Source organism: Zingiber officinale, chromosome 1B (genome assembly GCF_018446385.1).
Source record: "Zingiber officinale cultivar Zhangliang chromosome 1B, Zo_v1.1, whole genome shotgun sequence".
In the NCBI taxonomy this organism is placed as follows: domain Eukaryota; kingdom Viridiplantae; phylum Streptophyta; class Magnoliopsida; order Zingiberales; family Zingiberaceae; genus Zingiber; species Zingiber officinale.
In genome coordinates, this window is record NC_055986.1 from 145660152 (window position 1) to 145732240 (window position 72089).

The following is a 72089-nucleotide window of genomic DNA, read 5'->3' on the forward strand; positions in this document are numbered from 1 at the left end:
TTAAATTTCCCAGTGCTAGGTCGCTTGTTGATTTTTTTGACCATTATTGCATGCAATGAAGGAACCTAAGCTCTTATTAGTTTTCAGCATGTTCCCAGTGCTAGCCTTGGATTTACCTTCATATTCTTTTCAGCAGTTTTCAGCATTGTCATCAGATTAGTCAAACTCTTATCAATGTTGTTCATGTTGAAGTTCAACACAAATTGGAAAAATGATGGAGGTAGTGACGACAAGACTAGGTCAATAGCCAAGTCCTAGTTCAATTTGGAACCTAAACTCTTGAGCCTCTCTATGTATCCTATCATCTTGAGTACATGAGACCCAACTTGGTTTTCTTCCACTAGCATGGTATGAAATAATACTCGAGAGGTTTCATACCTCTCTACTCTCGCACTTTCTTGGAAGAGCTCACGCAAGTGCTGATCAATATCTCTAGCACTCATGTTCTCATGCTGTCACTATAACTAGGGAGACATAGAAGACAACCTAATGGATTACACATCCAGTGCATCTTCCATATACTGAGAATAATATGATTGATCTTCGTCTGAAGCGCCGGGCACAAACTCCGTCATTGATTCGTCTTCGAGCATGAAATTATTTTTTTTTGCGTCTTAGGACGATTTTTAGTTTCCTATACCAATCTAGTTAGTTGGAACCGAGGAGGGTATTATCTTTCTTGAGAATGCTTCACAGTGAAAAGGTAGTTGTGTTAGTTAGAGCCATAGAGCCAATCATTTGATGATTGTATGGACTCATTGTATCATATTCTTGTATATTAATAAAGGCATTTGGATTTTGGTTATTATATTTACTTGTATTGGTGCCAAATAAACTAAGTATAATAATATCCTTGAGTAGATGGTTCTCACCTATATCAATCGGTTAGTTGAACCGATAGTGAGATGATATAGGGAACACTACTCTTAATCATTCCTAGTCGAGTATTAACATTCATGGACAATGTTAATGCAATAAGACTAGCATGTAGGTCAACTCGATGACTTGATCTCACAAGTCATGGATATAGAGATATCAAGTTGACACATGGGTATACATGGAGAATGTATACTGAATGACCCGCCATGAGAAAGTATCATGGATCATTATATGAGTGTCATATACTTTCTCATGTGGCTATTAGTATGACTATTAGTCCTTAGACCTGAAGTCACCATGAATCCCTACATAAGGAGTTATGTACTTTGGTTTCGTCAAACGTCACCCGTAACTGGGTGGACTATAAAGGCGATTACTGGGTATGTAACAAATTATGCAGAGGGATGTGAGTGATGTAGATGGGATCTATCCCTCTCATATGACGGGAGCGACATCAATATTCTTGATAGAGTGAGACCACTAAGTGCATGACCATGCCCAAATGAGTCAACATGAGATGTTGAGCTCATTTGATCGAGTGAGTCTACTTAGAGTTCAAGATTTAGATTGATTAGAGGATGACACGGTCTATGCCTCACATTGATCAATCTAGATGTCTAGGATAGAAGGACAATGTCATATATTGTGAGGAGTCACAATTAGTAGTCACAAGGTGATGTCAGATCTCGACATTCTTGTAACTTGGGTAGTAATGATGTGTTGCTAGATACCGCTCATTACTTATGCTCCTAAATGGGTTTAGGGCATTGCCAACGTTACAAGAACTTATAGGGTCACACACTTAGGACAATTAGATGGAGATTAGGTTCATATGATGAACCAAGAGGATTAGATTCATTTGATGAATCAAATTGGATTAAGAGTAATCCTAATTGGGCTAACTTGAGTTCGACTCAAGTTGATTCATGTGTTCAATGAGTCTAATTTAGATTTTGACTCATTGAATCAATTTAATTAAATGAATTAGATTCATTATATTAAGTTGGCTTGAATCAAATGGTTAGATTAGATCAACCATGGAAGAGATTGGGTCAAGTTTGACTTGACTTAAGAAGGAAGACCAAAGGTTAATTTTGACTTGACCTTTTGCCACCTCATTAGTGAGTTGACATTAGGTGGACCAATGATGATGTTCCACATCATCATGGTGTGCCACCTCATGGGAGTTACTAGTGAGTGCCACCTCATGGAGGTTACATTCTCTCCTTGATGACAACTTAATGCATTAATGAGGGGAGTTACAATAGAGAGTGGCCGACCACTTTTGATTGAATGAGAAATTCAATTTGCTCATTCAAGTGATTACTCCTTCTTCTTCCTCAAGCTCTCCCTCTCCCTCTCCTCCTTGCTTGGCCGAATCTTAATTACCAAGGTGCTAGCACACCTTTGTGTAAGGTTTTCTCCACCTACGTGTCCGTGTGGATACTTCTAGAGGACCGACGCTTGACGGTCTTGAGATCCGGCAACTCCTTGGACGAGCGGGAACGCGAAAGGGCACGCAACAAGGGTAAAGCTCTCAACACATAGATCTAGGAGTAGATCTAAAGTTTTTGAAACTCGTATTTGTATTTCGTTCAGTTTTTCTTGCACGGATCTACGGCTTTGGGTGATTCGGGGTTTTCGCGACGCGAAAAGTGATTTTCGCGGCCCGAAAAACCCAACAGTGGTATCAGAGCCACGTGCAAGGCTAATACGAGTTTGTTTTTTTTGGTTTTATGAAAACTAAAGTTTCTGTAATTTTCTGTAAAATTATGTTTTTTGGGTTTTTTTATGAGTATTTTTCTCGAATAATCGAAGCACAAGTGTTTAGACGCTTGTAGGCTTTGACTACCGGGAAGATTTTTCCAAAACGGTGATGTTTTGACCCAAATCCGTTTGGGACAGCGAGCGAAGGCGCTGTAGGATCGCTTAGGAGCAACTCACGATGGTTAGATCGTGGGTAGGAGCACTCCCCTAACCCCGCAAGGGGATTCGCTTCGCGATTGCGCCCGAAATCGCTAATCGGGACCGCCGGGAAAATTCTTCTCAAAGGTTTCGTCCCAAATTGTTTTGGGACAGCGAGTTTAGGCACTGTTGGATCGCAAAGGAACCCTCGCGATGGTTAGATCGCGGGTAGGGGCGCTGCCCCTGGCCCCGCAAGGGGATCCGTTCCGCGATTGCGCCCGAAACCGCTAAACGGGATCGCCGGAAAATTTTACTCGTAAAATTGTAAAAAATTAATTTTAAAATTTTAGAAAATTATGAAAATATATAATTTTGAATTATATATTAATTTTGTGATAGTCATGGCCCAAAAACCCAATATGATTGGATTGTGTTGTAATTCATAATACGGCCTGCGTGCCGTTATGTGTTTGCGCGTGTTGTATGTTTTTATTTTTCCGCGACCTGCGCATCGTGCCTTTCTCATATATTCTGGTTGTAAATTAGATTTAGACTCGAATGTAACTCGAGTTTCAAATTGTAATGTACAAATTGGAGCAGTGGAGGGTCCACACGAGACGGAGTTTCGAGGCGGGCACGAGCAACACAAGGTGGTCAAAGGGAGAAGCTTGGAGAAGCTGTTGACCCTAGGTTGACCAGTCGATCTTCTCATTGGCTTGAGAAGATCGTAGTAGGGCCATGACTAAATCATAAATAGATTAATTAGTTAATTGCTTATGTATATGATGCATGTTTAATAAGTAATTAATTAATTAGTGCCTTACGATTAGATTAGATCTAAGTCGTGCACATGATGCACCCTTGCGATTAGATTAGATCTAAGTCGTGCACAAGATTCATCCTTTTCGATTAGATTAGATCTCGATCGAACCAACTCTAATGCCTAACCGTGCCGTGATACCTATCACTACCTCGATCACATGTATTGTTGAATCTGCCAAAACAGAGCAATACATATTATCTTGGTAGGGTACGGAGGGATAATCTTGGTCCCGCCTATCAACGCATGGGTGAATACAAACTCAATTAGATTGAGTATTCCTAGTTACTCGGTTGGATCGAGTCAACTATAGGCATTCTTCCAATAGTTGGAAAGGTAGGACAAAATCACGTTTATATTAACTCTCGGGCGTATTAGCCAAAGCTAACTCGAGTTTTAATATAAATATGGATCTTGATCCTATAAACAAGAGTTGCATAGAGATGTAATTGGTAATCGTTACCTACCGATCATACTAAGCCTTGGGCGTATTAGCCAAAGCTAACTCAAGGGTTAGTATGATATGGATCTTGTCCCACAAGAATTATAATATTTAGTGGGAGCATCATTTAGTTAAAGGCCTAATTAAATGATTTTAAAAGAATATGATATTTATTTCTGTAAATTTTCTGTTGTAGATAACCATGACGTCGAACACGAATTCCTTCTCCCTGTAATCTGTCCTTGAAAAGGACAAGCTCAACGGAGCGAATTTCCTGGACTGGTACAGGAACCTGAGAATAGTTCTCACTCAGGAGCAGCCTATTCCGGAGGCTCCTCCTGCCACTGCCACGTGAGCTGACCGGGATGCTTACAAGAAGCATCAAGATGACGCATTAGATGTGTCCTGTCTAATGCTCGCAACCATGAACTCTGAGCTTCAGAAGCAACATGAGTTGATGTGTGCTTACGATATGGTTGAACATCTTCGTCAACTATATCAAGGACAAGCAGGGCACTGGAAGAGGAACTTCACAGGATACCTGGAAGATCTTAACAAGAAGAGAAATAAGATTTCTACTTCAGGTATAAATGTTATAGAAGTCAACCTCTCTATTTCTTCGTCGTGGGTATTAGATACCGGATGTGCTTCGCACATTTGTACTAATGTACAAGCACTGAGAAATAGCAGAGCATTGACAAAGGGCGAGATAGACCTACGAGTAGGCAATGGAGCACGGGTTGCTGCTGACTTATTTTCTATCTCTGCCCTCTGGGCTTATACTAGAGTTAGACGATTGTTGTTATGTGCCTGCATTGACTAAGAACATTATATCAGTTTCTTGTTTGGACAAGAAAGGATTCTCGTTTATAATAAAGAACAAATGTTGTTCTGTCTATTTAAATGATATGTTCTATTGTAGTGCACCTCTGATGAACGGACTCTATATTCTAGACCTTGAGAGCTCTATCTATAACGTTAGTACCAAGAGATTCAAATCGAACGATATGAACCACACCTATCTCTGGCACTGTCGCTTATGTCATATAAATGACAAGCGCTTATCCCAGCTCTATAAGGATGGTTTGCTGGACTCATTTGATTTTGAATCATATGAGATATGCGAGTCATGCCTACGAGGCAAGATGACCAAGACTCCATTTAGTGGGCACAGCAAGAGAGCGACTGATTTGTTAGGACTCATACATAGTGATGTATGTGACCCTTTCAATGTCGCTGCTAGAGGCGGTTATAGATACTTCATCACATTTACTGATGACTTCAGTAGATATGGTTATGTGTACTTGATGACACATAAGTCCGAATCCTTTGAAAAGTTCAAAGAATTCAAGAATGAAGTACAGAACCAGCTTGGCAAGAGTATTAAAATACTTCGATCAGATCGAGGTGGTGAATACTTAAGCCATGAGTTTCGTGACTATTTAGCTGAGTGTGGGATTCTATCCCAACTCACTCCTCCTGGAACACCACAGTGGAATGGTGTATCCGAAAGGAGGAATCGTACCCTATTAGATATGGTACGATCAATGATGAGTCACACAGATCTTCCGACATACCTTTGGGGCTATGCTCTAGACACGGCAGCTTTCATTCTCAACCGAGTTCCATCCAAGGCCGTGATAAAGACACCATATAGGATATGGACTGAGAGAGATGCCCAAGTGTCTTTCATGAGGATTTGGGGTTGTGAGGCTTACGTTCGACGTCAAGTCTCAGACAAATTAGGACCCAAATCCGACAAGTGTTATTTCATCGGATATCCCAAGGAAACTAAGAGATATTACTTCTACATTCCCAGTCAGCACAAGGTAGTTGTGGCAAAGACTGGGGTCTTTCTAGAAAGGGACTTTGTTTCTAGAAAGACTAGTGGAAGTGCGTTCGATCTTGAAGAAGTTCAAGATGCGAACAATAGCACTGATGCCTCGATGAAAATTGAACTGGAACCACAAAGTGTTGTGGATGATGTTGTTCCACAAGGAGTTGAGGAACAACAACCGGTTCAAGTAAACATACCTCTTCGCAGGTCTGATAGGGTACGTCGTCAGCCTGAGAGATACTCATTTCTCTTGTCTGACCATGATGACGTTATGCTTATAGAGGATGAGCCTACCACCTATCAGGAAGCTGTGATGAGACCAGATTCCGAGAAATGGCTAGAGGCCATGAGATCCGAGATGGAATCCATGTACACCAACCAAGTTTGGACTTTGGTTGATCCACCTGAAGGGGTAAAACCCATAGGGTGTAAGTGGGTCTTTAAGAGAAAGACTGACATGGATGGACTTATCTATAAGGGTCGCTTGGTAGCTAAAGGTTTCAAGCAGATTCATGGTATTGACTATGATGAGACCTTTTCTCCAGTAGCGATGTTTAAGTCCATTCGGATCATGCTTGCTATTGCAGCTTACCACGATTACGAGATCTGGCAGATGGATGTCAAAACTGCGTTTCTGAATGGAAACCTACTCGAGGATGTGTACATGACACAACCTGAGGGTTTTGTCGATCCACAGCATACTAGTAGAGTATGCAAGCTGCATAGGTCCATTTATGGACTAAAGCAAGCTTCTCGGAGCTGGAATCTTCGATTCGATGATGCAATCAAATAGTTTGGTTTCATCAAGAACGAAGATGAACCTTGTGTCTATAAGAAGGTTGTAGGGGACATAGTTGTCTTCCTCATATTGTATGTGGATGACATACTACTCATTGGGAAGGACATCCCTATGCTTCAGTCTGTCAAGACCTGGCTAGGGAGTTGCTTCTCAATGAAGGACTTAGGTGAGGCATCCCGCATTCTAGGGATTCAGATATATAGAGATAGATCTAAGAGATTGCTTGGCCTAAGTCAGAGTACATACATTGACAAGGTACTCCTTCGGTTTGCCATGCAGAACTCCAAGAAGGGATTTCTGCCGATGTCACATGGCGTGAGTCTTTCGAAGACTCAAGGTCCCTCTTCTAGAGAGGAGAGAGACCGCATGGATCAGATCCCTTATGCCTCAGCTATAGGATCGATCATGTACGCCATGCTATGTACTCGACCTGATGTCTCGTATGCTTTGAGCATGACGAGCAGATACCAGTCGGTGAAAGTCATGGATAGCGGTCAAGAATATTCTTAAGTACTTAAGAAGGACTAAACAATATTTCTTGATATATGGAGGCAATGATGAGCTGTAAAGGGTTACATGATGCTAGCTTCCAAACGACCGGGATGACTATAGATCGCAATCGGGTTCGTATTTTGCATTAATGGTGGTGTTATGAGTTGAGCAGGATACAGTAGCTGATTCTACAACAGAAGCCGAGTATATTGCTGCATCAAAGGCAGCAAAGGAGGCAGTTTGGATCCGCAAGTTCATCACTAAACTTGGGGTGGTTCCTAGCATCGCTGACCCAGTTGAGCTCTATTGTGACAACAATGGAGCTATAGCACAGGCGAAGGAACCTCGCTCACACCAACGGACCAAGCACATACTACTGCGCTTCCATCTCATTCGAGAGATTATCGATAGAGGAGATGTGAAGATTTGCAGAGTACCTACAGAGGCTAACATCGCAGATCCCTTGACCAAGGCTTTGGCATAGAGAAAGCATAATGGTCACACTAGGTCATTAGGCCTTAGAGCCTATACTGATTGGCACTAGTGCTAGTGGGAGATTGTTAGTTAGAGCCCTAGAGCCAATCATTTGATGATTATATGGACTCATTGTATCATATTCTTGTATATTAATAAAGGCATTTGGATTTTGGTTATTATACTTACTTGTATTGGTGCCAAATAAACTAAGTATAATAATATCCTTGAGTAGATGGTTCTCACCTATATCAATCGGTTAGTTGAACCGATAGTGAGATGATATAAGGAACACTACTCTTAATCATTCCTAGTCGAGTATTAACATTCAGGGACAATGTTAATGCAATAAGACTAGCATGTAGGTCAACTCGATGACTTGATCTCACAAGTCATGGATATAGAGATATTAAGTTGACACATGGGTATACATTGGAGAATGTATACTGAATGACCCGCCATGAGAAAGTATCATGGATCGTTATATGAGTGTCATATACTTTCTCATGTGGCTATTAGTATGACTATTAGTCCTTAGACCTGAAGTCACCATGGATCCCTACATAAGGAGCTATGTACTTTGGTTTCGTCAAACGTCACCCGTAACTGGGTGGACTATAAAGACGATTACCGGGTATGTAACAAATTATGCAGAGAGATGTGAGTGATGTAGATGGGATCTATCCCTCCCATATGACGGGAGCGACATCAATATTCTTGATAGAGTGAGACCACTAAGTGCATGGCCATGCCCAAATGAGTCAACATGAGATGTTGAGCTCATTTGATCGAGTGAGTCTACTTAGAGTTCAAGATTTAGATTGATTAGAGGATGACACGGTCTATGCCTCACATTGATCAATCTAGATGTCTAGGATAGAAGGACAATGTCATATATTGTGAGGAGTCACAATTAGTAGTCACAAGGTGATGTCGGATCTCGACATTCTTGTAACTTGGGTAGTAATGATGTGTTGCTAGATACCGCTCATTACTTATGCTCCTAAATGGGTTTAGGGCATTGCCAACGTTACAAGAACTTATAGGGTCACACACTTAGGACAATTAGATGGAGATTAGGTTCATATGATGAACCAAGAGGATTAGATTCATTTGATGAATCAAATTGGATTAAGAGTAATCCTAATTGGGCTAACTTGAGTTCGACTCAAGTTGATTCATGTGTTCAATGAGTCTAATTTAGATTTTGACTCATTGAATCAATTTAATTAAATGAATTAAATTCATTATATTAAGTTGGCTTGAATCAAATGGTTAGATTAGATCAACCATGGAAGAGATTGGGTCAAGTTTGACTTGACTTAAGAAGGAAGACCAAAGGTTAATTTTGACTTGACCTTTTGCCACCTCATTGGTGAGTTGGCATTAGGTGGACCAATGATGATGTTCCACATCATCATGGTGTGCCACCTCATGGGAGTTACTAGTGAGTGCCACCTCATGGAGGTTACATTCTCTCCTTGATGACAACTTAATGCATTAATGAGGGGAGTTACAATAGAGAGTGGCCGACCACTTTTGATTGAATGAGAAATTCAATTTGCTCATTCAAGTGATTACTCCTTCTTCTTCCTCAAGCTCTCCCTCTCCCTCTCCTCCTTGCTTGGCCGAATCTTACCAAGGTGCTAGCACACCTTTGTGTAAGGTTTTCTCCACCTACGTGTCCGTGTGGATACTTCTAGAGGACCGACGCTTGACGGTCTTGAGATCCGGCAACTCCTTGGACGAGCGGGAACGCGAAAGGGCACGCAACAAGGGTAAATCTCTCAACACATAGATCTAGGAGTAGATCTAAAGTTTTTGAAACTCGTATTTGTATTCGTTCGGTTTTCCTTGCACGGATCTATGGCTTTGGGCGATTCGGGGTTTCCGCGACGCGAAAAGAGGTTTTCGCGTCCCGAAAAACCCAACAAGTTGTAATTGCCATCTAAAATAAAATAATTTAAAGCAGAATTTTTGTATTTATAGAATATATTTAATAAAGTATTTTATAACTCCTATTATTTTATTCAAGTCCAACAACTCCCATTGTTAGAATCAGGAATTGGTTGGCAACAATTCCTAGAAGGGCTGAAACCCAGAATCATATAGTATGCAAATAGCTGAGTTGTACCTACATGCTACATTCATCAAGGTCTTAACTTGCCAATCACAAATCTATGTGACTTTCGGTATATTCTTGTCAAGTCTTATATTCTCAACACTTGCCCCTCAAATCAATTGACCTTAACGTAGTTAAACAAGTCAATGAATTCGAGTTAAGTCGACCCACTAATAATTATGATAAATTATAGATGTTTTGACACAAGCCTACGACTGAGTTATACCGACTTATGTAAAACTCTAACTATCATCATAGTTACTAATGGAGGACCTTTAACAAATCTTGACTTAATAAATTTAAGAGATTTTATAATTATTAAAAATGTCTCACCATTAATGACTTTTTGTGCATTCGCACAATTTCATTACGAGATTTATCTCCCTTAATATAAAAGTAATCACGTTCTTCGGCCATAACTTTTCATTGTGTCTTGATTCATTTTAAGACAAGTAGGTCTCGGGGATTTTAACATGTTAATATAATTATGCAATAAGGTATTTATATCTCAATCATAACATGTATTTATGTACAGGTTTGATAGACAAAAATTCATTTCTATCTTGAAATGTTAAGTCATATAACTTGAAATATAGAAATAAAAATTTCTATGAAATCTCACAAAACATTGATTTCACAATTTTTTAAAGAAGAGGTTTCATACTATATGATCCAACCATAACTTGACTTTGATACCACTGTTGAAATAGGAGCGTAGTGGAATGCATATATTAACATCATATTTTTCCTTAAATTATAGATCTCTTCGTGATATATATAGTTTTAAATAAAATCACATGAAATAAAACATACCTCGTAGTTTTCAATAGAGTGAATGATATCAAAAACAAATGAGAGTCTCACATGTGACTTCTCTAGCGATATCCACATGCACTAGATCACGAACTCGACACGATCCGTTAGCTGCTAGCCTCTTAGATCGACAAAACCTTTTGGAAGCAATATCGATATCTTTCGATGGAAGAAAGTGAAAATGAAGTTTTCAAGGGAGAAGTAGAGAGAGATCGTTAAAGAATCTTTCCAAGAATAACTACTTATAACCTCTAAGGAAGATGAAAAGGTATGACTATTCAAATTCTCCGTTAATCATCATGATTGTGACTATTCAAATTCTTTATTAATCATCATGATTGTGGATATTCGAATTTTACATTAATCATCATGATTATGGTTATTTGAATTCTTCATTAATCATCTTTGGATCAAATAAATTCATATTTAATCTCGATTTGTTATAGCTTCTGATATTTCAAAATTAATTAATAAGACAATTAATTCTAATTTAGAAATAATAAAATTAATTAATTTTAGTATCCACTAAAATAATCAATTATAAATAATGTTCATATCTACGTGCTATACGTATGACCCTTTAGGTTTTATACACGAAGATAGTACAAATTCATGCACTGACTAAGATAACCGTCTACTAATAGTTTTTAGTCACCCAACGTGATAAAATTAGTATTAGTCATAAACTATAGACCACCATAAACTGATTACTATGTAATTCAATCTCTTCATCTAAGTCTACTTCTCAATTAATTTGATGCACTATGTATCATCATCAAATTAATTGTTTTACTTGATTTCCAAAATATAATAGACTCCTCTTGAATGATAAATCATTCCTCCCATAACCATAGATTTTAAGTCACTAATATCTCTATCAAGCGGCCAGGATGTTAACTCCTTATCCAAGAGAGCAATGAATTTTTTATTAACTCAATAGTATTATCTCTATGCTTTGTCATACACCCAACTACCGTATTAATCACAATCTGATTAAAGATTGCTTTTAACAATGTCAAAGTATATAATTCCATGTATAGAATAAATAAAGGTCCCAAGTCAAAAAAATCAGTTACAGTCGTTCATCAGATAAATTATTAATGATGCTTAATATGTGGTCTCCTCTTAAGCGGGTCGTGTTCAATGCACCTTTAAACTCAAGACACCCCTAAATATAACTTGGATATTTATCTCTCGGTCTATCTCGATCTAGTCATACTCAGCGTTGATCTAAATATTCATGTTCCTTATGGATATCTATCCGATTAAGGACTGTTTTCAGATTAATATACTCATTAATATGTGAAATTTTATCATTAATCATATAAAAAGTAAATGATTAACGATAAATACTTACCTTTATAAAATAATTATCCACAAAATACATAAGGAGTATCTTGACACATAAATACACACACTAACAAAAATCAACAAGATCAAACATCAAAAAGTGTGAAAGATTATGCAGATTTCAGGAAACAAACCTAAAAGGATGAACTAGAAAATTAATGGGATCGATCTTGTATGGTTTAGGAGCTATTAACTAAAATGAATGGAATCAGTCCATAACAAGGACACAGTAAAACATTGGATAAAGACAATTGAGAAATAGAACAGTCATTGGTGCTTTAGTGATCACAATGGTTTAGATCTTCAATTTGGAGTCGATGTTAGTCGAATACAGCAAGAATAGAAACTATGATGTTAGGCTTCCATCCTACTTATTCATTTCAAGCAAGGAAGTATAGAATTACAAAAATCAAGCTGCAGACTTTCCGTCTGTGTACATTTACAATCTTAACAATGAACGAACAAAAATTATATGCACGCAACACTGAGAACCAGTTAGCAATGAGAAAACCAACCAGGAATGGATTCAATATTTTCTCGATACTCGTAATCAGATGAACAATATAGTTAGCTTTCCCTGTCACTGCCTTTTCTCTTTTCCTACCTTATTGACAGGGTACAAAGAATTTTGAGGGTAAAATTAGAGTTAAAGAAAGAATAAGAAAGGGACTGTGTTGAGGAAGGTAAAGAGAAAAAAAAAACAAGGTTCAGCTAGGGGAAGTGAAAAACAAAATTCGGTTGGTTTTAATTGGATTTTTGGAAAAAAGAATGTTGAAATTTTTCGTAGGTCAAACTAGTCCCTTTCAGAATTAACCCAAGGAGCAGCCGGGACTGGACAACATGCAGCTGGCCGTCGACTCCCTCCAAATTCCAGCACTTCGGTGGAGTCGACGTTATCTCCGTCGGTCTGTTGAAGTCCTCTTATTTGCTTCCTTCGCCACGGCCACAGTTCTAGCTAGAGACCTAGAGTACCCTTTCTTTAGGCTGGCGCCGGCGACTCATGCCGCCTGTGAATTCGCTTCTCAAACTCATTTTGAATCAAAGCACATGATTTTGTTAGACTGATTCAGGTGTTCAATACGAAAGAAGAAAAAATATCCATGAATAATAAGATTATCCAATAACTTGTGATAGATTATCCAATATCTTGAGATTTATCTGTAATTAAACAACCAAACTCTGAGTAGACTCGGGCAACCCGAGACTTGTCTTGGGGTAGCGATTGTTCCAGCCAGCCTCCACCAGCTTCTTCGCCTCCTCCACCCTCGAGTTCTTCACCAGCGCATCCACCACCGCTTGCAAAAATGACGCTCTCACATAGCACCGCCTGCTCATGCCATCGTTGCAGCACCTCACCGCCCAGTCGAGCTCACCGGCCTCGCAAAGGTATGAGATAAGAAACTCAAACGTCTGTTGATTCGGTGAGCACTCGTTCTTTGCGAAATCGAGGTACAGCTTCTTCGCCTCCTCCAAGTTTCCATCTTGGATGTAGCCTTTGAGCAAGGCATTGAAGGTGAAAGCATCAGGCTTCGGTCCGTTGCGCTTCATCTGGTCGACGAGCTCGATGACTTCGTGCGTTCTTCCTTCGGCGACCAGCCAACGCAGCTTAGCGTTGATGCTCCTTGAATTGGGTTCGATGTTGTTCTCTCGCATCATCGCCCAAATCTTCTCCGCTTCGGAAGGTTTGTTGTTGTAGAAAGAGTGTAGAAGGATGTTGCAGGTGATCAGATCAGGGGAGATTGCGTTCGTGTTCATTAGGTCGACCGTGCGCATAGCCGCCTCAAGGTCGCCCTTTTCGCAGAGAGCGCCGATGAGGATGTTGTAGGAGATGATATCAGGGGTGATCGAGTCGGGGACATCGCGGAAGGCCTCATCGAGGCCGTTGAGGTCGCCGGACTGGGCGTAGGCGGTGAGGAGGGCATTGAAGGACTTGACGGTGCGGGTGGAGCCCAGATCGGGGAGCTGCCGAAAGGTGGCGGCTGCGTGGGCGGGCATCGCGGCCTTTCCGTAGAGGGAGATGAGGCTGATGCCGAAGCCCTCGTGAGCGAGGTCAGAGGAGAAACTCTTGTGGTGCTCGAGGATGGCCTCCACGGCGTCGGGCCGGCCACACTTGGCGAGGCGGCGGATGGAGACCTCGTAGATGCGGTGGCGGCAGCGGAACCGGTAGGAGGAGGAGGAGGCGGCGATGAAGGCGGCGGTGAGCTTGTCAGGGTCCCGCTCGTTGAAGAGCTTGTTGAGGGTGAGGGAGAGCGGCTCGGAGTGCGTTGGAGGGTTAGGTTTATCGTTAGCTACCGGCGACGTAGCGATGACGGTGGTGGTGGAGGAGAGGCGGCGGTGGAGGAGGAACAGACAGCGAGTGCGATTGGTATCAGTTTTAGCAATCTTCTGCTGCCCGAACGGCGGCGAAGATAGGAGAGGGTTTTATTGAACCATTTGTTTTTGCAATTTGGTACCTTAATTTGTATAAATGATATAAGAGCATCCAAATGCATCTATATTATAACATTCATAATTTCATCAAAAAATATCGGATCCACTACTATATACGTATTATAACAATATATCTCTTTCATCCATATTTCTTTTAACATTAATACTCATTATTCATGGGTTCCACAGTCCACTCAATCATCTTAAAATTATATCATATTAAATAAATATATTTTAAAATATTTAAATTATTATTATTTTTAATAATAATCTAACTTTTAAAAAATAATTTTACTATTTTTCAAAAAAAAATATTAATTTTTTAAATTTATTTATTAAATAAAATAGATGTTTACAAGAAAACGAAATTATAAAGTTAGGAAAATGAAATTACAACTAAGCAGTTAAAATTATAAAATTAAAAAAAACAAAATTTATTTAAAATTACCATGTAATTATGAAATTAAAACGCAACAATAACTTATAGAATAAACCACACTATGATGAAATTAAAAATAATATATAAAATATTAATTCACGGATTGTTGTTATTTTGCCCCCAGATATGCTCAATTAAGTCAGCGCGAAGTTGATGATGAACATGAGTGTCACGTAGCTCATAATTTGTCTGAAGATAATCTTGAAATCCTTGGTTTGAGCCATGGATAGGTTGTGCAAGTTCGTCACTTTCATCGTTATACCAATTTATCACGTGACCTCCCTCATCCTCAATAATCATATTATATAAAATAATGCATGCTAACATGATTTGTTTTAACTTTTTCCTTTACCAATAACGAGCTGGATCTCTGACAATCGCCCATCGAGATTGGAGCACCCCAAATGCCCGTTCGACATCTTTTCTTGCAGACTCTTGTCTTTCCTTAAACAACTTCCTCTTGGGATCTTCCGGGAAAGGAAAAGCCTTAATGAAAGTAGTCCACTCAGGATATATTCCATTTGTTAGATAATAACCCTTCGTATATGTAATGTCGTTCACCGTGAAATTAATCACCAGTGTATTTCCTTATAAGACATTGTTGAATATGAGAGATTCATATAGCACGTTAATATCGTTGCGTGAACCGGTAACTCCAAAGAATGCATGTCATATCCATAAGTCATGAGACGCGACCGCTTCAAGTACGATTGTTGGTCATCCATGTCCCCTTATAAATTGACATTTCCAAGCAACTGGATAATTTTTTTATTTCTAATGCATACAATCAAGGCTACCCAACATGCCGGGAAGCCGTGTCTCTTATCATGCATTTGAAGAAAACGTTGAACATCATCAGCATTTGACCTTCTCAAGTACCTATTACTAAATATTTCAACCACATATTCACAGAACTTGAAAAGACACCTGATGGCGATTGATTTACCCATACGTAGGTACTCGTCAAGATGACCAGCGGGCACTCCGTAAGCCAGTTGACGAATCACAGCGGCACATTTTTGTAGTGGTGATAACCCTTTTCTTCGCACATCATCATCCCTATGTTGAAAAAACGCTGAATGATTCTCTAATGCATTTACTATGCGGAGGAATAACTCTCTTCACATTCGAAATCGTCTTCAAGATATTTCATCGTGATACACTAGGTTTATAGAGAAATAATCATTGACGAGCCTCTCATGCCTAGCTTCATGATTTCTTTGGATGAATCTTCTTCTTCTGTATGTGTCCCTCCTCTGATATGCTTCCATAAGTTGTTGGCGTTGTTGAAGAATCAATAATATCAGTTCTTTACTCGGATAATAAGCTTGCTCATCAATTTCAACATGAATTTCATCTTCGCTTGTTGAGCTGGAACTTGAGTTAGTGCTGCCTGTAGAATGAGACATTTTTGGAGGAAACACATTATAGTCGAATGAAAATCTCGTAGCACAATGTGTCTATATATATTGTTTTTCTCATGCAACAACTAGTTTGCAACAACAAGTTGCAACGGCTAGTTTACAATAGCTAGTTGTAATGATTAGTTTGCAACAACTAATTTGTAATTGATAGTTTGCAACGACTAGTTTGTAATGCCTAGTTTACAACAACTAGTTTCCAATGACTATTTTGTAAAATTATAATAATTGAAAATCACATTAATTAAAATGAGAAATACAATAATTAAAAATTACAATAACTCGAAAATACAATAATACTAGAAAATGAACATTGAGTAAACAATTTAGATATTCCATCTCGACCTAATATCCTAACATAGACATTCATGTATGATAAGCTGCTCCTTTGTCATCTGCGAGGTGTCTGTGTTCAATATTTTGTACTCCTTCAATTTCATGCGACAATTCTTAGCTTCAGATTTGGACAAGACAACTTTTGCCTTAATCTCCTCTATTTCGAGTTGTTTGTGTTTCAGATCGACTTCGGACTTCTTCACGCTTGTGTACTCAGTGAACTTTGCGAAAATATTGTTGTAGTTTAGTGTCAGATCCTCCATGGTCGATTTTACGTTGTCTTTTCCCTTTCTTTTTGTTGTTTTATATCCCATTGGACGAGTATCTTCATCATCCAGGTCTATACTCACATCTTGATTGGAGGAGGTGTTGCTTGCTCTTGACTCTGAGGTCTTTGTCTTCTTTGTGGTCACAAAGTAATCACATTGAACGGTCTTTGACAATTCTCCATGTTAGAATGTATACTAAAAGTCTAGCTTTTTGTATAAACATTTATTTTGAAATAAGAATCATATTTGTCAAATGTCTACATTTATATGCTAAATGTAGTTGTTCATTTAATTTATATTGAAGATAACATGGTGTGTGGTGTCACATAGAAGATCATGTTATCAGTTCCTTATAAATTATAAATAGTTACTCACAACCAAGATGGAATGAGACAAACCATTGGAATGATTGTAGTATAATTTGGTATTAATTTATCTTAACTATAAAATTATACTAGTACACTCTGAGTGTATTGAGCATGACCATTTGAGGTTGTTCTTTTTATACTAACTGTAAAAAAAACAGGACCTTTGTTATTATGGATGTGTGTACTCTTAATCATGATATAATAACAAACACGTATACTTAATATTTATTTTTTTAATTTATCAAAGAGTGAGATTTAGTTCGTTAAATCAATAGGTCCGATAAGTTGGGAAATGATATTATTTATATTGTGTGTTGTTGATTATAGAATGAAACTGTGTCCTAGTGATCTAGGTTGATGATGCCCCCCTTGAGGAGCTCATAAGGATTGTCATGTAAACCCTGTAGATGAACTTAGTTCGACATGACAATAAGGTTGAGTAATACTACTCTTGGAGCTAAATATTAATTAAGTGAGTTGTCAGTAACTCATTTAATTAGTGGTCATTCGATATCTTAAACACAGAGAGACTAACACACTCATAATAAGAAGGAGCCTATATTGTAATATAGGATTGATCCAGTAGTGCAATAATAACTCTTTAGTGGTATGAGTTATTATTGATGAACTTGAGTTAGGTGTTCGGGGCGAACATGGGAAGCTCAAGCTCATCGGGAGACCAAAACCAATTCCTCCTCTCGGTCCCTGTTGTAGCCTCTTATTTATAAAGCCTTATATCTACCAAAAACTCAACTTCTTAACCAAGCTTAAGGGCCGACCACATCCTTGCTTGAAGCCCAAGCAAGGGGCCGACCAAGCCAAGCTTGGAGCTTAAGCTAGGGTCGACCAAGCCTTGCTTGGTGCCCAAGCAAGGGGCTGACCAAGCCAAGCTTGGAGCTTAAGCTAGGGTCGACCAAGCCTTGCTTGGTGCCCAAGCAAGGGGCCGACCATATCATAAGAGAAAAGGAAGTTTTATTAAAAATAAAATTTTGATAAAGTCTTTCCTTTTATAATGCCACCCACATAGTTTTAAAAGAGAGTTTTAAATTTTAAAATCTTTCCTTTTATATCTTTTCTACAAAGGATTAAAAAAGAGATATTTGAAATCTTTCCTTATTTGTAGTTATCTATAATGTGAAAGAAAGATTTTAATTTTTTGATAAAACTTTCTTTTTTTGTAACCATGTTTTAAAATAAAAGTTTTATTTTAAATTTTTTTCTTTTATAGATATCCATAAAAGGATTTAAAAGAGAGATTTTAATTTATAAAACATTCCTTTTATAACTATCCACAAAAGGGATTTTAAAGGAGAGATTTTAATTTTGTTTAAAATCTTTCCTTGCTTGGAGCACAAGCCTGTGGCCGGCCATGCCATGATAGAAAAGGAAGTTTTATTTTTTTGTTATAAAACTTTCCTTTTTTGCAATCACCAAGGATTATAAAAGAAGAGGAGATGATGCCTTATGGTTGAATACATCTCTTATTCCTCTTCTCTATTCCTTGTGACCGACTCTCCCTCTTCTCCCTTTCCTCTTCTTTGTGGCCAGCGACATCAAGCCATAGAAAGACATTGATGGCCGGTTGCTTGGAGAAGAAGAAAAAGTGAAGGAGGTATTGCATCCTAGTATCCTTTGGTGGAAGGTGGTCGAAACTTGGAAGCAAAGGAAGAATCTTGGGTGGATTTCGTCTTGGTAGATCGTCGCCCACACGACGTCCAAGAGAAGGAGAGGAATATAACAGAAGATCAAGAGGTCTATAAGCTACAAAAGGTATAACTAGTTATTTATTTCCGCATCATGACTAGCTTATCCTTTTGTATAGATCTTGAAAAACCAAATACAAGAGGTTATCGGTTTTAGCTTATCGTTTTGTTATCGATTTAATTTTTCGATTTCATGTTTTCGATATTGTGATTCTATTGAGGTCTCTGTAGTTAAACCTAGTTTACTGTAAGAAGTTAAATATCCGATTTCTTTGAAAGGCTTTGTCTAGGAAGTGGTGGATGATCTCATACCTAAGAAGGCCTAGTGTCTCGCCATGTTTAACCTGGAAGCTGATCTTTGAAATAGATGTTTAATTAACTTGTGTAATATGGTTTAACTTATGAAGAATACATCGGTTAACCTTGGAGTAAAAATATTAAGTATCGTTTTCAATCCAAGTTTAACTTCTAAAGGATAATTTGGATGAATAATGTTAAGCATCGTTTGCAATCAAAATTTAACTTCAGTAGAGCATATGGGTAGCTAGGATATCTCTATGCTTGTACAAATTTTTGTACAGGGGAACTAGAACGGTATTCCGAGTAGCAACCAACACTCCACACATGCTCGAGATTGAATGCAACGCCATTATTTTCGGATCGATATTTTTCGTACGCAAACCTCAATATATCTTCGTCACTGTGACCACTTCGATATGAACTGTAAACACTATTGTAATTTGTGTTGAATTGATATATCTTTTTTTAGATTGTATTATGCCAATGTGATCGTATAACATTTGCACTTCTGATGTTTGAACTTGGGGGGCGATTCTCATTGTAGTAGCTTGCAACACGTTTCAAAAAAGCATCTGCCTTTTGATCATTGCCGATTATTGGATCATAACTAATAGTGACAAAACTTCTCGCTAAGACCTCGTCTTCAACCTTTGTCCAACTTGAACGTTTTCTTGTACCCTTAGTATTTGAAATCGCTTTATCTAAATTGACCACCTCAATTGGGGATTCACGGTTGGAAAATTGAGTCTCCGGGATAAAAGTGGGAGTTGCAAGTTCATTCGACATCGAAGGAGTGAAAGACATACCAGTTGTGTGCGGGGTAGCATATCCATGAGCAATCGACGGTGTGAAATACGAATGACTCATGTTTTGCCAATATTCGGCTGGAAGAGGTTGATATGGACCTCGAGGGGCATAATTAGGTTGATTCATAGAATTTCCAAAACCTTGGAAATTTTGAAGATTTTATAGAGGAAATGACATATTTGGAAATGGATGTGGACATTGATAATTTGGTGGAATTTATGGAAGATAAATATTCTTGCGAGTTGTTTGTAGAATTCAAGAAATTTGTAAAAAAATGCCCTGTTATTTTCATCCATTTCGGATAGAAAATAATATGGTAAAAACTTAAAAAATAGATGGAATGAATATTTAGAAAGTAGAATTGGAGAGTATAACGAATTGAAATGAAAATATGAGGTATTTATAGATGAAATTTTGAAATAACCGTTAAAATTAAGCGTTAAAAATATCCGTAAAAAATTAACCGTTTTATTTAATTATTAATTATAAAATTTTAATTTTTTAATAATTTTTTTTTTTAAAAAAAACATACACGTGGGGTGGGCGACTGGTCCACCCCCACATTGCTTGAACGCGTTAAAAGAATTAAATGCGTTCAAGTGGAGGGGTGTTATAACACCCCTCCACAACGTGTTTTAACACCATATGATGTTAATAACAAAGGCAACAACGAGCATTGCAGATGCTCTAAAGCACAAGGAGTTTTATATAAACGTTTGAAAAAAAGGTGGTAAAGATCATCCAAAAATAACTCTTCATTATCAAATTTGATCAAATATTATAATAACAATATCACAAACATAACTTCAATAATAATCAAAATTATTTTATTATTAATCAAATTTACTCTAATACTAATAAAAATTATTCTAGCACGAATTAAAATTACTCGTTAAAACTACTTTAAAACTGATTAAAATTACTATAATTTAAAATATTTTTGATCAAAATTATTTATAACGATGTTAAAATTGCTCTACTTCACTATTATAGTACTTTTGGCCTAAATCATTAAATATAAAACAATTTTAACTAAAATTATTTCAAATAATTTTAACTAAAACCATTCTAATATTAATTAAAATTTCTCTAATATTAATCAAAACTACTTCACACATTATTTCAATTTCCAACATACAGCTTCTTTTAACTATAAAATATTCTTTTGATTCTCTTGATTACCCTTTAAGTGATAATAAAAACAAAAGACATCCTTTTAAATGATAATAAATAGTAAATCTATTTCTTTTTAAAAAATTAATGTATTAAGAGATAAAACATCATATATAGTACAAGTGATAAAAGGCTAGGCATGTTTGTTCTAGGGAGTGAACTAATTATTTCCCAAAAGCAATATCTTCGGGCAATATGAACGATGCGCAAAGCATCCATTTTCCGGGCGCAACAAGGCGGACTCTGTGCATTTCTACATCGACAACTTCCGCACACAATGCGACATTAATCCTCTGCGAAAGAAAACCATTCGAGTTTTGATCAGCTTAATAATGACAATAATAGTTGGGTTATTAGCCGACAATAGATAAATAGTCGTGACAAATATGACTCGACGATAATGATTAGTCTGCAGCAAGATGAACTGACCTCTTGAAAATCATACTCAGGGTTTTGTGCCTTTGAGAATCCGTAGACATGAATCTTTGGAAGAGTGCGAGCGGACCTAGGAGTGTTTCTGAATACTCCTCTAAATGCATCTGTTTGAGAGTAGAAATTCAAGCCATTAAGTCTATCAAACAACCAACAGATTGAGCTAAAATTGTGCTGTGTGCTTTGTTTCACATCATTGTAGATTGCGATATAAAAATTCATACTCGGCGATACTTCAATATGCAAAATTCGTGAGGCAGTGTTTTTGAAAACCGAACTGCACTGGACCGACAAGTTCAACTGGTTAAACTGAGAACCAATATTATTTTACTCGTTGCCTTTTCACCCTAGTTTGGTTGTCAAAAATCCTTTCTAGTAGTTTATATCCAAACACAATTCTATATTCAGTCCAATTAGAATAGAAAGTGTGAAAATTGCAGTAATATGTTGAAGATTTGAAAAGAATATGAACGAACCTAGAAATTCGGTAGCATCATTTGGCAAATTCATAACCACTTGTGTAATAGAATATCTCAGTTGAGTAGTGAACATTGCAGAAATGAACCTACGGCCTTCCATGTTAAAAACCTGAGACGTAATAGTTGCCATTAAAATAACATTTGGAAAGTTAAACAATTGTCTCCGACATATAAACTACAAGAAAATCCAGAACACGTGAATGACAAACCAATAAACGAGACCAAAAGAAGTCCGTAGTTATGCTAAACTGTCGAAGACTCACTATGTCAAGCATAACAATAACAACTTCAAATGTATAGAGAAACAGCTTCATCATACCTCTACTTTCCTCTCGAGCTTGTTGAGGACAATGTTTCTTTCAAGATATTCAACAGCATTGGGGTTTAGGTCATTGGCAAATACACACTTCACTTTCCTTGCTGCAGAAATGGCTATTGGACCAACACCAGAGAATACGTCGCCTATTCATGATCATGTACAAACATGTTATTATGCTAGTATCAACTATTTCGATGTTAGCTTTCCTTGGTTGGCACCATGTTTGCACATCTAAAGAATTCACCAAATTTCATTCATTATAAAAAATATCATCTGTTTATGGTCAGTTGATACAAAGAAGCACATAATAGTGGCAGTGAATAATCATATCTGAAGTCTATACAAACTGAGAAAGGGGCTTACATACGACATCAGATCTTGTGAAACTGCAGATAAGTCGTTGTCTCTCAGTTGCCAACTTAGAATTCCAATAACTGCAGTCAAAACAAAAAAGAAACATTATTTGAACCCGTAGTCTTCATATTGCAAACTAACAAGCTAATGATGCCATCTCCTAATGCTTTAATTGATGAAACAAACAAGTCAAAGTCGAAAATGAGAATCTCAATACACACACATCAGAAGGGAATGCGAATCCTACACTTTTCCGAGATCAACTTGAAAACGAAATCCATTCTCCACCACAGTTGTTACAAGGGAATGATTGCCAACCAAGACTTCAAGTTGCATTGTCCTGTATTCATTTTGAATTGCATCCATCTTGTTAACCACTGTCTGTATTTTTGGTCTGTTCTTATCCAAGACTATCTGAACAATACGAGTACATCTAATATCAGGATAACACCCATAATTGAATATTAATTACAGAATCTATGTTGAAGAAATTGACCTGTGCGATAAGTTTTCTAAAAGGTAAGTGTTCATCTCGCAAATTCAAGTGTGCAATATGGCCAATTGTTTCAAATCCAGTTGGAACAATCAAGCCCTCGGGTAGCAAGGCCTCGAGGAGCTGAAAAAACAGCTAGACCATCAATTTACAGAAAACTAAAAGTTTTCACAAAAAGGTAAATGAAGAAATTAATAGGGCAATGAATATTGACATGTAGAAAAACATTGATTCACCTCACTCATTGACCAGTAATCATAGAATAAGGCCAGCTGGCATTGCACAAGCTCAAATGACGAGGATCTACTGTGGAATGTGTCGCCATTTAATACAGCCTGAGACAAAAAAAAATTCAATGAGTTGTTTCAATCATCCTCCATCCAAATGCAATAAAAGAAACATGGATTCAAATAATTGAATGGCATTCAAAAAAAGTGAATATGCAAATATTTCAAGCAACACAGAAATGAGTTCTCACACAAAAAGATTTCTTTTACGAAAAACTGGAAGCAAGTTAATTTTTATATATCTTTGCAACAGATGGTGCATCCCAACATCTTGAAATTCTTGCAATCTAAAAATTATCTTTCCTTCCACAGTACTTTGTCAATGTAAGTTATCCTTTGTTGTAGTATTCGCAAGATAAGAAGCATAATCATGCTATAGTATGAACAAATATGCAGAAATTGAGTGTCATATAAGCTGCACTAAAGAGTGTCCACTTGCTCTGAAGTCATTTTGATTTGTGTTTGCATGTCCCAAGTCCAAAAACTACAAAGTTAAAGTTAGTTCATTCGACTTCATGTTACATTGGAAGCAATTCCTAAATGCAACAGGATCTTCTTCTTTGGATATCAATTCTTTCCTTTTGAATTAGATGTGGTGGAAATTATTCACTAGAAATCAAATAAGTAGTCTCCACTTACATATAGAAAAGATAAGAATACAAAGGATAATTCAATTGGCAAACTCAAACGGAGAACTCACAAAGGAATCATAGGCACCTTGATGGCCTCTGGGAGCCCACTCACACCTTTCTTTGCATATTTCTCGTCCAATAGGAGCAGCCTGGTAGGACCTCTCCACCTCCGTCCTTTGAAGTCTTCGCCGAGCAAACCGCTTAAATCCACCTCGTCTTTTTCTTCTCCTATCACCTTGACGACATAAGAATCATTCTTTTCTAAGTTCTTGCTCGCTAGATCACCCCCATCTTTGCTGTTCAATTTCTTCTTCTTCTTCTTTGGCCGCGATAGCTTCGCCAGATTCCTAAACTTAAGAAACCCACTGCAATTGAATTCCTTCGCGAGTTTTTCCCTATACAGCACTGGACTCAGCGCCGCCGTCTCGACGTCAGCCCTCCCATCAACCCTGGCCGCGAGCGAGTCGAGCCTAGCCCCGCCATCCCCTTCGCCCTCTCGGAGCAGTCTTCGGATCTCAAGGTCCAGGTCGTCGCCGGGTACCCTGGCGATGTTGCGGACACGGGGCCAGTTGAGGAGGTGCCCGCGGAGGTGGCTCTCGAGGGCAGCGCACTCCTCCACGGGAACCCGGAGGGCGGCGACATCGAAGACGCGGCAAAACTTTGCCTTTTCGATAACGCCGCCGTCGCTGTCCTCACTGGAGTGGTTCAAAGAGAGAGGTGGCGGTTCCGGGAGGTGGCCACGGCGGAGGGATGGTCCAAAGTGGAAGGAGGAAGGGGGTCGGTAGTCATCCGCGGCTATGGATAGCACTGCGTTCAATGAGGAGGAGGGGGAGGACAAGGATTTGGAGAGGCATCGGCGAGGGGAGGCTGCGGCGACGACGGAGAGGGAGATGCAGACGGGGAAGGGCAAGGGTTTGTGGGTGCGCAGAGCAGCGAGAGAGCAGCAGCACATACTCTTCTTCATCATATGGAAGGGTAGGCGCCGCTCCTCAAGTGGCTGTTTATGTGCTTGTTACAATGCCACACTGAGTTTACTACTGCAAATAATTCGGAGCTTCCGGCAAGAGATCCGGTAAGAAATTGTATCAGCTACCGGACAATCTCACGCCTTATCGGATCTAATATCTAAATCCGTACGGATCTACCTCCACTTTATTAATTCGAGATCCTTAAATGACTATAATTGCCCTATCACAATCCACAAATTTCACTTGTCAATGCCTTGTGGCTCCGTAAATAGCGAGTCATTTCGAGGGCAATGAAAATCCATGTCCACACCTATCATTTTTCTCGCCCACCCAGCGCTCTCTCTCTCCCTCATAGTGATGAAACCTTCGTCGTTGGAACTAGGGTTGTAAATAAATCGAACTGAACCAAATTTTAGGATGTTCAAGTTTGTTTGATAAGATTACCGAGTCGAGCCGAGCTTAAAATGAACCAAGTTTTTGAAATGAGTGTTCAAGCTTGACTTTGTTTATTTTTTATAAGCTTGAGCTTATTTGAAACTTGGCTTGAGCTTGGTTCGTTTAGATGTTATGCATCAAGAGTGTCTTGGAGATCTTTCTTGTCTAGTTGCAGTTTAGATTCGGAGGCCAATCGGCCCGCCTGCTCAGCAGAAAGCAGATCGGCTAACTCCTTGACACGCTGCTCCAGCGCTCGGGCCTACACATTCTTGGCCTCTAAATCGAAGATGACTGTTTTTTTTCTATTGGTCGCCAGCTTCATCTCCCGGTTGTGAGACTTGACCTGGGCTTCAAGGCCCGCTACCCTGGTCTCCAGGCCAGAGGACTTGTGCCGTTCGACCGCCAGTAACTTCTCCGATTTGCTTAGCTCGGCTCGGAGCGTGGCATATGAGGGCCCCTGAGCTGGCGCCCCTCCGGAAATTTGAAGTTTTTTTAATTCTTCCTCCAATGCAGCCAGGTGGTGGCTGACTGCGATGTTCTCTACCCAAGTCTGCGCACAAAGGAAACAATATCACGGACCAAGTCAAATAGGGACGTATGGTGTTGAGAAACATACCCCGGTAGCTTGCTGCAAGTGGCTGTCGCCGAGCTGACCGGGAGTCATCAAGGCGACGCGGGCTCTCGCCTCCTCCCATATCCTGGCAAGCGGTCCGGGGATAGTAATCTGATGCTCAGGGGCGACTGGCCGATCAGCCGCCAGAAGAAATTCTTCCGTTGGGAGGTGGAGGATGGCCTTAACCACTCGACGGCCGCTCAGATCAGATTGAGCCGAGGTTGCGCGCCCGGATGACTCGCCGAGCGGGGCAGACACTATACCAGACCGCCTGAGCCGAATGGGAGCTTGTGGCTGGGAACTTACAAGCGGCGCTCCAAGGGAAGCCATCGGCAGATCAAGCTGGGAAGGAGTTCGGTTCGAAGAAAGGGCCTCGACTGGAGTAGGGGCCGGGGTGATTGCTACAGTAGGGGCACCGAGCGGCTCAGTCACTGGCTCCACAGATGTGGCTGACTGGGTGTGGAGGTTTGTCCAGCGCCGTTTGCGTATTATCAGTGGGGAGTCTTCGGTCGAGTGCCCCGCTTCTTCCGATGTCGGTTGTCTGGCGGACGAGATGGCATCACCGACCGGTGCAGTTGCAGAAGTCCGAGCGGCTGACTCTCCAACTGCAGGTGAAGCTTCTTCACTTTCCCCTTCGTGTGAGCCGACCGGTTCAATACCCAGATCAGCCATCTCCTTCGCGGCTGCCGCCTCCACCTCGACAACTTTCAGCTTTAGCCGATCGGCAACCTTGGCGCGCCACATGATGTCAGCTACATAAAAGAAGAATAAATCAGTTAGACCACAAGGAAGGGGGACAAGGAAAATGCTTACCCATGCTGCTCGGAAGCTTCATTCTGATCGAGCTCAGTCTGAATATATATAGCACCCTCTCGTAGAGCAGCTTGTTGATGTTGAATCTTTGCTCGGCTAGCAAGTTAGCTGCGTGAAGGTAGTCTTGCTGGCTCTTATATTTACCGAGATCCGGCGGGCTCGGCACAATGGTTTTCCATTTAGTGCGAAAGGATGGCCGCTCGGGAAAACGAAGATAAAAATAGTTTTCCTTCCAATGCTTGTTCGAGGTTGGCATCTTGTCGAAGAAGACTAGACCGATCCGAGATTGGAAGAGAAATGTTCCCCACTCGGACTGTTTGGGGTAGTAAAAGTAGTGGAAGGTCTTAGGGACTAAGGGGATGCCGTGCAGCCTAAAAAGGACAACCACCCCGCACAGCAACCTAAAGGAGTTGGGGACGAGTTGGCCGAGCGGAAATAGTTACACACCTCAAGGATGAACGGGTGAATGGGAAAGCGCAGACCGGCCACGAACTGGTCTCGAAAAAAAGTAAACAGTGCCAGTCGGAGGGTCGTGTGGCCGATCGGAGGGTGTGGCTAATATCAGTTCATGGTCAGATGGAAGTTCAAAGGTTCGGGTAAAGCTCAGCGCATCTTGCTCAGCGCATCCTGCTCATCGAACCGGCTCTTGGTGGTGGTATACCAGAGGCCAGGGGCGAGAGCGGATGGACGAGAAGAACTGGCCATTATCAAAGACAAGGAACAACACAGGGGAAATCGAAGTTTGACAAACAGAATGGTCGGAACAGTGTCCAAATGAGCACGAAAACACCGACAAGTGCGAAGAAAAGCACAAAGGAATTGAGAGGAAAAGGGCGAAAGGGCCTTACAAAGGATAGGACCGAAGGGGGCGGTGGTGGATCACCAGAGAGCAAAGCAGCGAGCTCGCCGGAGCGTTGGACGAGAAGAAGCAAAAACTTTCGGATGCGCACGCGATATCGTGAAGCGGCCGAAGAGGAAAGATGCTTATAAACATTGGGCTCGATCAACCGACGCCGTCCGATCCAGGTTACGGGATCCAAGGAGGGGATCTTACCATCAAATTCGAAAACGCCAAAGGTCACATTAGACCTGACGGCTTGAGTGAACGGTGACGAATGCGCGACCACGTGGCGCTCTCTCACAAGTCGCATTTAATGAGCACCATCATGCGGGCATGGCCGCGTGCTCAGCATTAATGACGGTGATTTACACAAATGCCAAGGAGTTTTCTAGGGATAATCAGCGTGATCAATGCCAGAACGGCGGGACAACGGCAGGCAAATGAAACTATCCAAGTACCAACCGGGGACACGCCGAGCGGCATTGCCTACTTACATAGTCCCCGGACGGCCGGACACTGATCTCGGTGGATGAGCGGTAGACACCACCCAGACGCAGTCCAGTCAGTCGGACTTAGCGCCTCCTTCGACTAGACTTGAGGGGGAGGCATATGATCCGGTGAGAAGGACGGGGGATCCTCATTGGCGGGAGGTCAACGACACGTGGAGGTCAATGGTCAAGAAGGTCAACCCCAAGGTCGTGCCGAACGGACGGAGGTCGTGCCGAGCGGAGTAGCGGGCCGACCGAGCATTCAGCCGACCGGGCAGCCGGCCAGAGGTCTCCCGGACTGAATGAAAGATAGCCCGACCAGGGGTCGGGTTTCTGATGCTCAAGTGGAGTCTATGGGCCGAGCGAAGCGCTCGGCCGAGCTGCACGACAATAAGGCACAATTCCATCTGAGCACATGAGCAGGGCTTCACCGCCCGGGCCAAGGTAGGAGCATTCCCGGAGGCCATGAACGCCGAGCGGCTGGTCCGCTCGGCCCGGGAGCAGGCAAAAGCGCTAGGAGACAAAAAGGACAGCTGGTAACTTCGTCCTCGAGACACCTGCCGCCGACAAACAGTATGGTCGGCGGCCGGATCGGATAGTATCGTACGGTGGAAGTTTCCACCGTCACATCCGGGATATGCTCGGACGATTGTGGAATGGCGTCAGACATGTTTTTCTGACACAACCCTACTGAGGTATGTTTGGGGAAGCGTGCACGCATCGAGAAGCATGCTCGCGCCTTCTCGGGGTCCTATATAAGGACCCCCAGACTTCGACGGAGGTATGCGATTCTCATCACTGTAGCCACAGTTACTTTGCCTCCACTCTTCTTCGTTGCCTGACTTGAGCGTCGGAGGGTTGTCGCTGGAAAAACCCCTCCCGGCTCGGCTTCTTTGCAGGTTCGCCGGAGGTCTACATCATCATCAAAGGACAGCGGAGAGTGCCACGTCCCCAGCGTCCATCGACCCATCGCTCGGACAGGATCATAAGATATAAAGCTCGTTTAGTGACACAAGGTTTTTCTTAAAAACCTGGTATTGATTATGAAGAAACATATTCCCCTGTAGTGGATGCAATCACATTTCGATATCTTCTTTGTATGACAGCACAATAAAAGCTTGAAATGTGTTTGATGGATGTAGTAGCAGCTTATTTGTATGGAAAACTTGATAATGATATTTATATGAAAATCCCTGAAGGGCTCACAATGCTAGAAGCATCAAGTTCAAATTTTAAAAATATTTATTCCATTAAATTACAAAGATATTTGTATAGATTGAAGAAATCTGGACGTATGTGATATAAACGTCTAAGTGATTATTTGGTGCAACATAAATATCAAAATGATCCAATATGTCCATGTGTTTTTATAAAAAAGGATGGACTAAAATTTATCATTATTTCTGTATATGTTGATGATTTGAATATCATTGGAAGTCATGAAGAAGTTATACATACAGTTGATATCTTAAAAAGAGAATTCGAGATGAAAGATCTAGGAAAAACAAAATTTTGTATTGGATTACAAATTGAACATTTTGCGGATGGAATTTTTATCCATCAATCATCTTATACACTAAAGGTTCTAAAACGATTTTATATGGATAAAGCTCATCCATTAAGTTCCCCAATGGTTGTTCGATCGCTTGATATGAACAAAGATCCTTTTTGGCCTAGTGAAAATGGTGAAGAACTGCTTGGTCCTGAAGTACCATATTTAAGTGCAATTGGTGCATTAATGTATCTTGCTAATAATACAAGACTAGATATAGCATTTGCTGTAAACTTATTAGCAAGATATAGTTCTTCTCCAACACGTAGACATTGGAATGGAATTAAACATATATTTAGGTATCTTCAAGGTACCATCGATTTGGGCTTATTTTATTCTAATATGTCTACTTCAGAGTTAATTGGTTATGCAGATGCAGGATATTTATCTGATCCACATAAATGTTGATCTCAGACTAGTTATTTATTTACATATGGTGGAACAGTCATATCTTGGAGATCTATCAAACAAACCATAGCCGCTACATCATCAAATCATTCTGAAATACTTGCAATACATGAAGCCAGTCGGGAATGTGTTTGGTTGAGATTAATGATTCAACATATCAAGGAAAAATGTGGTTTAACTACTAATAAGAAAATTCCAACAATATTATATGAAGACAATGTGACATGTATAGCTCAATGAAAGGAAAGGTACATCAAAGAGGATAGAATTAAACATATTTCACCAAAGTTCTTCTTCACTTAAGATCTACAAAAGAATGGTGATATTAAAGTTCAACAGATTCCCTGTAGCAATAATTTGGCAAATTTATTTACTAAACATTACCTACAACAACATTTAAGAAATTAGTACATGGTATTGGAATGCGGCGGTACAAAGATCTCAAATGAAATTTCAAATAGGGGGAGTAAATTTTCACTATACCATATTATGTTGTCTGGTAAATTTATAGTGATACAGTTACGGAATGACGTACTCTTTTTCCTTACTAAGCTTTTTCTCATTGGGTTTTTCCTAGTAAGGTTTTAATGAGGCGGATTCCTTAATTATGGGGATCCAAGGAGGAGTTTTGTAAAATAAAGTATGTGGATGCCCATAACCCCCAATGACTTCATAAACTCCCTCATCTACATAACCTATCATCTTTTAAACTCCTAAGTTATGTAAATTCATGAGGAGTTTCAATATGATTGTGTACCTATAAATACATATGTATTCATTTCAATAAGTAAGAAAAAGAGAGGAAAAAGAGAAAAGGTTAATAATATTTCCTTTTCATATGCAGTTGCTTATACAATTTTTTAACAATAATTAAATTGTCAAAGAAAGTAGCACGGCTAGGAAAAGAGCAATTAGTGATCGAAATTTGGATTGCTAAGTGCACTTAGCGATCGATTAGTAATAAAAATTTTAGTATCAATTTTTTTTGTTGCCGATATAATTTAGTGATGAAATTTAATTTCTATTTTTAATATTAGCGACGGAATTAAAAATTTGGAGTTAAAATTTACGGCAAAACAATTATTTCATCACTAAATTAGTGATAAAAAAATAATTCTGTCACTAAATCAGTGAAAAAATTAGCGACAAAAATAAAATTTTCATTGTTAATTTTAATTAACTTTTTTTTTTTTCAAAACCTTCCATAACTGAGAGATTTCAATTGTGTTTACATTCAAATTTACATGATACAACATTGAACATTATTATTGAGATATTTCAATTGTGTTTACATTCAACTATACATGATACAACATTGAACATTTAACTCAGCGATATACATGTTGGGATCTTAGATGGCTAGAGGGGGGGGTGAATAGCCTCTTAAAAACAAAAACAAAATTTCTACACAGAGATTTGTTAGCACAGCGGAAATAATCAAAACAAACACTTATGCAAAGAAGAAAAACACACCACCACTAACACAATGATGTATGAGGTTCGGGGATAACTTGCCCCTACTCCTCGGCGTGTCCGTAAGGTGGACGATCCCTTGATCTTTCGGTAGATCAACCCCCGGACAGATTCCGGCTAAGTATTTCTCCTTCTCGGTGGAGAAACCTCCCACAAAGTCTCAAAACAGATTTAGAATGAAGCACAAGACTTAGACTTACAGAATTTTGTGGCTACAATGAATGCACAATCAACTTACCGCCACAATGAATGCAGAGAGTGAAGAAGAAGTAGATTCACAGCCAAGAGCTTCACAGAACACCCTTGCTTGAACGTCGACAGAGAGTTTGCTACCAAAAGAAAGAATTCTTCCCAAACCTCTCTTCTACCTCCTTCTTATTTCTCTGCTCTCTTGCTGTCTTCAGCCAGAGCCAAACCACTGCATCGAATCACGTCAACCAGTAGCGTATCACTGTCGCCGAACCAGGCGTCGCCAATCACGCTTCTTCCTCATCTGATTATCTGAGCTCACACCAATACCATCCTTGGTCTTCACTGGTGTCTCTGAGCTCGAACCAATAAGGAAGAGTCAAGCTGATTGCAGCCAGTGAGCCAACTGAACAAGCCAGTGAACGTTGACGCTTCTTTTGCACAATTTGCAGCGATAACCAGTGGAAAAACCATTTTGTTTTATTCCTTTGATAGTCATTGATTTGAATTCAAGCATCACCATGGTACCTGCAACCTGTTACTCAAAAAGCTCACAAGCAGATGTTAGATCAGACGCATCAGAAACGAATCAGAAATCAGCAGAAACTGACAGTGTGTGCAGACAGTGTGGTGGATCGGTCAGCGGACCGATCCACACCTTTGGATTGATGTCTGATCGGTCGTGAAGACCGATCAGGGTATGGCCTGATCGGTCTGCAGACCGATCAGGGCTTAATGAGTGCGGTTCCTTATACTCCTGAGATCGTCACCTGATCGGTCTCAAGACCGATCAGGATATGACCTGATCGGTCCTACAGACCGATCAGGGTTCATATGGATCGGTCCACGGACCGATCCACTGCCTTTTTCCTTCTCGCGACATCATCTCCTGATCGGTCTACAGACCGATCAGATTACACTCAGTAGGCTACTGAGTGTTTCCTGATCGGTCGCCAGACCGATCAGCAAACATAGTTTCACCAGATCGGTCTGTGCACCGATCAGGCAATCAAAATCCCACTGGATCGGTCTGTTGACCGATCCAACGCCCATGTGATATTAGGATTGGTCTTGAGAACGAGCTACCGAGCCCTCTCTGACCTAGTCCAGAGAACGAGCTACCGAGCCCTCTCTGACCACTCCGTGCCAAGTCTCCTTCTTGGACTTTTCAACACCAGATGTCCGATCACCCTTGATCCATCTGGGTTTTCCCTTACCTGGCTTCACTCACCAAGACTTGCACCTAGCTTCACTCACTAGGGTTTTCACCTGGCTTCACTCACCAGGACTTTCCAACTGCCTAACATCCCAGTTAGGACTTTCTCAATCAGGTCAACCTAATCAACCTAGATTAGTAATTAATCTGAGTTAAATATCTGATACAAACTTAAATCAGTGTCAACAGTAAAACAACATCCAGGTCAGACTGTATCAACAATCTCCCCCTTTTTGTTGTTTGACAACACGATTTAAGTTTAGATCAGAAATGCTCATATACCCATAATTTTAGGGAAATCAGGATCCTCCCCCTAAGACGGATACACCACCAAGTCAATGACGGGAATCAAGATCCTTCCCGTTATCCTCTCCCCTAAAATCAAGCTTTCATACATTTCTAAACTTAGGTATCCTCTCCCCATTTGTCAAACACCGAAAAGGTGCAAATGAGGTGACAAAAACTCAAAGGGCTCCCCCTTAACCCATACTGCCTTCTCTTAACTGACCTAGAGTTCCCTCTAAGGTCACAATATGACAATAAGAAAGACATAAGATACAATCAAATCATGGCATAGGAACAGCATATTAAAAATCGATAGAAAATGAAGCATAATAAAGAGCAAGCAAATATAAAACTGAGTAGCATAAATACATGAGTAGCATCAGAAGTGCAAACATCCAGATAAAGACTAACAAATAACATCCAAAATACATACAGACAAGGTATATCAATCAATATCCTCACTGAGGAACATCACCATCATCGGCAGGAGGAGTGAAATCCTGAGGCGGCACGCTTGAGGATGGATAGCCTGGGTAAGACTGCGGAGGCGGGTAGCGTGCCATCCATCCGAGTAGCAACTGCTGTGTCACCACCTGATGACTGCGCATATCATCGAAGCGCTGGTCAATCTGCCCGCGCAGGTCATCGTAGCGTTGGTCTATCCGAATACGCAGGCCATCCAGCTCAGCAGATATCATCTCATCGTGCTGGTCAAAGCGGCTCTCCAGCTCGGCGATCTGCCAGCGCAGATCAGGATCGGCCTCTCCATCGTCAGCAGCAGGAGGAGCAGCAACAGGAGCAACCTGTCGTCGATGTAACTCACCTAGTGCCCTCCCATCCTTCCACCTAACCGCCCCGGCCTGTCCTAAGATTCCAGACTTGGAAAACGCACGTTTCCCAAGTCGACAATCCTGCCTAACCATCTTTACTATCTGTTGGTGCAACCTTAGGTCAAGGTTGACCTGGTTGACCTGACTCGAGTTGACCTGACTCGAGTTGTATTTTGATGTTTGACTTAGGAAGATTGTCGGTGCAACCTTAGGTCAAGGTTGACCTAGTTGAGTTGCATGTTGATGTTTGACACTCGTGGAAGAGTTGTATTCTTGATATGGGACAAGAATAGATGTTTGGGAGATTATTGGGGCAACCGTAGGTCAAGGTTGACCTGGTTGACCTGATTCGGGAAAAAGTCCAAGTATGGAGACTTGGCAACGGAAAAGTCCAAGCAGGGAGCTTGGCACTAGAAAAGTCAAGTATGGAGACTTGGCACTCGAAAAGTCCAAGCGGGGAGCTTGGCACGCGAAAAGTCCAAGTATGGAGACTTGGCAGGGAAAGTTCAAGTATGGAGACTTGGCAGGAAAAGTCAAGTATGGAGACTTGGCACGGAAAAGTCCTAACTGGGATGTTAGGCGGTGTGGAAAGTCCGGTGAGTGAAGCGAGGCGGTGGGAAAGTCCTAACTGGGATGTTAGGCGGTTGGAAAGTCTGGTGAGTGAAGCCAGCGGTGGGAAAGTCCTAACTGGATGTTAGGCGGTTGGAAAGTCCTGGTGAAGCCAGGCGGTGAGAAAGTCCTAACTGGGATGTTAGGCGGTGTAAAAACCCTAGTGAGTGAAGCTAGGTGAAAGTCCAGTGAGTGAAGCCGGGCAGGAAAATCCAGATGGATCGAGGGTGATCGGACATCTGTGATGGGAAGTCAAGTAGGTCATGGGGGACCGGATACTTGGCAAGAGGAAAGTCAAGTGGGTCAAAGGTTGACCGGACACTTGGTGGGGAGTCTTAGGTCAAGGGTGGCCGGATGCTAAGCATGATGTACCAATAGGTCAAGGTTGACGGATATTGGTTTGAAGGTTTGAGACTTGGTTTGGGCAAAAACCAAGCTCGGATCGGTCTGCAGACCGATCCAGTGATCGTTGTTATCCGATCGATCGGTGACCGATCGGATAACAAACAGAAGGCGATTGTGTGCCATCTGATCGGTCGGGGACCGATCAGGTAAGCCTGGACGTCTCTGATCGGTCTACAGACCAATCTTGGACCCCATGAGACCGATCAGGCATCCTCCCGATCGGTCCACGACCGATCGAACATAGCGAGACCCATACATGTCTTTTGGGACTCTTTTGAAAGTTTATCGTCCCTAACGACAAAGCATGTCCAGCCTCGGTCCACGATTCGACCGTTGAGTCACAACGGGTCGCTCCGTCTTCTCCGCTGGCTTCTATCTTCGCTGTGCAGGTTCGCAGGTCATAAAAGGAGATTAAGGCTTTGGTGCATTTTCTTCTTCCTTCTTTCTACTCTTCTGCTGAAGATTTGTGGGCTGCGATAAGAGCTCTGTTGAGTTCCTCCCGAAAGCTTCGCGTGAGCTTCCCTGACTGGAACAGCTGCTGCTGTTAGGGTTTTTGAAGCTGCTGCTTCATCCGGACTCCAGTCGACGAGAAAGCAAGATTGGTAGAGTGCTTGTGTATTCTTATTGTATTTCTTGCTTATTCTTTGTATTTGTACTCCTGTTTGCTGTTGCAAACAAGTGTGGCGAGGTTTCTCCACCCAGAAGGAGTTTTTATTAGCCGATTTTTCGGGGACTCATCCACCGACGGATTGATTGGGTTCGTCCACCTTACGGACATGCCGAGGAGTAGGAGCATCATCTCCGAACCTCGTACATCGCTGTGTTAAGGTTTGATATTCTTCCTTTCGTTTCTAGTTTATTTTTCCGCTGCGCTAACGAATTGTAGGAAGAAACGAGTGATTTGGGGCGGTTATTCATACCCCCCCTCTCTAGCCGCGTACGAAGAGATCCTAACAAGTGGTATCAGAGCGAGGCCGCTCTTCGACGGATCAACACCCGGGGGAGCACGGGCTAGAGATGGATCTCTATGGAGAAGATGTCACGATTCAACCCTTCTACGAGTCTCACGACAACTTCACATATTGGAAGGTAAGGATGATGTATTTTCTTAGAACTAATATGTTACATTGGTTTTGTGTACAAGAAGGGTTTTCCCCTCCGATGGATGAGGAAGGAAAACCTATCAAGAAGAAGGAGTGGACGAAAGAGCAAATCCGACAATCCGAAATCAATGACGAGGTAACAAAAATTATTGAATTTGCTTTGCCTAATAATGTTTTGTGCAAGATAGATAGGTACAACAACGCCAAGGAATTGTGGAACAATTAGGCAAAATTCCATGAAAAGGAGCCTAGTGAGCCAAGTAGCTCACATCATGGAGGAAGCGAATTGGAAGTTGAGGGCTACTCAACATCCAAGGAAGAAGAGGAGGAGAGCTCTTGTTCAAGATCGGAGCAAGAAGAGGCATCTACCTCCGGAAGGGATGAAGAAGAAAGCTCATCTCCATCATCAACCCTAGGTAACTCAAACACTTTAAGTTCAAGTAAATTGCATATAATGTGTTTTGAGTGTAGGGAATTTGGACATTACAAGAGTAAATGTCCAAAGAAGATTAAGAAGACTCCACCGGCGCCAAAGATCAAGGAAGCCGGAGGCCCGATACGCAAAGGCAAGGAGCACGTGGTGTGCTTCCAATGCAAGCGAAGGGGACACTATAGGAGCCAATGTCCGAGGGGGAGGCAACCTCACAAGGACAAGAAACCAAGCACATCAATAGGGGGGGCTAAGGCAAACCCTAAGGTAATCTCTAAGGTTCATTATTGCAATTCTAATAAAACTCATGCTAGTAGTTTTGTTGCAATTGTTAATAATGATAAGTATGTTAACTTTAGGAACCAATACATGTGCTTAGGAGCTAAACATGTTAGCCTAGGTAAGGATAACACTAGAAATACCAACCCTAGGATTAACGCTTCTAAAGTTAAGGAAAACCTAGGTAGAAATCCCAAGAAGACTAGACACATGCCTAGGAATATCTCAAGAGAAAATGACAAATTAACACTTGAGGTATTAGAGAGGGAAAATCAAGTCTTGAGGTCAAGACTTGATAATTTAGAAAAGGCTCTTAAAAACATGGAGAAGTCATCTCTAGGGTTTAAGAGACAAAACAAGTCCAAGGACAAGAAAGGTTTGGGTCACAAACCTAAGTCCCAAGTGGTCAAGCCCACTTATCATAGTGTTCCATTCGATTATGGAACAAAACCTAGGGCTAGGAAGACCACCACCAAGGTCACAAGGGGAGTCACCCCTAGAGTTGATCTTGATGAGTCCCAAATGACCAAGGCTTCAAAGCCTAAGAGGGTCATTAGGAGGGTTGCTAGGGAAGTCATCCCTAGTGAATATTTAGTGAACCCAATGAGCTCTAATAGGTATTGGGTTCCTAGGAGCATCTTCTCTATCCCATAGATGGGTTAGAGAGTGTCAACTCCAATTAGAAGGGTAGTTAACCCAACTTTGAGGAAATTGACACTCAAGGAGCATTTTCAAGGTTTTGATAACCTTTGAAAATGAAAAAGAATTATTATTTACTCCTTGAAGAGTAAATTGTGCCATATTTGAAAAATATCGATTTTAATCTTATTTGGCACAATTCAAGAAAACCTAGAGAAATACCATAATTGGGATTTTGGTTTTCTCTTAGGGATATATGGGCAATCTAGGGTTAGATTTTAAGTTAGCTAAGGCTAAGGATACTTAGATAGGGAATTTAGGTATTTTATTTGTGCTAACTTGCCATGATTGGTTGCCATATGCCATGCCATGACATCATATTTAGTTTATTATCATTTGAAATGTCATGATAATGCTTAGGCTAGTTTATATGTCATGCTTTATTTAAGTTTTCAAACTTTATGCCATGACATCATGACATTGGCACATATTTTTACTTATGATATCATTATATGCCATGTCATCATCTCTTGCATTATAATCAATGAAATTGATTTAAGGACAAACATATAATTTGATATTGAGATCAAATTGGTGTTTAGAAAATGCATGAGAACTTAGCCTAAGTTGACCTTAACCCATATCTCACATCAAATTGACTTGAATGTGGTTTGATACACCTTAGATGTGTGTGAGATATTAGGATCATGAGTTAGGATCAAGGTGCATTGTCCTTGTACCTAGATGACCCTAATTCAAGAAATTAAGGATCATAGGGAAAGCTTGTGTACAAGTCATGTACATCTAGCCCTAAGATTATGGTCCTAAATTCAAATGGTTTTAAAAGCATTTTAAAATTGATTTGAAAAACCTTGATGAAGCTTTCCTAGTGATAGCATTCATCATTGAACATTGTGATACAAAGTTGAGTTAAACTTGAACTATTTCAAAGTTTTTGAACTTTGTATCAAGATTGAAAAATGGAAGTTATTTTCATAGAAAACTATTTTTCCTTGATAGTGTATGTTATGAGGAATGTATCCTCAAAATTTTATAATTTTTGAAATTTTCTGTGATTTTCTAGAGGTTTCTGAATTTCGAGAAAAGAAATCAGAAATCTGATATCAGACTTGTGGACCGATCAGGAGGTGGCCTGATCGGTCCAGGGGGTGCTGGATCGGTCACTGTGACCGATCCAGGGAATCCCTGATCGGTCTGGTGACCGATCAGGGCGTGCCAAATGCTGATTTTTCGACTGTTTTGTCTGAAATTTCAGCTGGGAGTTGGTGTTTTGGATTTCTAAAGGTTTGAAACTCACCAAGACATTGTTGGTGCAATGGTCAAGGGGGAGTTAACCTTTAGGGGGAGTTTTACCTATTAGTCAAGGGGGAGTTTTTACTCCTAAAAGACTTGAGTGATATGGGATTATCACTAAGTTAATTATTAACTCTAGTGTCAAGGGGGAAATTAAGAGTTTCAATGAAAGATATGAGACTTTCATTAGGAAGAAACTTTTGACCTTGATACCCTCCTTTTTCTTTTTGATGTGTGTCAAAAAGGGGAGAGTGTTCATTGGAGAATTATTGGAGAACCCAAGTTAGGTTATCGGGTTAACCTAAGCTAGGGGAAGAATGTCAAGGAATGTTCGAGGAAGAACATTGGCATTCTTTTTGATGTGTGTCAAAAAGGGGGAGAATTATTGGAGAACCCAAGTTAGGTTATCGGGTTAACCTAAGGGGAGAATGTTCAGAGAATGTTCAAAGAAAGAACATTGGAACATTGGACATTAGAAGATGGTTGGAAAACCTAAGTTAGGTTATCGGGTTAACCTAACTTGATTATGGGTTTTGTCAAACATCAAAAAGGGGGAGATTGTTGGTGCAACCTTAGGTCAAGGTTGACCTGGTTGACCTGACTCGAGTTGACCTGACTCGAGTTGTATTTTGATGTTTGACTTAGGAAGATTGTCGGTGCAACCTTAGGTCAAGGTTGACCTAGTTGAGTTGCATGTTGATGTTTGACACTCGTGGAAGAGTTGTATTCTTGATATGGGACAAGAATAGATGTTTGGGAGATTATTGGGGCAACCAGTAGGTCAAGGTTGACTGGTTGACTGATTCGGAAAAAGTCCAAGTATGGAGACTTGGCAGCGGAAAAGTCCAAGCAGGAGCTTGGCACTAGAAAAGTCAAGTATGGAGACTTGGCATGGAAAAGTCCAAGCAGGGAGCTCGGGAAAAGTCAAGTATGGAGACTTGGCAGGGAAAGTCCAAGTATGGAGACTTGGCAGGAAAAGTCCAAGTATGGAGACTTGGCGGAAAAGTCCTAACTGGGATGTTAGGCGGTGTGGAAAGTCCGGTGAGTGAAGCCGGGCAGTGGAAAAGTCCTAACTGGGATGTTAGGCGGTTGGAAAGTCCGGTGAGTGAAGCCGGCAGGAAAATCCAGATGGATCAAGGGTGATCGGACATCTGGTGATGGGAAGTCCAAGTAGGTCATAGGAGTAACGGATACTTGCACGAGAGGAAAGTCAAGTGGGTCAAAGGTTGACCGGACACTAGGTGGGGAGTCTTAGCAGGTCAGAGTGACCGGATGCTAAGCATGATGTACCAATAGGTCAAGGTTGACGGATATTGGTTTGAAGGTTTGGGACTTGGTTTGGGCAAAAAAGCTGCGGATCGATCTGCAGACCGATCAGTGACTCGTTGTGTATCGATCGATCGGTGACCGTCGGATAACAAGCAAAGCGATTACGTGAGCTTCGATCGGTCTCCACGACCGATCAGACAAGAGGTGGGATCGATCAGGATCAGCATTGTGCCTGATCGGTCCACACGATCGATCAGAACAGCTTGATCTGTCAGGGCGGATCTGATCGGTCTAGGGACCGATCAGGATCGGTCCCCAGACCGATCAGAAGGGTTCTGGACCGATCAGGGTGGAGCCTGATCGGTCCACGATTCGACCGTTGAGTCACAACGGGTCGCTCCGTCTTCTCCGCTGGCTTCTATCTTCGCTGTGCAGGTTCGCAGGTTATAAAAGGAGATCAAGGCTTTGGTGCATTTTCTTCTTCCCGCTTACTACTCTTCTGCTGAAGATTTGTGGGCTGCGATAAGAGCTCTGTTGAGTTCCTCCCGAAAGCTTCGCGTGAGCTTCCCCGACTGGAACAGCTGCTGCTGTTAGGGTTTTTGAAGCTGCTGCTTCATCCGGACTCCAGTCGACGAGAAAGCAAGATTGGTAGAGTGCTTGTGTATTCTTATTGTATTTCTTGCTTATTCTTTGTATTTGTACTCCTGTTTGCTGTTGCAAACAAGTGTGGCGAGGTTTCTCCACCCAGAAGGAGTTTTTATTAGCCGGTTTTCCGGGGACTCATCCACCGACGGATTGATTGGGTTCGTCCACCTTACGGACACGCCGAGGAGTAGGAGCATCATCTCCGAACCTCGTACATCGCTGTGTTAAGGTTTGATATTCTTCCTTTCGTTTCTAGTTTATTTTTCCGCTGCGCTAACGAATTGTAGGAAGAAACGAATGATTTGGGGCGGCTATTCACACCCCCCCTCTCTAGCCGCGTACGAAGAGATCCTAACACTATCCTCCCCTTAGAGACATCAATACCCAGGGTCTCAAGCCAGTCAGTAATTACATGCCCATAAGGCATATAGATGGTGTAACCGCTTGGCTCGCTATGGGATATGATAGAAGTATAGACACTCGACATGACATCAAAGTCAAGACGCCTACGCAACCCGTAAAGCATCAGACAATGATACGGTCGAATCTCTGCCAATGGTTTAGAGGTAATAGGTAGAAGACAGTTTGTGACAATTTTGAAAAGAATGTAATCAGGAGCAGAAAGGCCAAGGGCTGCAAATGTAGGAAAGTCGACATCTAACTCATCTAATCCATCCGGTCTCGGATGTCCAAAGAAGTACTCATAAATCGAGTCAGATGAGACATCAAGAGGATGAGGCACGGGTTCAGGCAAAGAAGGATAGAATGAGAACACCGTCCCCGAACACATACGACAGCCTAAATAACCAAAGAAGGCAATTAAGCTGAAATCAACGTTTTGCTTAGCCACTCTTGATCTATAACTACCATCAATAGTCTGATGAAGGTTGTTATAGAATTCAGAAACTAGGTCAAGGTTGATATCCCTCTCTAAATATACCAAGGAATCAAGTTTATAGTAGGCTATGGTCTCCGTAATCGCTGGACAAAACTCATTCATGTAGTTTTTATCGACTGATCTACATGGAAGCAACTTGAAGGTCCTTTCCTTAAAGGATTTTTCAAACTGTTGGTTGGGGAATCTCCCCGAACTGGACGGTTGAGGTCGAGAGGGAGCAGGAGCTTTGGATTTATCTTTGGACTTGGAAGTACCCTCACCTACTGGTTTCTTTCTAATGGGACACAATGGGAAAAAGAAGAGCACAGGAGCCACCCGAAACACAAAGCCACAGATATGTGAGAAATGAAATCGAAATGCCAAAGTTCTAGAGAAATAGGAGTTACCTTGGTGCCATTGAACTCTTGGCTAGAGCTTCGGAGGGCTAGAACTGCGTCTAGTGTTCCGGCGTGCAAAGAGAAGAGAAAGGGTGAGCTGGTGGGAAGAGTCGGCTAGGGTTTCGCGTGAATGAGGAAAAGAAGGGATCGGGAGGTTTTAAGGGTTTAGATGGGTGTACAGTGAAGAAATGATCGGACGGTTGTCCGATCAGAAGGTATCAGAAGCCTCCTGATCGGTCCCTGGACCGATCCAGGAACATCCTGATCGGTCCACGGACCGATCAGGAGACGATCAGTATGCCGAATTGATCGGTCTCCGGACCGATCCAGGAACATCCTGATCGGTCCACGGACCGATCAGGAGACGATCAGTGGCTTTTCTGCCGAATTGATCTGATCGGTCTCCGGACCGATCAGGGAACTCTCTGATCGGTCTGTAGACCGATCAGAAAGGGATCAGTAGCGGGCTCGAGCGTTCCAGGCTGACCTGATCGGTCCGTAGACCGATCAGTGTCTGATACTAAGTATCTCCCGTAATTTCAGTAACTGAAAATAGTAATTTCAGTAACTCGTGTTCGATAATTCGTGGAAGTTTCTCTAGGAAAACTTCCAAGTTCAGAGCCTATAACCTGGAGGATCTACAAGTATAACTCTTACCTAAAAGTTATGGTCTGAACTTGTTTATAGCCTTAAGGTTGCAGATATTAGAAAACAAACAACTTAAGGCCTGAAAATTGAAAATTTTCACCTTTGTTATGTACAGTTTCAAGTTTGTCAAAATATATTCAAAATGCTAGAATTACTTCAATAGCCTGTCTTATTTTTCATTCAAAATCATGAACAGCCATATCAAACAACCCATTAATCAAAATCAGATCAAATCTAGGCAAAGGCCCAACCAAGTTTCCTTGGTTGGAATATATGAGTAAGATCTAGGAGCCAAATACACATGAATTATGTAATGGCCTTCCCCATACTCAATTTATGTCTCTTCAACCTAATTATTCAAGGGATGCATGATACATTTTGAATAATTTGGTTGTTCCTAGCATCTCACCCCATTTCTAGCAAACAAAAATATTTTGTTAAACCTTATAGTTTGTGTGAGATGTTCCCAAGTTGCCCAAATTATTGTCCCAATTACTCTTGTCATTTTACTAGTCCTTATTGATCATGGTGAAGTTCTAATGACCTAAGGAGCCAAACACATTCCCAACTCCCTCCTTAAATGACTAAATTCATTTTCCGGAAGGGGTTTGGTGAAAATGTCGGCTAGGTTTGACTTTGACTCCACATATGTGAGCACAATGTCACCCCTAGCTACGTGATCTCTAATGAAGTGATGACGCACTTCAATGTGCTTGGTCCTTGAATGATGGACTGGATTTTTAGTTAGGTTGATCGTGCTAATGTTGTCACATAGCACTTGTACACCCTTATAAGAAAGTCCATAATCCTCTAGGGTGTGTATCATCCACAACAATTGTGATACACTCTCTCCCATGGCAATATATTCGGCCTCGGTCGTGGAGAGAGCAACACAATGTTGCTTCCGACTTGACCAACTAACTAATGATGAACCTAAGAATTGACAACCCCCACTAGTGCTTTTCCGATCCAATTTGCACCCAGCATAATCGGAATCGGTATAGCCTACCAAGTCAAAAGACTCTGTACGAGGGTACCATAGACCTACTCGAATTGTGCCCTTAAGGTATCTCAATATTCTCTTAACTGCAATTAAATGAGATTCCTTGGCACAGACTTGATATCTAGCGCACATGCCCACAGCAAAAAGTATGTCAGGCCTACTAGCTGTGAGATATAGAAGACTACCAATCATGCTTCTATACTGCGTTAGATCAACTGGTTTTCCACTCTCATCATTGTCAAGGCGAGTGTTTGTCGCCATAGGAGTGGATACTTCCTTAGAGTCACTCATGTTGAATTTCTTGAGCATCTCTTGAGTGTATTTCGTCTGATGGACATAAATGCCATCTCGAGTTTGTTTGATTTCAAGCCCAAGGAAGAATGTCAATTCTCCTACTAGATGTTGATACAGTCTGACCTGGATGTTGTTTTGATGTTGACACTGATTTAAGTTTGAATCAGATACTAAATTAACTCAGATTAATTACTAATCAAGGTTGACTTGGTTAAACCTGATTGACCTGATTGGGAAAAGTCCAAGCGAGGAGCTTGGCACGGGAAAGTCCTGGTGAGTGTCCTGGTGAGTGAAACCAGGCAATTGGGAAGTCCAAGTGTGGAAGCTTGGCATGTATGGTCGGAGAGGGTTCGGTAGCACGCTCTCTGGACCGTCAGGGGTGAGGGCAGCAAGCTTGGAAGCTTGACTCGAGACTCACGGCTTTGGATCGGTCGCCGATCCGATGGCCTGATGTACGGTGATCGGTGCAGACCGATCCGATGGCACGGCTGATCGATACGTAGGCCGATCCGTTACTGATCGATCTGCGGACCGATCGGCAACACTGCAACAGCTCAGACCTTGATCGGTCGGGGACCGATCGGCACAAAGCCTGATCGGAGTGTATACTGATCGGTCCGGGACCGATCAGATAACACTCGATAGCACATCGAGTGGATCTTGATCGGTCGGGGACCGATCGGATGATCCTCGATGGCGGTGGATCTTGTCGGTCTTACGGACCGATCCGGTGAAATCTGATCGGTCCACGGGCCGATCGGCCGATTCGGCGTGAAGGGTGGATCGGTCTTGGGACCGATCAGAACGCCTGATCGGTCACCGGACCGATCGGGATAAATCGTGGATCTCTGCTGACCGATCCACAGTATGGCTTGTTTGCATGCGCTTTCTCTTATTGTTTCGATTCGCAATTGCTTTTACCTATTTCGTTTCTAACCATCTGCCGTAAGCTTTCTCAAGTTACAGATTACTTGATGTTGGGTGAATTCAAATTAAGGATCATTAGTAGAAGGCGAAAAAGCTTTTCTTTGTGTCTCATTGCGGACAAACCAGTTTGGTAGCAACGTCTCGTTGCGATCTGCTGGCGGTAGTTTGGTGAAATCGACTTGACTTGTCTGATAGGTTCAAGCTCGGAGGTACCGGTGGAAACGAGGATGCCATTGGTGGAGCTGAGACAATCAGACAAGGAAGAAGCGTGATTGGCGACGTCGTGGACGGTTGCAGGGATTTGCAGGGATTTGCTGCAGGTTTGGCGGAGATCCGTTACAGAGCAGAGAGGCATATGAAGGTGGAGAGGAGAGGCTCTCGCAACAATGCTTTTTGTGCTCTTGCTGTGAAAAACACTGTGGAGAAAAACTCTCTGGAAGATTGAAGCAGTGTGCTTGTTCTTCGCTGATTGTGGCTGTGAGCTTCCTTTGATCATTTCACTTGAGCCACTACTGTAAGTCTTGTGCTTAATTTCTTACTGCTGTTAAAGACTTTGTGGAGAGGTTACTCCACCGAGAAGGAGAATCCTTTAGCCGGATAGCTTCCGGTGTGATCTACCGGAAGATCAAGGGATCGTCCACCTTACAGACACGCCGAGGAGTAGGGTCAAGTTATCCCCGAACCTCGTAAATCTCTGAGTTAGTGTGCTTTGTGCTCTTCTTGTTTTAGTTTTCTAATTCCGCTGTGCTAACAAAGTTCTTGAAGAAATTTGTGTTTAGTGTTTTTCAAAGAGGCTATTCACCCCCCTCTAGCCATCTAAGGTCCCAACAAGTGGTATCAGAGCCTGGTGCTCTTCATTTCGGCTTAACAACCCGAAGAGCAAAACAATGGCCATGAAGGAGGGATTTAGCACCAACCGTCCACCTTACTTCGAAGGAGCAGATTTTCAATATTGGAAGGGCCGCATGGAGTACTACCTCAAAACCGACATAGCCATGTGGTTCTCAGTCAAGGAAGGTTTCACACCACCAAAGGATGAAGAAGGTAAGGAACTCGAGTCGTCAAAGTGGTCTACCACAACTCCGCAAAGCACAAGCCGATGCCAAGGCTATGGTCACCTTGCAATGTGGAATCGCCAAGGACCAACTCGTCAAGGTAGGTCCGTTCTCAAGTGCAAGAGACCTATGGAACAAACTCATCGAGCTCCAAGAGGGAACTCGAGATTCTCGGATTGCCAAGAGGGACCTATTCTTGAATCAGCTCCAAAATCTAACCATGAAGGACAATGAAACGGTGAGTGAACTTCATGGGAGATTCAAGGAGATCATCAATGGTCTCCACTCCGTGGATGAACGGGTAGAAAACCGTGACCTAGTAAGGTACGCTCTTAAATCTTTTCCTAGGAATGCCTTGTGGTCATCCATGGTAGATGCCTACAAGGTATCCAAGGATCTTTCCATTGTTAAACTAGATGAATTTTTACGTGAGATGGAACTTCATGAGCTTGCTAACAAAGGTCAAAAAGAGAAGGGTATTGCTTTATTTGCAAGACCAAAGAGCAAGGATGGAAGAAGGAAGAAGGAAAAGAAGAAAGAAAAGGAGATTTCCTCATCCACCTCTTCTTCCGAATCCGATGATGAAAGTGGATCATCATCAAGCGAGATGGCGAACTTTGTAAGGAGGATTATGAGAAGAGGCCGAAGATACAAAGGAAAAGGTAAAACTAATGATCAAAATTTTGATAAATCTAATGTTACATGTTATGAGTGTAGCAAGAAAGGACACATTCGGAGCGAGTGTCCGAAACTAAAGAGGAAGGAGGAGCGAGCCAAAAGGAAGGAGGAAAGAGCCAAGAAGAAGAAGGCTCTCAAGGCCACTTGGGATGAGTCCTCATCAAGCTCATCGGAGGAAGAAGAGAAGATGGAAAAGAGCACTCGGCAATTGGCACTCATGGCAAGGGAAGAGTCAGAATCCGAGAGTGATGACTCAAGCGCTTCAACCACGGCTTCATCATCTTCGGATGATGAAGAGGTAACCTCTTCTCATATAGAAAAGTGTTATAAAACTATCACTCACTTATCTACATTGCTTAAAAAGTCAAAAACAGAAAATAAATTGTTGAAAGAAGAAGTAAACCCTTAAGGACCCTTAGGGAAGATGAGGTCGATGACCTACATCTAGAAGTCCTTGAGGATGAGAACAAGGCCTTAAAGGGTGAGGTTGAGAAACTCAAGAAAATGCTTGAGAAATTCTCAACTAGCTCTAAGACTCTAGACATGATTCTAAATGCCCAAAGGGCAGTTTACAACAAAGCCGGGTTAGGATATCAACCCAAGGAGTCGAGTTTCATTTCTCTAATGTCTAGAACTCAAAATAGTAGATCACATGTTTCTAGAGTTCATGGAACTAGGAAAGGTATGACCAAGGCATGGGTTCCTAGGTCTTTCGTTGTAGAAGCATTAGGTCCCAAGATTTGGGTACCTAAAACCTCTATTTTTCGTGTATTGTAGGCATTGGTCGAGGGGGAGCATCTATCAACTTGGTTTGTTGATAGTGGATGCTCCAAGCACATGACTGGGAACAAATCACTGTTTACTACCATTCAAAACAAAAGTAGAGGTAATGTGTCTTTTGGTAATAATGGTAGCCTTAAGGTTGTAGGAATTGGAGACATTCATATATCCGAATGTCTTCATATCAAGAATGTCCTTCTAGTCAAGGGATGACTTTTAATCTCCTAAGTGTCATCAATTGTGTGATACGGGTTACACAATTGAATTTCATTCAAGTCAATGTTTGGTTAAACACATTGACACACTTGACACTGTACTAGTAGGCACAAGGGTTGACAATATTTATCAAATATCATTTAAAAGTGCTACTAATGCTTTGATTAAGTGTTTCATGTCGAAAGAAGAAGAGTCTTGGTTATGGCATAGAAGATTGGCACATGTAAACATGAAGAACATCTGGAAGTTGGCCAACCAAGGATTAGTGCGAGGCTTACCAAGCATCAAGTTCCACAAGACCAAACTATGTGATGCATGTCAAAAGGGTAAGCAAACAAAAGCTGTCCATAAAGGTAAAAGCAATGTAAGTACATCTACTGCTTTAGATTTATTGCACATGGACCTATTTGATTGCAGCAGTGTAATATCATTGAATGGAAGTAGATATTGTTTGGTAATCGTTGATGATTTTACTAGATACACATGGACTTTCTTCTTGAAACATAAGGACCAAACTATAGATATTTATTTCCTTTTGTAGAAGAACTGAAAATGAAAAATCGACAACAATTAAAACCATTAGAAGTGATCATGGTGGGGAATTTCAAAATCATAGGTTTTTAGAGTTTTGTCAAGAAAAGGGATATAGGCATGAGTTCTCTACTCCAAGGACCCCACAGCAAAATGGGGTTGTGGAGAGAAAGAACCGAGTCCTACAAGCCGCACGAAGCATGCTTCATGAGTACTCACTACCGAGCTACTTATGGGCTGAAGCTGTGAATACAGCTTGCTATGTGCAAAATCGAGTTTTAATACATAGGTTTTTAGGAAAGACTCCCCATGAACTTTGGTTTGGGAAACCGCCTACAATTAAACATCTTAGGGTGTTTGGTTGTAAAGTGTTTATCTTAAACACCAAGGACCATCTTGGGAAGTTCACGGCTAAGGCTGATCAAGGGATACTGGTCGGGTACTCTCTTACCAGAAAGCCTATCGAGTCTACAATGAGAGGACTAAATTGATTGAAGAGTCCTCAGACGTAGCATTTGAAGAAATCCCTAAATCAAATGATCAATCAAGGGATGTAGGAGAAATTCAATTCGAACTTAGAAATCTAAGTTTGAATGATCAAAACATTGGAAGAGTCGAAGTTGACTATGAAGATGATGAGCAAAGGCAAGAAAGGGCTCAATCTGATCTCTTGCCTGTGCCGAGTGAGACCACTCATGAGGCACCGCCAACTCCAAGGCAATCTAGGATAGTCTCTAGTCATCCACAAGACCAGATTGTGGGAGACATCCAACAAGGGGTTAGGACTAGATCATTCTTCAGAAATGAGTCGAATGAGGTTGCTTTGATCTCAGAAATCGAACCTAAACTAGTTGATGAGGCATTGCATGATCCTGATTGGGTCATAGCTATGCAAGATGAGTTAGGTCAATTTGAAAGAAGCCAAGTGTGGGACTTGGTTCCTAGACCTAAGAAGACCACCATTATTGGAACTAAATGGGTCTTCAAAAATAAGTTAAACCAAAAGGGAGAGGTAGTAAGAAACAAGGCAAGACTAGTAGCCAAGGGCTATAGTCAAGTTGAAGGCCTCGATTATGATGAGACCTATGCTCCTGTGGCACGATTGGAGTCCATTCGTTCAATGCTAGCTTTTGCACATAGAGGTTTCAAGCTCTATCAAATGGACGTTAAATCGGCCTTCTTAAATGGTTTCATTAAAGAAGAAGTCTACGTTGAACAACCACCGGGGTTTGTGAATACCGAAGCTCCAAACCACGTGTTCAAGCTCAAGAAAGCTCTTTATGGGCTAAAACAAGCACCTCGAGCTTGGTACGAAAGGTTGTCGACTTATCTATTAGAAAAGAGTTTTGTAAGGGGTCAAATAGACCCAACACTATTTCTTCGTCGAGATGGTGAAAATATTTTTGTAGCCCAAGTATATGTCGATGACATAATTTGTGGCTCAAATAACAAGGGCTATTTAAATAAATTTATCACTCACATGAAAAGTGAGTTTGAAATGAGTCTTGTGGGAGAATTGACATTCTTCCTTGGACTAGAAATCAAACAAACTAGAGATGGCATTTATGTCCATCAAGCAAAATACACTCAAGAGATGCTTAAGAAATTCAAAATGAGTGATTCTAAGGAAGTATCCACTCCTATGGCGACGAGCACTCGTCTTGACAATGATGAGAGTGGAAAATCAGTTGATCTAACGCAATATAGAAGCATGATCGGTAGTCTTCTATATCTCACAGCTAGTCGACCGGACATACTCTTTGCTGTGGGCATGTGCGCTAGGTATCAAGTCTGTGCCAAGGAATCTCACTTAATTGCAATTAAGAGAATTCTGAGATACCTTAAAGGCACAATTAGAGTAGGTCTTTGGTACCCTCGTACTGAATCATTTGACTTGATAGGTTATACCGACTCCGATTATGCTGGGTGCAAATTGGATCAGAAAAGTACGAGTGGGGGTTACCAATTTTTAGGTTCATGTTTAGTTAGTTGATCAAGTCGGAAGCAACATTGTGTTGCTCTCTCCACGACCGAGGCTGAATATATTGCCATGGGAGAGAGTGTATCACAGTTGTTGTGGATGATACACACCCTAGAGGATTATGGACTCTCTTATAAGGGTGTACAAGTGCTATGCGACAACATTAGCACAATCAACCTAACTAAAAATCTAGTCCATCATTCGAGGACCAAACACATTGAAGTGCGTCATCACTTCATAAGAGATCACGTAGCTAGGGGAGACATTGTGCTCACATATGTTGAGTCAAAGTCAAACCTAGCCGATATCTTCACAAAACCCCTTCCGGAGAATGAATTTAGTCATTTAAGGAGGGAGTTGGGAATGTGTTTGGCTCCTTAGGTCATTAGAACTTCACCATGATCAATAAGGACTATTAAAATGACAAGAGTAATTGGGAAACTGATTTGGGCAATTTGGGGACATCTCACACAAACGATAAGGTTTAACAAATTGTTTTTGTTTGCTAGAAATGGGGTGAGATGCTAGGAACAACCAATTTATTCAAAATGTACTATGCATCCCTTGAATAAGTAGGTTGAAGAGACATAAATTGAGTATGGGGAAGGTCATTACATAATTCATGTGTATTTGACTCCTAGATCTTACTCATATATTCCAACCAAGGAATCTTGGTTGGACTTTTGTCTAGAAATTATCTAATCATGATTGATGTGTTGATTGATACTTTGGATTGGTATCTTTAATGATAAGATGAGTTGATAATGTAAGAATAGTAATTTAGGATATATTTTGACAAATTTAAAACTAAACATGACAGGGTTGGATATTTCAGGTTTTGAAACTCTGAAATGTCTGAAACTAACTTGTAACTTAATAAAAAAAAAAAACCTAGAATGTTAGGACTTTCAGAGCTTGCAATTAGGAAATGTTCTTGTTCGTAGATGTTTAAGTTCTGTGTTCTGAATTTGAGAAGTTCTGAATTTTCAGAATTCTCGAGAGAAACGACTGCGAAATCAGTTGCTCGAATTCAGATATCAGAAATCTGAATTATCAGACACTGATCGGTCTCACGACCGATCAGGAGACTCTCTGATCGGTCCACAGTCCTGGGAGGCTTCAACCTCTCGATCGACAAATGATCGGTCCGGGGACCGATCAGGCGATACTGATCGGTCGGTCGACCGATCGAGAAGAATCTCTTCAACTCTCTGTTCACTCTGATCGGTCCAAGGACCGATCAGCTCTCTATGGTTCGCAGGAAGGCCCCCTGATCGATCCGAGCACCGATCGAGGGTTTCCTGATCGGTCCAGGGGACCGATCGGACCCCTTTGTGCGTTAAAATCGATCCTGATCGGACAGCCGTCCGATCATATTACACTGTGCGCTACCCCTCATTAAATCCTCCCGACCTCCTCTCTTCCCGATCTTCTTCTTTTTCACAACCCGCCCCGACGCCCCTTTCTTCCTCCCGTATTCTCGACCCATCGTCTTCTAAAAGCCGAAGGTCAAAATGGCACCGAGGTAATCTCTCGATCTCTAATCTCTACTGTTATTGTCTTTGGCAGTTCACGTTATCATGTTTCTTACGGTGACTGTGGTTTGTGTTTGGTGGTTTGCCCATGGCCGGTGCTCTCTCTTTGTTTCCCATTGTCCAAATGGTTAGGAAGAAACCCACTAGTGGTGAGGGTACCTCTAAGGAACCAACCGAGAAATCCAAATCCAAGTCCAAAGCTCCTGCTACCTCCCGACCTCAACCGGCTAGTTCGGGGAGATTCCCCAACCAACAATTTGAAAAATCATTTAAGGAGAGGACTTTCAAATTACTCCCTTGTCGATCCGTTGATAAGAAGTTCATGCAGGAATCTTGTCCCTCTATTTTAGAAACCATTGCCTACTACAAGCTCGATTCTTTGGTTTTTCTAGAAAGGGACATCAACTTTGATCTAGTATCTGAATTCTATAACAACCTTCATCGGACTCCTGATGGTAGTTATAGAACAAGAGTGGCTAAGCAAAACGTTGATCTCAACATAATTGCCTTCTTTGAGTATTTAGGTTGTCGTTTGTGTTCGGGGACGGTGTTCTCCATCTATCCTGTTTTGCCTGAACCCGTACCTCATCCTCTTAATGTCTCTTCTGACTCAATCTATGAGTACTTCTTTGGTCATCCAAGACTGGATGGTTTAGATGAGTTAGATGACGACTTTCCTACATTTGCAGCCCTTAGACTCTCTGCTCCTGACTACATCCTTTTCAAAGTTGTCACACAATGTCTTCTACCTATCACCTCTAAACCGTTGGCAGAAATTCGACCATATCACTATCTGATGCTTTATGGGTTACGTCGACGTCTAGATTTTGATATTATGTCGAGTGTCTATATGTCTATCATATCCCATAGCGAACCGAGCGGCGACAACATCTATATGCCTTTTGGGCATATAATTACTGGTTGGCTCGAGTCCATGGGTATTGACGTCTCTAGGGGGAGGATAGTGAAGATGGTCAGGCAGGATTGTCGACTTGGGAAACGTGCGTTTTCCAAGTCCGGAATCCTAAGTCAGGATGGGCAGGTTAGGTGGAAGGATGGGAGGGCACTGGGTGAGCTACCACTTCCACGACAGGTTGCTCGTCCTCCTGCTGCTGCTGCATATGGCGAGGAGGATCCAGATCTGCGCTGGCAGATCGCTGAGCTGGAGAGCCGGTTTGACCGCCACGAGGAGATGGTGGCTGCAGAGTTCGATGGCCTGCGCCTCCAGATTGATCAGCGCTTCGATACTCTACAGAGACAGCAGTTGGCGACACATCAGGCATTTCTAGGATGGATGGCCGGCCATCCACCTCCTCAGCACTCCGCGGGCGAGCTACCCTCAGGCAGCAGCATGCCTCTTCAGGATTCCACTCTTCCAGCTGATGCTGCGGATGATCCTCTTGATGAGGATGTTGGCTGACATTCTCTATGTTTTGATTGTTTTGTTGATACTATGTCTTTGATACATTTATCTGAACTGGATGTTAGCTGTGTTTCTTATATTCATGCTATTTATGATGCTTCACTATTCATGATACACTTATGATGTTTCATATGCCATTGTTTTTCATATACCGTATTTTTTTATGTGGATTAAGATTGAGGCGTTATTGGTTAAAAGAGGGAAGTGTTTGTCAGTCTTATTCATTATTTTACACCTTTTCGGTGTTTGACAAAGGGGGAGAGAATAATTAAGTTTAGAGACGATTTGACCTCTTTGAATCAATATCAACAAAAGAGGAGAAGGTAACTGAGTTATATCCATCTTAGGGGGAGATCTTAATTTCCCTGAAATTATGGATATGAGCGTTTTTCTGATCTAAACTTAAATTGTGTTGTCAAACAACAAAAAGGGGGAGATTGTTGATACAGTCTGACCTGGATGTTGTTTTGATGTTGACACTGATTTAAGTTTGAATCAGATATTAAATTAACTCAGATTAATTACTAATCAAGGTTGACTTGGTTAACCTGATTGACTGATTGGAAAGTCCAAGCGAGGTAGAGGAAAGTCTGGTGAGTGAAGCCAGCGGTGGGAAAGTCCTAACTGGGATGTTAGGCGGTTGGAAAGTCCTGGTGAGTGAAGCCAGCGGTGGGAAAGTCCTAACTGGGATGTTAGGCGGTTGGAAAGTCCTGGTGAGTGAAGCCGGGCAATTGGAAAGTCCTGGTGAGTGAAACCAGCAATTGGGAAGTCCAAGTGTGGAAGCTTGGCATGTATGGTCGGAGAGGGTTCGTAGCACGCTCTCTGGACCGTCAGGTGAGGCGCAAGCTTGGAAGCTTGACTCGAGACTCACAGCTTTGGATCGGTCTGCAAACCGATCCTGATGTACGGTGATCGGTGCAGACCGATCCGGTGCTGATTGATCGATACGTAGGCCGATCCGGTTACTGATCGATCTGCGATCGATCGGGCAACACTCAATGCGAGTGTATCTTGATCGATCGGGGACCGATCGAACTTCGAGCACATCGAGTGTATCTGTCGATCGGTCCGGACCGATCAGATAACACTCAGTACAGATATTGATCGGTCAGGGGACCGATCGGATCTCAAAGGGGTGGATACCGATCGGTCTTACGGACCGATCCAGTGTCCTGATCGGACCGATCAGGCTTCGGTGCCAGATTCGCGTGAAGGGGTGGATCGGTCTTGGGACCGATCAGACAAGCACCTGATCGGTCACCAGACCGATCAGTGACGATAAATAGAAGCGTGGATCGGTCTGCTGACCGATCCACAGTATGGCTTGTTTTGCATGCGCTTTCTCTTATTGTTTCTGATTTGCAATTGCTTTTACCTATTTCGTTTCTAACCATCTGCTGTAAGCTTTCTCGAAGTTACAGGTTACAGATTACTTGATGTTGGGTGAATTCAAATTAAGGATCATTAGTAGAAGGCGACGAAAAAGCTTTTGCTGTGTCTCGCTGCGGACAAACCAGTTTTGGTAGCAACGTCTCGTTTGCGATCTGCTGGCAGCCGTTTGGTCGAAATCAGCTTGACTTGTGCTGATAGGTTCAAGCTCAGAGGTACCAGTGGAAACGAGGATGCCATTGGTGGGAGCTGAGACAATCAGACAAGGAAGAAGCGTGATTGGCGACGTCGTGGACGGTTGCAGGGATTTGCAGGGATTTGCTGCAGGTTTGGCAGAGATCCGTTACAGAGCAGAGAGGCATATGAAGGTGGAGAGGAGAGGCTCTCGTGATAATGCTTTTTGTGCTCTTGCTGTGAAAAACACTGTGGAGAAAAACTCTCTGGAAGATTGAAGCAGTGTGCTTGTTCTTCGCTGATTGTGGCTGTGAGCTTCCTTTGATCATTTCACTTGAGCCACTACTGTAAGTCTTGTGCTTAATTTCTTACTGCTGTTAAAGACTTTGTGGAGAGGTTCATCCACCGAGAAGGAGAATCCTTTAGCCGGATAGCTTCCGGGGTGTGATCTACCGAAAGATCAAGAGGATTCGTCCACCTTACGGACACGCCGAGGAGTAGGGGCAAGTTATCCCCGAACCTCGTAAATCTCTGAGTTAGTGTGCTGTGCTTTCTTGTTTTAGTTTTCTAATTCCGCTGTGCTAACAAAGTTCTTGAAGAAATTTGTGTTTAGTGTTTTTCAAAGAGGCTATTCACCCCCCCTCTAGCCATCTAAGGTCCCAACACTAGACTCATCTCAAACTCACTCTCCATGTGAGAAATAAATTCATTCAAATAGCCCTTGTTATTTGAGCCACAAATTATGTCATCGACATATACTTGGGCTACAAAAATATTTTCACCATCTCTACGCAGAAATAGTGTTGGGTCTATTTGGCCTCTCACAAAACCCTTTTCTAGTAAATATGTTGACAACCTTTCGTACCAAGCTCGTGGTGCTTGTTTAAGCCCATAAAGTGCTTTCTTGAGCTTGTACACGTGGTTTGGAGCTTCGTTATTCACAAACCCCGGTGGTTGTTCAACATAGACTTCTTCTTTAATAAAACCATTTAAGAAGGCAGATTTAACATCCATTTGATAGAGTTTGAAACCTCTATGTGCAGCAAAAGCTAGCATCAAACGAATGGACTCTAATCTTGCCACGGGAGCATAAGTCTCATCATAATCGAGACCTTCGACTTGACTATAGCCCTTGGCTACAAGTCTTGCCTTGTTTCTTGCAACTTCTCCCTTTTGATTTAACTTATTTTTGAAGACCCATTTAGTTCCAATAATGGTGGTCTTTTTCGGTCTAGGAACCAAGTCCCACACTTGGCTCCTTTCAAATTGACCTAATTCGTCTTGCATAGCTATGATCCAATCAGGATCGTGCAATGCTTCATCAACTAGTCTTGGTTTAATCTCTGAAATCAATGCGACTTCATTAGACTCATTTCTAAAGAATGACCTAGTCCTAACCCCTTGTTGGATATCTCCCATAATTTGGTCTTGGGGATGACTAGTGGTTATCCTAGATTGTCTTGGTGTTGGTGGTGCCTCATGAATGGTCTCACTAGGCACAGGCAAGGACTCAATATCAGGCAAGGGATCAACCGGAGCCCTTTGTTGCCTTTGCTCATCGTCATCAGAGTCAACCTCGACTCTTTCTTCATTTTGATCATTCAAACTTAGATTTCTAAGTTCAAATTGAATTTCTCCTACATCCCTTGATTGATCATTTGAGTTGGGGATTTCTTCAAACGCTACATCTGAGGACTCCTCAATCAATTTGGTCCTATTGTTGTAGACTCGATAGGCTTTGCTGGTGAGAGAGTACCCGACCAGTATCCCTTCATCAGCCTTAGCCGTGAACTTCCCAAGATGATCCTTTGTGTTCAAGATAAACACCTTACAACCAAACACCCTAAGATGTTTAATTGTAGGAGGTCTCCCAAACCAAAGTTCATGGGGGGTCTTTCCTAAAAACCTATGTATCAATATTCGGTTTTGCACATAGCACGCTGTATTTACAGCTTCAGCCCACAAGTAACTCGGTAGTGAGTACTCATTAAGCATGCTTCGTGCAGCCTCTTGCAAGACTCGGTTCTTTCTCTCCACAACCCCATTTTGCTGTGGGGTCCTTGGAGTTGAGAACTCATGTCTATACCCTTTTGCTTGACAAAATTCTAAGAACCTATGGTTTTGAAATTCACCACCATGATCACTTCTAATGGTTTTAATTGTTGTTGATTTTTCATTTTCAGTTCTTCTACAAAAAGAAATAAAAATATCTATGGTTTGATCCTTAGTTTTCAAAAAGAAAGTCCATGTGTATCTAGTAAAATCATCAATAATTACTAAACAATATCTACTACCATTCAATGAAATAACATTGTTACAATCAAACAAGTCCATATGTAATAAGTCTAAGGCAGTAGATGTACTCACAGTGCTTTTACCTTTATGAGGTGCTTTTGTTTGCTTACCCATTTGACATGCATCACATAGTTTGTTCTTTTGGTACTTGATGCTTGGTAAGCCTCGTACTAGTCCTTTGTTGGCCAACTTCCGAATGTTCTTCATGTTTACATGTGCCAACCTTCTATGCCAAAGCCAAGACTCTTCTTCTTTTGACATGAAACACTTAATCAAAGCATTAGTAGCACTTTTAAACGATACTTGATAAATATTATCAACCCTTGTGCCTACTAGTACCGTGTCAAGTATGTCAATGTGTTTAACCAAACATTGACTTGAATGAAATTCAATTGTGTAACCCGTATCACACAATTGACTGACACTTAGGAGATTAAAAGTCATCCCCTTGACTAGAAGGACATTCTTGATATGGAGACATTCGGATATATGAATGTCTCCAACTCCTACAACCTTAAGGCTACCATTGTTACCAAAAGACACATTACCTCTACTTTTATTTTGAATGGTTGTAAACAGTGATTTGTTCCCGGTCATGTGCTTGGAGCATCCACTATCAACAAACCAAGTTGATAGATGCTCCCCCTCGACCAATGCCTACAAGACACGGAAGATAGAGGTTTTAGGTACCCAAATCTTGGGACATAATGCTTCTACAACGAAAGACCTAGGAACTCATGCCTTGGTCATACATTTCCTAGTTCCATGAGTCCTAGAAACATGTAATCTACTATCTTGAGTTCTAGACATTAGAGAAATGAAACTCGACTCCTTGGGTTGATACCCTAGCCCGGCCTTGTTGTAGACTGCCCTTTGGGCATTTAGAATCATGTCTAGAGTCTTAGAGCTAGTTGAGAACTTCTCAAGCATTTTCTTGAGTTTCTCAACCTCACCCTTTAAAGCCTTGTTCTCATCCTCAAGGACTTCTAGATGTAGGTCATCGACCTCATCTTCCCTAAGGGTCCTTAAGGTTTTTACTTCTTCTTTTAACAATTTATTTTCTGTTTTTGACTTTTTAAGCAATGTAGATAAATGAGTGATAGTCTTATAACACTTTTCTATATGAGAAGAGGTTACCTCTTCATCATCCGACGATGATGAAGCCGCGGTTGAGGCATCGCTCGAATCTCCCTCACTTCCGGAGTCCGAAACCTCCCTTGCCATGAGTGCTAATTGTCGCGTGCTCTTTTCCATCTTCTCTTCTTCCTCCGATGAGCTTGATGAGGACTCATCCCAAGTGGCCTTGAGAGCCTTCTTCTTCTTGGCTCTTTCCTCCTTCCTTTTGGCTCGTTCCTCCTTCTTCTTAAGTTTTGGACACTCACTTTGATAGTGTCCCTTCTTGCTGCACTCATAACATGTAACATTAGTTTTGTCAATATTTTGTTCACTAGGTTTACCTTTTCCTTTGTATCTCCTGCTCCTTCTCATGATTCTTCTTACGAAATTCGCCATCTCACTTGATGATGATCCACTTTCATCATCGGATTCTGAGGAAGAGGTGGATGAGGAAATCTCCTTTTCTTTCTTCTTTTCCTTCTTCCTTCTTCCATCCTTGCTCTTTGGTCCTGCAAACAAAGCAATACCCTTCTCTTTTTGACCTTTGTTAGCAAGCTCATGAAGTTCCATCTCACAGAAAAATTTATCTAATTTAACAATGGAAAGATCCTTGGATACCTTGTAGGCATCTACCATAGATGACCACAAGACATTCCTAGGAAAAGCTTTTAGAGCATACCTTACTAGATCGCGATTCTCCACTCGTTCGTCCACAGAGTGTAGACCGTTGATGATCTCCTTGAATCTCCCATGAAGTTCACTTACCGTTTCACTATCCTTCATGGTTAGATTTTGAAGTTGATTCAAGAATAGGTCCCTCTTGGCAATCCGAGAATCTCGAGTTCCCTCTTGGAGCTCGATGAGTTTGTTTCATAGGTCTCTTGCACTCGAGAACGGACCTACCTTGACGAGTTGGTCCTTGGCGATTCCACATTGCAAGGTGACCATAGCCTTGGCATCGGCTTGTGCTTTGCGGAGTTGTTCGGTTGACCACCTTGACGAATCAAGTTCCTTACCTTCTTCATCTTTTGGTGGTGTAAAACTCTCCTTGACGGAAAACCACATGGAGATATCGGTCTTGAGGTAATACTCCATGCGGCTTTTCCAGTATTGGAAATCTGCTCCCTCGAAATAAGGTGGACGGTTGGTGCTGAATCCCTCCTTCATGGCCATTGTTTAGCTCTTTGGGTTGTTAAGCCGAAATGAAGAGCACCAGGCTCTGATACCACTTGTTGGGATCTTAGATGGCTAGAGGGGGGGGGGTGAATAGCCTCTTAAAAATAAAAACAAAATTTCTACACAGAGATTTGTTAGCACAGCGGAAATAATCAATACAAACACTTATGCAAAGAAGAAAAACACACCACCACTAACACAATGATGTACGAGGTTCGGGGATAACTTGCCCCTACTCCTCGGCGTGTCCGTAAGGTGGACGATCCCTTGATCTTTCGGTAGATCAACCCCCGGACAGATTCCGGCTAAGTATTTCTCCTTCTCGGTGGAGAAACCTCCCACAAAGTCTCAAAATAGATTTAGAATGAAGCACAAGACTTAGACTTACAGAATTTTGTGGCTACAATGAATGCACAATCAACTTACCGCCACAATGAATGCAGAGAGTGAAGAAGAAGTAGATTCACAGCCAAGAGCTTCACAGAACACCCTTGCTTGAACGTCGACAGAGAGTTTGCTACCAAAAGAAAGAATTCTTCCCAAACCTCTCTTCTACCTCCTTCTTATTGTTGATACAGTCTGACCTGGATGTTGTTTTGATGTTGACACTGATTTAAGTTTCAATCAGATATTGAATTAACTCAGACAAATCAGGGTTGACTTGGTTGACCTGATTAATCTGATTGGGAAAAGTCCGAGCAAGGAGCTTGGCATTGGAGAAGTCCTGGTGAAGCTGGGCAATTGGAGAAGTCCGGTGAGTGAAGTGCAATGGAAAAGTCCGGTGAGTGAAGCCAGCAATGAGAAGTCCCTGGTGAGTGAAGCCGTGCAATTGGAAAGTCCCGTGAGTGAAGCCGTGCAATTGGAAAGTCCCGTGAGTGAAACCAGCAATGGAAAGTCCGGTGAGTGAAACCAGCAATTGGAAAGTCCCGTGAGTGAAGCAGGGAAAATCCAGATGGATCAAGGGTGATCGGACATCTGGTATTGGGAAGTCCAAGTATGGAAACTTGGCATGTATAGTCGGAGAAGAGCTCGGTAGCTCGGTCTCTGGACTGTCAGGATTAAGGGTAGCAAGCTTGGAAGCTTGCCTCTTAAATCACAGCCTTGGATCGGTCTGATGACCGATCCAGTGGCACAAGTGGCACGGGTGATCGGTCGGCAGACTGATCCAGTGACACTAAGTGTGCCCTGATCGGTCTACGGACCGATCAGTAAACACTCAGTAGCATACTGTGTTGTTACTGATCGGTCCGCCGACCGATCAGTGAGAACTCAGTATGCTACTGTATCGATACTGACCGGTCTCGGGACCGGTCAGATTGATGCCTGATCGGTCCGGAGACCGATCAGGCTTGTGCGCGCGACACCTGATCGGTCTGAGGACCGATCAGGTTAGTTCCTGATCGGTCCGCAGACCGATCAGTAACGATCGAAAAAGAGATTTGAACGTATGGATCGGTCTGCAGACCGATCCATACTATAGTCTGTTTTGCATGCACTTTCTCTGATTCTTTCTGATTCAAAGTTGCTTTTGCCTAAATATTTCTAACCATCTGCTGCAAGATTTTGAGGTGCAGGTTACTGGTAATTTGCAATTGGTTGATTTCAAATTGAGCTTCATTAGTAGAGGATACCAGAGAGACTTTTGCTATGTTCCACTGTAAACCTGTTAAAGCAGCAAAGTCGTGGCTGCGATCTGGCGGTGATCTGGCATCGATCAGCTCAACTCATGGTGATTGGGTGGAGCTCAGAGACACCAGTGAAGACCAGAATTCCATTGGTGTGAGCTCAGATGATCAGATGAGAAAGAAGCGTGATTGGCGATGCTATGGCTGGATGCAGAGATTTGCTGCAGTTTGACAGGGATCCGTTGCGGGCGAAAGGCAGAGATGGCAGAGACATAAAAGGCTGGTTGAAGAGAGGGTTAAGGAGAAGTTCTTTTGGGGAAGAAAAAGAAAAACACTCTCTGTCGATCAGTGCAAAAGCTTTGACGCTCGGGGCTGTCTCGACTTGCTCTCTGTTTCACTGACCTTCGCGTGACTGTAAGCTTAATTTTCATTCTCCTAAGTCACCAAGCTCAGTAAGTCTTGTGCTATATTCTACATACCTGTTGAGATTTTGTTGAGAGGTCACTCCACCGAGAAGGAGAAAGTTCATAGCCGGGTGTTCACCGGGGTTGATCTACCGAAGATCGGCTTGTCCACCTTACGGACACCGAGGAGTAGGGGCAAGTTATCCCCGAACCTCGTAAACACTTGAGTCACTGTGGTTTGCTTTGTTTCTTCTCTTATTCTGTTCTTAACTTATTTTCCGCTGCGCTAACCACTCGTGTGAGTTTTATCTTTAAGTTTTAGCTTTTGAAGAGGCTATTCACCCCCCTCTAGCCATCCAAGATCCTAACACTTATTTCTCTGCTCTCTTGCTGTCTTCAGCCAGAGCCAAACCACTGCATCGAATCACGTCAACCAGTAGCGTATCACTGTCGCCGAACCAGGCGTCGCCAATCACGCTTCTTCCTCATCTGATTATCTGAGCTCACACCAATACCATCCTTGGTCTTCACTGGTGTCTCTGAGCTCGAACCAATAAGGAAGAGTCAAGCTGATTGCAGCCAGTGAGCCAACTGAACAAGCCAGTGAACGTTGACGCTTCTTTTGCACAATTTGCAGCGATAACCAGTGGAAAAACCATTTTGTTTTATTCCTTTGATAGTCATTGATTTGAATTCAAGCATCACCATGGTACCTGCAACCTGTTACTCAAAAAGCTCACAAGCAGATGTTAGATCAGATGCATCAGAAACGAATCAGAAATCTCAGAGAAGTAGCAGGAGACGTGCGACATCCACTGTTTCTGCTGACCGATCAGGGTATGGCCTGATCGGTCTGCGGACCGATCAGGGCTTAATGAGCGCGGTTCCTCGCACTCCGAGATCGCCACCGATCGGTCTCAAGACCGATCAGATATGACCAGTCCGCAGACCGATCAGGGTTCATATGGATCGGTCCACGGACCGATCCAACGCCTTTTCCTTCTCGCGACATCATCTCCCGATCGGTCTACGAAGGCGGAAATCAGGGATCGGCCCTTGCTGATCGGTCTGGGCCGATCAGTTACTCGATGTGCTCTGGTGTTTCACGATCGATCGCCGCCGATCAAGAACATAGTTTCACCGGACGGTGCGCACCGATCGTGCAATCAAATCCACCGGATCGGTGCTGACCGATCCAACGCCCATGTGATATTAGGATTGGTCTTGAGAACGAGCTACCGAGCCCTCTCTGACCTAGTCCGGAGAACGAGCTATCGAGCCCTCTCCGACTTCGTCCGGTCCAGAGAACGAGCTACCGAGCCCTCTCTGACCACTCCGTGCCAAGTCTCCTTCTTGGACTTTTCAACACCAGATGTCCGATCACCGTTGATCCATCTGGATTTTCCCTTGCCTGGCTTCACTCACCAGGACTTGCACCTAGCTTCACTCACTAGGGTTTTCACCTGGCTTCACTCACCAGGACTTTCCAACTGCCTAACATACCAGTTAGGACTTTCTCAATCAGGTCAACCTAGTCAACCTAGATTAGTAATTAATCTGAGTTAAATATCTGATACAAACTTAAATCAGTGTCAACAGCAAAACAACATCCAGGTCAGACTGTATCAACAATACATTCACATTCAAATTCATTACATTCAACATTCACAAACATATTCAAATCCATTACTATTCACACTATCAACAAAACAACATTCATGTTTAACAAAAAAAAATATTTAAAGCATTATACATGGTTCAAAAATAATATAATTCAAATTCATCACATCCCAATTCAAATTTCAAAAACAAATACATAGTCATTATCATATTTTTTCATCCCATCTTGTAGCAAATATAAAATGATAATTTATTAAAAAAAAAAAAAAGCATATCCTACTCATATATGATTCAAACTACACTATATTTTCAATTTTGAAATAATTCTATTCATATATGAATCTAAAGTTAAAACTACTTATTAGAAAATGCAAAAAATTGATCTACACAAATTTAACATACTTTAAAAGAATTAATACATACCATAATGATAGAATATAATATCAAATCTAGTTCTTCATGTGCTAATTTTTTATCTACATTGCTCTTGAAGAGCTCTAATACAATTAGAATTGCATATAATATAAAAATTAACCGAATCATTTTTCATGTTTTATGAGTAATAAATAAAAAAATTAAGTTGAAAATCAACATACCTTAGAAGAATTGCTGTTATATTGAACTAATTATCAGAATCATTCAGATCTTGAGTCTCTTGTGAGCCAAAATTATGCAACGTTTGAAAATTTGAACTTCATCAAGATATGAATTCTTGTATTTGCCGCTCTATTAACATCTTGACATGATCTTGAATCGACTGCTCACTACTGATCCAAGACTGTTCTTATGCTATGACCCGATCTCTCAGTTCTTGATTTTCTTGTGTTAACGTTTCCATTCAAGTTGATGAAAAACTAGGATGACCCTTGAGCCTAGGAGCGATAACATTATCATATACAACTTTTGCCTGGGAGCCAAGGTGATAGAAGGAGTTGTTTTTTCTTCCACCGATAACGTCATAATATATAATCATTTCATACATCGTCTGATAGAGTATGTAACTCAATTACATTTATAGCAGTCCCAGACACCTAAGCAACTCGATCAATAAAAATATCCCATGTAAAAAAATATTATTAATATCTAATATATAATTAATAATGCTAGTCATTGTTAAATGTGAGCGGCAAGAAAGTTTATATTCTTACGTCTATGATTTTTGATCAAGTATCGACAAAAGCATCATCCTTTATTTTTATGTGTATTGTGAAATACCTCCCAATAAGTGAGAGGTATTTGTAAAGTATCTGTTTATATATATATATATATATATATATATATATATATATATATATATATATATATAATAAGTACATTAATAATTAAAAAAATTCTTATATATATATAGTAAACTTACCAAATCTATTGTATATTCTATAATAGATCATGATTCAACTATATACTTGGTGCATCATGTACTTAGGTTAGTGAGCTCAATATTTTATTGTTTGAAGCAGTTGATGAATTTTGATGCTATTTTTCTATAACCCAAGTATTCTTTCATATGTCCCAAATCTCTTCTAGTACATGGGATGACATTGTTCCTTTCCTTCTCCACTTGTATAATTTTGTTTACATAAGTAGCTACACTATGGAAAGAGAGCCTTGACACAATGGTAAAATTGTTATTTTATGATCTAAAGGTCATGATTTTAAATCATGGAAACAACTTCTTGCAAAAAGTAAGGTTATAAGGTGGCGTACAATGAATTCTTCCCAGGGACTCCGCATGATGGGAGATTTGTATACCGGACTGTCCTTTTTAAATAGCTACACTTTGACTATCAAGAGTAAAACTACATAAAAAAAAACTTTTATTTTTTAAAATAATAAATAAAAAATTAAATAAATTAAAATTATTAATAACATCAATATTTACTAATCCCCAGCCATCATGGACTGCTGCAATATAACATTATAGTGCATATACATTTTAAATAATAATTAATTAAATTAGAACAGTAAGAATTTATTTAGTTGAACTAGTGAGATGAAAAGTAAACTAGAACAATAATATTATGAAAGAACTCATAATATATATATATATAGTGAGACGAAAAGCAAACTAGAACAATAATATTATGAATGAACTCATAAAATATATATAGAGAGAGAGTAGAGAATACTGGTTCTTGATGATCATAATATTCATTCAACTTCCTATAATCAAATATAAAATCTTAAATTTGTATCATTCTTTTTAACAAAATGGATCGACACGTCTCAGTGAGAAATACAATGATTTAGTTCTTCTCAAGGCCGATCTTAGATTTTAAAGGACCAGTAAAAAAAACAAATTAAGTAAGAAAATTTTATTTAAATCAAAGGATTTACATATATGTATTATTACTGTGTAGTATCGGTGGGCTAGGACGGTGACGTAATGATACGTCAATGGCGATGCTAGACGATGACTATTGGTGTGGACGAAGAGTTTGTGGGTGAACAAAAATGGATTCCGAAAGATTAAAGTTTAGGGAAATAGAAATAGGAAAAAACTCGTCTATTCTCGTACAATTTTTTTTTTCTTTTTTAAAGGGTACCTTTATAAAAAATTCCATAGTATTTTAAAATTTATAATTACATCTTTTAATTTCTTTTTTAATGAATATATTTTATTAGCTTTTATTTAAAAATATATGTATATAAAAATATATTTTACAATAAAAAGGGGCACACCTTGACAGTCCTGGGCCGGCTCTGGTTCTTCTATAGTCGAACATTTAGTTCTTCTAACTCTCTTAGTTGCATCCGATACTATGCTTTTGATATTGGAGTTGTGACATAAAGCAACTCAATAGTAAATTCACCAATTACTCTGAAAATAAGCCTAGGAGTTCCTCTAAAAATTCATGTGGATAATTATAGATTATGTGCATATGATAAAGTTTACAACGTATACTAATAAAAGGGGATTCGCTCGTTTCTAACATCTCTATCAATCTATCTTTAGATCAATACAGAGAAGATAAATTACAAATGACTATTAATTATTAGTATAAATGATTAAAACATAAAGAGGACATGCTCAGACGCACAAATAACTAAGATCTCAGAACTCACTGAGGATAGAAGATATCTATCTAGTAACAATTATTTATTGATTTCTTTAACAGACTCCTTCGTCATTTACCCATAGAATGATACATAAATCAGTTGAAATACATTTATCCAAAATTATCTCGTCCTATGTCCTGACAAAATAATAATAATAATAATAATAATAATAATAATAATACATTGATTCTCCTTGTATGCCTATGAATGTTCATTGAAAGAGTTTCATAGACAAACTATTTTTTTTTTTTAAAAAAAAAAGCAATACTACTGTAAGAGCAGATCTAATAGGTATCTATAAATGGTGGGTGTGAGAGTAGTCTAATTCTTCTAAAACTTCATTCAATTATCACACAAAGTGAGGATGACATTCATAAAGACACTAGTAAACTTAGGTTTCCTAGAGAAAAAGGTACCTTCCAGTCAAAATTTTATAGGATCATTGATACGGCGTGGATGGCCAGGAATAGGGTGAGATCATGATACGATGGTCAAAATTTAAGAGAAGGTAATAGTCAAGAATGGGAGTATGTGTCCAAGTGGACAGTTGTCTTTTGAATGGGGCATGACTCCTAGTCTACTTTTGGTCGACTTTCAGCATAGGCTGGATCTTTGGGCTCAGTACTCCATCTCTCTTGAGCATGACTCCCAGCCAATCCCAATGCCGGTCGGACATCTAGGGCTCAGTTCCTCACTTCTCATGGGTATGACTCTCAGTCTACTCCCGACCAGCCCCAGCGCCAGTCAAACTCCTATAGCTCAGATTCTCACTTCTCATGAGCATGCCTCTCATTATACTCCCGGTCGATTTCAGTGCCAGTCGGACCTCAAGGCTCAGTTTCCTACTTCTCATGAGCATGACTCCCAATCTACTCCCGGCTGACCCGAGCGTCGGTCGGTCCTCCATGACTCAGTCCCCCACTTCTCATGGGCATGATTTCCAATCTACTCTCGGTCAGCCCCAGCGTCGGCCAGACCTTAGGGCTCAATCCCCCACCTCTCATGGGCATGACTCCCAGTCAACTACCGGCCGACCCCAACGTCGGTCAGACCCTTAGGTCTCAGTCCCTTACTTCTCATGTACATGACTCTTAGTCTACTCTCAACCGGCACCAGCATTGGTTAGACCCCTAGGGCTCTCAGTCTCTCATTTTTCATAGGCATGACTCCATGTCTATTCCCTGTCAACTCCAGTGCAAGTCGGCCCCCCAGGGTTCAACCTTCACTTTTCATGATAATGCCTCACAGCCTACTCCCGATCAACCCCAGACCCAATTAGACCCCAGGGCTTAGTCCCCCACTTGTCATGGGTATGCCTCCCAATCTACTCCCGGCCGGCTCCAGCGTCGGTCGGTCCCCTAGGACTCAGTCCCCCACTTCTCATGGGCACGATTCCTATTTTACTCCCGGTTGGCCCAAGTGTCGATCAGTCCATCGCCAGGGAATAACATTGTCAGAGAATCACAACCACCTGTTAGAGAATAACAGTCATTTGTCAGAGAGATACTCTGCCACATGCATGTTGCAGAACCTTTCTTTACACAATAGAAGTCTGTCGTGCATCCTCTATCATCTGACATACCCTGATATCCGACATTCCCTGATGCCTCATTATTGTGGAGGTTATGAGAGGCAGTATAAAAAGGCGGGTCCTCTTCGTTGGCTAAGTACGCACGCACACGCACATCTACTATAGTTCTACTTTTTCCTGCACTTTTCAATCAGTATTCTGTCTGACTTCAGTATCGGAGGGCCTATGCCTAAGATCCATTCCCTGGTTCTCGCCATAACGCTCCCATGGAATCTCTCCGGTGTGCGCAGGTTAGTGGGTACCCTTATCAGCCACCTCCCCCTGCTCTATTCACAGATCTAAAGCCTGTGGCGCATCTTCAGGTCTTGAAGCCCAGTCCTCTTTCCGTCAACGTTTTCGCCCTTATCCCCAGCCCCCAGTCTATCTCAGCTTCCAGATATGATTAAATTTGATGCTGTCTGTGGAAACTTCTCTGCCTAATTTGGAAAGTAAAGATGGAGGATACTGAAAAAATCATCGTGACTATGACACTAGAGGAATATTAGCTGTTTAAGGTCGCTAAGGCATGGGCCACGTCGAAAAGATGAACTGTAGATTCTCACTTGAGTCGAACACCTGCAGCTTCAATGAACGAACTCCCTGCCTCGGAGGGAAAATCCAAGAGGAAGCAGTACAACATCCCCCGGGCATTTTTCGAGCGTCGAGAGAAGGATTGCAGGCTTCATCGGCTGAAAATTCACCCCTAAGGGGCTCGAAGAGAGGGAAAGCTATGACCATTCGGGAGATGCCTCAGTAACCCAGCGTGCCCTTCTCTCAGAAGGTGTTGGATGAAAAACTTCCAGGGGTTTTAAACCCCCATATATTGGAGAGTATAGAGGTAACAATGACCTGGAGGACCACCTCCAAAAATTCCAGAATGTTGCCATGTTACACCAGTACAGTGACACAATAAAATGCTGAGTGTTTCTAATCACTCTCTCGGACTCAGCGCAAAGATGGTTGGACAAATTGTCGATCGAATCTATTATTTGTTTCAAAGAGTTCAAAAATGCCTTCCTGCACTATTTTGCCAGTAGTAGGAGATACTAGAAGACTAACTATAATCTGTTCGCACTCAAACAAAGAGCCACAGAGTCTTTGAGAGTATACATTAAGCATTTCAACCAGGTGGCATTGGACTGTTGGTTGCTACTCGGAAAACCTATAGGTTCCACTGTACAAAAATTTTGTACAAAGGTCTGAACCTTTTCCTAGCTACCATGTGTTCTTTTAAATTAAATTTTGGATCGCCTGCGGAACTTAACACGTTTGATCCAAAACTTAATCTATTTGTTCTTTTAGGTTTTGACTTGGATCTCCTGCGGAACTTAACACGTTCGACCCAAGTCTCCTTAAGTTATTAATTCCATTAAATATTAATTTCCATAAAAGGTTCCCAGTACTGACGTGGCGAGGCACATGGCCTTCTTGGATATGGGAGCAACCACCACCGACTAGACAAAACCTTTAATAGAAAGCTAATATTTAATTTCCTAAAATAACTTTAGGTTAACCAAAGAGAGCAATCAAATCACAAGGAAAAGAAAGAAACAAAAGAACACAACTTCGAAAAAACATATTCGAAATTCTAGAACGTAAGCCTCTTGTATTTGGTATTATTTTCATAAATAACTAGCATGATGCGGAAATAGAAATTACTAGTTATACCTTGTAGAAAAACCTCTTGATCTTCTACCGTATTCCTCTTCTAACCTCAGACGTTGTGTGGGCAACGATCTTCCGAGACGAGAAACCACCAACCACCTTCTTCTCCTCCAAGCAAGGTTCGGCCACAAAGGAAGAACTTTACCAAAGAAGAAAATCAAAATACTAACCAAGCTCCAAGAGATGCTAGCTTTCTCCTTCTTCTTCTTCTTCTCCAAGTAGTATCCGCCACCACAAGAACTCCAAGAAGATGAAGTATTCGGCCACCACAAGAGGAAGAGAGGGAGAGGGTAATGGCCACACCACCAAGGAAAAAAGGAGAGAAAACAATAGAGGTTGTGTCTCATGAAGGCACCCCTACCCCTTCTTTTATATTCCTTGCCCTAGGCAAATTAGGAAATTTATTTACAATAAAATTTCCTTAATTTCCTTGACATGATTTATTTGAGAAAAATAAAATAAAATTTCCCAAATAAACTCTAATGGTCCACATCAAGAGGAAGCAAATTGGACAAGTTTCAATCAACAATTAAAACTTTCCTTATTTGTTTCGGAAATTTTAAAAAATAAAATTTCTTTTTAAAATCTCTTCATGGTTAATAAAAGGAAATATCTATAATTTTAATTTTATTAACATGTGAATAATTTTAAAGAGAAAATAAAATCTCTCCAATCTACAAATAAGGAAAGAGATCTAATCTCTTTCTTTAATCTTTTGTAAATCTTTTACAAGAGAGATATTTTAATTTTAATTCTCTTTAAATTATATCTACCACATAATAAAAATTAAAATTAAATTTCTTTTTTAATTTATTTTGGCCGGCCCTACTAGCTTGGGTTCAAGCTAGGGCCGGCCACCCAATTTTATACCTAGGCCGGCCCTAGCTTGATCCCAAGCTAGCTTGGCCGGCCCCTATTGGGTGGGTATAGAAGGTGGGTATAGATGGGTATAGAACTCTATAAATAAGAGGCTACGATAGGGACCGAGAGGAGGAATTGGTTTTGGTCTCCTGATAAAATTAAGCATCCCGTGTTCGCCCCGAACACACAACTTAATTTTATCAATGATAATTCATTCCACTAGAGAACTATCATTGAACTACCACACCAATCCCAAATTACATTTTTGGGCTCTTTCTTATTATGAGTGTGTTAGTCTCCCTGTGTTTAAGATATCGAATGCCCACTAATTAAGTGAGTTACTGACAACTCATTTAATTAATATCTAAGTCCAAGAGTAGTACCACTCAACCTTATTATCATGTCGGACTAAGTCCACCTGCAGGGTTTAACATGACAATCTTTATGAGCTCCTCTTGAGGACATTATCAACGTAGTATCTCTAGGACACAGTTTCCTTCTATAATCAACAACACACACTATAAGTGATACAATTTCCCAACTTATCGAGTTTATTGATTCATCGAACTAAATCTCACCCATTGATAAATTAAAGAAATAAATATCAAACATATGTGCTTGTTATTATATTAGGATTAAGAGCACACACTTCCATAATAACTGAGGTCTTTGTTCCTTCATAAAGTCAGTATAAAAGAAACGACCTCTAATGGTCCTACTCAATACACTCTGAGTGTACTAGTGTAATTGTATAGTCAAGATAAACTAATACCTAATTACACTACGATCTTCTAATGGTTTGTTCCTTTCCATTTTAGTCGTGAGCTACTGTTTATAAGGTACTGATAACATCATCTTCTGTATGTGACACCACATACTATGTTATCTACAATATAAATTAAATGAACAACTACAAACAAATGTAGACAATTAGACCAAATGTGATTCTTTATTCATAATGAATGTTTACAAAGCTTAGGCTTTCAGTATACACTCCAACAATCTCCCACTTATACTAATGACTAAGCTGCCATATCTTCTACCATACATCTGATTCCCATTCCCTCCACATGCCGATCGAAAGCTTTCGCCGGAAGGGCCTTAGTGAAAGGATCTACCAGGTTATCCGCTGATGCAATCTTGGCGATGACAACTTCTCCTCGCTTCACGATATCTCGTATCAGGTGGTACTTGCGCTCTATATGTTTACTTGCCTTATGAGCTCGTGGTTCCTTCGAGTTTGCAATCACCACTATTATCACAATAAATTGTGATGATTTTGGGCAAACCAGAATCACATCTAAGTCCATTAGAAAGTTCCCGAGCCATACTGCTTCTTTAGTGCCTCAGAGGTGCTACATACTCGACTTCCATGGTTGAGTCCAAACGCATTTTCGCTTAACACTCCTCCATGAAATGGCTCCACCTCCTAAAGTAAACACATAGCCGATGTAGACTTACTATTATCCTTATCTGATTGAAAATCAAAACCCAGGGAGCAGATCGTCCGCTTGGTAAACTAGCATATAATCTCTAGTCCTTCTCGGTACTTTAATATATGTTTTACCGCACCAATGTCCTTGTCCAGGTTACTCTGATATCTACTGACCATGCCGACAAAACAGATATCCGGTTTCGTACATAGCATTGCATACATTAGGCTTCCTACACTGAAGCAGAACCGCTTTCATGTCCTCTATCTCTTTCGATGTCTTTGGAGACATCTCTTTAGATAGAGCTACTCCATGTCTAAAAGGTAAGAAACCTTTCTTGGAATCCTGCATGCTAAAACGAGCAAGGATTGTATCTATA

General features: G+C 41.2%; 2 protein-coding genes across 2 annotated transcripts; both read right to left on the reverse strand.

The window, feature by feature from the left end:
* Positions 1 to 13013: 13013 nt before the first annotated feature.
* On the reverse strand, positions 13014 to 14345 carry LOC122043205 (pentatricopeptide repeat-containing protein At1g55890, mitochondrial-like; the record flags this gene model as incomplete). The annotated part of the gene is made up of 1 exon (XM_042603722.1): positions 13014 to 14345. A coding segment is annotated over one exon (1248 nt), but the record flags the coding sequence as incomplete, so codon positions are not given.
* A 6901-nt stretch (positions 14346 to 21246) lies between these two features.
* On the reverse strand, positions 21247 to 25192 carry LOC121983809 (tRNA (guanine(37)-N1)-methyltransferase 1-like). Its single transcript, XM_042536441.1, has 9 exons — positions 24261 to 25192; positions 23493 to 23591; positions 23260 to 23379; positions 23011 to 23177; positions 22773 to 22843; positions 22410 to 22552; positions 22088 to 22199; positions 21609 to 21718; positions 21247 to 21472 (listed from the first exon to the last, which is right to left on the reverse strand). The coding sequence occupies exons 1-9, from the start codon at positions 25140 to 25142 to the stop codon at positions 21344 to 21346; spliced, it is 1833 nt and encodes a 610-aa protein (XP_042392375.1). The 5' UTR covers positions 25143 to 25192; the 3' UTR covers positions 21247 to 21343.
* Positions 25193 to 72089: the final 46897 nt, after the last annotated feature.

Bases quoted from the DNA above. Each gene is read 5' to 3' on its own strand.
- LOC121983809 (XM_042536441.1), bottom strand. From the start codon at position 25,142: ATGATGAAGAAGAGTATGTGCTGCTGCTCTCTCGCTGCTCTGCGCACC. The intron at 22,553-22,772 runs GTAAGCCCCTTT...GATCATGAATAG, and splicing joins CACAAGATCTGATGTCGTAT to GCGACGTATTCTCTGGTGTT. The intron at 22,200-22,409 runs GTATGATGAAGC...ATTACGTCTCAG, and splicing joins AGCTCGAGAGGAAAGTAGAG to GTTTTTAACATGGAAGGCCG.